The 55,569-nt window shown below is 40.7% G+C and overlaps 3 protein-coding genes across 4 annotated transcripts; 1 reads left to right on the forward strand and 2 right to left on the reverse strand.

Annotated features, from left to right (window-relative positions):
• Nucleotides 1-1,246: 1,246 nt before the first annotated feature.
• Nucleotides 1,247-22,162, forward strand: LOC122652234. Of its 2 annotated transcripts, XM_043845919.1 has the most exons (5): nucleotides 1,253-1,311; nucleotides 6,483-6,586; nucleotides 8,364-8,418; nucleotides 8,506-8,618; nucleotides 21,706-22,162. In XM_043845919.1, the coding sequence occupies exons 1-5, from the start codon at nucleotides 1,268-1,270 to the stop codon at nucleotides 22,128-22,130; spliced, it is 741 nt and encodes a 246-aa protein (XP_043701854.1). In that variant the 5' UTR covers nucleotides 1,253-1,267; the 3' UTR covers nucleotides 22,131-22,162. The 2 variants fall into 2 exon arrangements, with proteins under 2 accessions (XP_043701855.1, XP_043701854.1); XM_043845920.1 differs by lacking the exon at nucleotides 6,483-6,586 and having other exon boundaries at nucleotides 1,247-1,311.
• A 1,933-nt stretch (nucleotides 22,163-24,095) lies between these two features.
• LOC122652748 (protein RSI-1-like) lies at nucleotides 24,096-24,711 on the reverse strand. Its single transcript, XM_043846576.1, has 3 exons — nucleotides 24,618-24,711; nucleotides 24,472-24,498; nucleotides 24,096-24,292 (listed from the first exon to the last, which is right to left on the reverse strand). The coding sequence occupies exons 1-3, from the start codon at nucleotides 24,693-24,695 to the stop codon at nucleotides 24,107-24,109; spliced, it is 291 nt and encodes a 96-aa protein (XP_043702511.1). The 5' UTR covers nucleotides 24,696-24,711; the 3' UTR covers nucleotides 24,096-24,106.
• Nucleotides 24,712-47,739: 23,028 nt separating this feature from the next.
• On the reverse strand, nucleotides 47,740-54,502 carry LOC122651688. The gene is made up of 10 exons (XM_043845180.1): nucleotides 53,946-54,502; nucleotides 53,665-53,802; nucleotides 52,606-52,794; nucleotides 49,656-49,793; nucleotides 49,444-49,565; nucleotides 49,214-49,346; nucleotides 48,972-49,101; nucleotides 48,755-48,834; nucleotides 48,501-48,635; nucleotides 47,740-48,355 (listed from the first exon to the last, which is right to left on the reverse strand). The coding sequence occupies exons 1-10, from the start codon at nucleotides 54,423-54,425 to the stop codon at nucleotides 48,122-48,124; spliced, it is 1,779 nt and encodes a 592-aa protein (XP_043701115.1). The 5' UTR covers nucleotides 54,426-54,502; the 3' UTR covers nucleotides 47,740-48,121.
• Between the last annotated feature and the right edge of the window lie 1,067 nt (nucleotides 54,503-55,569).

Genomic DNA, 55,569 nt, shown 5'->3' on the forward strand with positions numbered 1-55,569 from the left:
TGAAACAACCTTGCTTCTTCTAAGCCGTTTGCTCAGAGAAGACTCTCCATAACTATCTTACCCTATCTTACCCTTTTTGCATAGGCTTTCTATAATTTCAATTTTTCCTTAACAACATCCATTTTTTGCACGTAAGCAATATATATCGAATACGATCAACATCCACTACTTTTAATGTTTAGCCCTAATTAATAGTTTGAACTTAAATGTCTGATAAATTTGAAAATACAAAAAATTTAAAACAAAAAAGAATGAAGTAGACAATGATTTTCACGCACCAATATAGAACAACAATAATGACATGGACAAGGTGAGACTAGAAACCTAGCAAGACAAGGTTTTAAAGAATGGAATTCAAATCGATCATAATTGATTCCGATTTTTATCCGGATTGATCAAAATTGACCATATTTTGCCCTAACCCTAGAAATGTAGTAAGGATAAGCCAAAAATTTTTAACCCGAATTTAAAAAAGAGTTGGAAGCCTCATATTCGAGATGGTAAAATGAATGCATCTTGACAAGCACATATTTATAGTAGTAGGTTATATGGGGCTCAAATTTTGTGACAGTATGTCTCACAAAATTACAAAGTTAATTAAGGGACTTTTACATCCCCCCCCCCCCCCCCAAAAAAAAAAAAAAAAAGAAATTAAAAATTTAAGGGGGCCTTTAAGTATTATTTTTGGAAACTCGGATTATAAATGTAATTTGACAAACATGGGAGAACTTACGGAGAAATTTACCCTTATTGGCTTATACGGTGTGCATGGCCCACACTTGTAACATTCGAATTACAAAAGAAAAGTAGAAAACCTCGCCAGCCAGCTTTGTACAATTGTACATTGCAGGCAGCCTTCGTCAGAGCCAGTTGTGTCTCTATTGTCCATTTTTCCATTTCCATTTCCATTTCCATTTCAGATGGCCCTTCCTCTTCCCAATTCTGCTGCCGAAACCCTTCTTTCTGCAGAGACTATCAAAGCTCAAACCGACCCTTCAACCAGAATCATGGTACACACACACTCTCTCTCTCTCTCTCTCTCTCTGTGCTTCCATCTTTTATTTTCCCGCCAAGTTTATAGATTATGGCCGTTAGTTTATTACTGTTCTTGTTAATGGATGCATGTGGGATGCAGTTTCAATTTGTCGTCTAGTTTACTATTCCTTATACTTTTCCTCTGTGTAGTTCTTGATTCTACTTTGTTTAAGGATTCATTTTTTTGGGTTTCTTAATCTTTTTTTTTAAGGCCGGTGCGAAGGACGATGACATGAGTGTCCATGAAACAAAGTCTGACTTATCCGAGAGCTTTCTGTAAGTTCTCCTAGATTCTTACCTTGTTCTCACTTGATTTCTTTCTCTTGCATGTAGTGCCTTCTCTTCGTACCCTCTTACTCCCCACCTCTCCCCCCACCCAAAAAAAATATTCTTGTGGTACTTAAAAGCAGGCTCTAGGGTTCCTTGTAGAATATAGGTATGAATTCTTCATTTTCATCAGGTTTTTTAATATTGGATCTAGATTATGATTATTTTCTTTTACGTTGTATTTTTATTTATTTATTGGAATTCCAAGTTTTAGACAATTCAATGTTGAATTACCCAGAATTCTATTCTTGATGTTGTTGTGTGTATTGTTATTATGGCATAATGTAGGTCCACTGTCGACAAACTTGTTTTGACGATCCACCTAGTTTTGCCATGTGTCAGCTTGATTTGGCGACAGTTGGATAAATAGGGAAAAGTTCTGGATTTGCCTTGTGTCAAATTTCAGAAGCAAATTCAATCATATAACACCCCCTCCCCCAATTATCAGCATGCACCCCTTGCTTTAGCATGTACCTTCTGTATTCCCTGTATTGGTGTGCCCGGTTTTGGTAGTCCTGGATTTTTAGAAATTCAGTTTGCAACTTGGCTGTCTGTTTCGGCTGAAACTCGACATGTGAGCAGGGTATTTGGAGTCTTACCTGTCCATAAAATTTGGGGCCATCCGACCCACCACATGGCTCAAAAAAGTGGCTCTTGTAGAGAAGCTAATCTCAACAGCCATAAATTTAATCAACGTTACAGAAGCAAATACAAATGCTACAGTTAGAAATTGCAGAAGAAGAAAAACATTCTTCCTCGGATGTTAATGAACTACAGGGGATGTTAACTAGACAACTAACAACAAGCTCATATCCCTGCAGATTAGAAATTTCCTTTTAATAACACGCTATTTATCTGTGACCTATGTTTTTACAGTAATAATGAACTCCCATAATCTCGGTGAAATGTTAATGTGATACGTCTGATACTTGATTGGGTGACCAACAACTGAGTGATGCCCGTCAAACTTATGAATCTCTGTCCTTAACTTTTAGTTTAGTTCCAGGTTCTGTCCATAGGGCTAGAAAGGAACTTGGTTGCCAGCATATACTGATTCACAGCTTAATTTAGATTCAGATCCTGCCCATAGGGCCAGAGAGAAACTTGTTCGCCAGCATATACTGATTCACATATTGCCAAGTCTTATACCCACTACTTGGGTTCAGCTGCACAAATCCTGATCCACCATTCCTCTTGGGAGAATTCAAGAACAGAACCCTCTTTATTCTAGAGTTTCTTTGATGATATTGGGCCTGTTACCCCATTTTTTATTTCTTTCGGCCTTTGACATTTTTTTTTTCTTGTATATTAATTAACTTCCAGTTTAATCACTTAAATAATGAGCAATAAAATCTCCGGTATAATAAATTTTCTTTAGATAAATAAAATTTGGGGAAAGCACTCCAATGAGGAGAAAAGCATGTTTTACTATACCAAATAAGGCCTCAAAACTTACTAACAAAAAAGGGGGAAAGGCCACAACTGTACAAAAGCCTCAAGGAGAACCTGTACCAAAATTGAAGTTTCACTAATCCTGAATAGTGAATATTGTGAGCCCTCTAAAGTCATCATAATTTGAAGCTCAAACTAAGAAAATCCCTCGTTTCATGAGCCACAATATGGCCAGTTTCAGAATGGTTTTGAAAGGCAGGTCAGTTCTGCTTATTCCAAATGCAATGCACGGCAACAGCAGGAACTAAGCTTCATTGCTTTCTTGACTTGTCATCATATGCCCATGCATGACAACACCCTGACTTCAATTTATTTTTCTTAATAAGATATCATTAAAGAAAAGCTTAATGTATCGCATATGAGGGGATAAGTAAGTCAAGAGTTAATTACTTGCAGAAGAGATGCATCATTAACAAAAAGATGAAAAATGTGGAAAAATAGAAAACCTAAAAGGTTGGGTATATATATGTGTGTGTGTGTGCATACCCAAAAATTTCATGCTTCTGCATGTTTAATCCATCAGCATAGATCCGTACATTCTTTTATTTTTTTTATGGCGGGGGGGGGGGGGGGGGGGAAGAGGGGGTTCCCCCTGTGTCAGCCGTTCACTTGTCCTTCTATTTGCACATTTCAAATATCAGCTCCCAATTTCCATACAATTCTCCCCTTGATACCCCCAAACTTCACCTACAAATAAGTAAATAACCAGTGAATAAGAAGACAGGGAACAGTCTTCTCATCCCTTCAACTAAAGATAAAATCACTGGGAAATATCTAGCCCTGGAAACCAAATCAATGATGGTGACAATACTATCCCAAGCCAAAATCCAGTTGAAGGACTGAATTTTATTAAAGAATACATCTAGTCCAAACATATGAATAGTAGCGCTGTCAACAGCTTGGATCTTGATCTGCATCCGATCTGAATATGGGAAGTTGATAAGGCTTTGATCTGATACAATTGAGAATGATCTGATTAGTAATTGGAACAAATTAGGTAGTGCCCCGACTCAATCCGGTTGTGATCTTATCTAAATGATGTCAAATACATCTTATCTAATTGACATCAGATACACATGTAATTTCTACTGATTTACGTTTATTACTTTTATAATTATCAAGACTTGTTTTAATAATTTTCCTTTCTGCTCCTTGTGAAATATCTTGGTCTCCCCCTCATTCCTGCTAGGCTCTCCAGCCACCATTGCACCCCCATGCTGGACAATATCAGCAAGCGCCTTCAACTCTGGAAAGGCCGTCTCCTTTCCTATGCGGGCAGGCTGGAATGTATCCGATCGGTTCTCCAATCCTCCTACATCTATTGGTGTGGCATCTTTGGCCTTCCTAAAGCCACCATCAAAGCTATGGAATCCCTTTTCTGTGCCTTCCTTTGGAAAGGACAGGAAACCTCTCACTTCCTTCATCCTATCAGCTGGAAATCCATCTGCCTCTCCAAATCTGAAGGAGGCCTCGGAATTCGCCGTATCCGCGATTCCAACACTGCAGGTATTCTGAAGTTGATTTGGAAAATCTCTTCTAAGCACGATTCCATTTGGGTTCATTGGGTCTACTCCCACCTCCTCAAAAAGGATTCCATTTGGACTGCTCCCATCCCTTCGGATTCCTCTTGGGTCTGGCGCAAGATCCTCCTCCTTCGCCCTCTGGCTCTTAGAGCCATCTCCTCCTTTATCACGGATGGATCCTCAATCTCCCTCTGGTTTGACCCCTGGCGGGCCTGGCACCCCAATGGTGTCCTTTATAACTTCCTTGGTGCAAGAGCAGTTTACGCCTCCAGCATTCCCAAGTCCGCTCCTCTTTCCGTTATCATACCCCATGGAACTTGGATATGGAACTCCCTCCCCCCCTCTCCCGTCTCCCCCCCCCCCTCCAAACCCATGCAGATAAGATCATTTGGCTCCTCTCTCCTAATGGCCTCTTCAGTTTCACTTCTGCCTGGAACCTAGTTAGATCCCAAGCCCCGTCTGTCATTTGGCACAAGATAGTCTGGTTCAAAGGTCACATCCCTCGTCACAGCTTCCTTGCCTGGAGAATCCTCAACCACTGCCTCCCAACCCAAGACTTCCTTCTACACAGAAGAATCCCAGTATCACCCTCTTGTATCTTTTGTTGGACCGGCCATGAAGACATTGGACACCTTTCCTTTGATTGCCCTTTCTCTTCTACCATTTGGAAAAAATCCCTTTCGTTTATTTGGCCTCACAAAAGGAGACCCGTCCCCTATTGCTAGAGAGTAGTTATGGTTGGACATGACTTTCCCTGGACACACTATCTGCGACACTACAGGCAAGCTTGTGTTTGGTGCGGTCCTGTATCACATTTGGATGGAAAGGAACCTTCGGAGATGGACCTCCAATTCTCATTCGTTCGACTTGATTTGGAAAGCCATCTTTTTTTATGTTTCCTCCAAGCTTGGTGTTTTGCCTTTGAAGGCCCTGTTGGATTCCCCAAGGAACAGGCATATTGTTGTATCCTGGGGCTTAGATAACTCTCTCTTGAGAACCCGCTAGTTGGTTCCGCTTCCCCCCCCCCTCTCCTCCCTTTGTATATTCCCCCCCCCCTTTTTTCTTCTTCCTCGCCCCCCCGGGCTTTGGTAATACATTATTTATTCACCCAAAAAAAAATTTCCCTTTCTGCTTTTGTCAAAATTGTTTATTTTCTTGTATAATTTTTTAGAGAAAAATATACTAGAGGAGAGGAAAGGTTCCTTTTTAGGGTACTCCCGGGAACAAAATTAGTGGATATAGGGTGGCCTATAGCTCAGAGGATTAGAGCACATGGCTACAAACCATGGTGTTGGGGGTTCAAATCTCTCCTCGGCCACAACCGGCCCAAAAGGGAAGGGACCTTTCCTTTACCTCTGGGGGTAAGAAGGGAACGTGAAATTCTTTTTATCTTCCTAAATTGGCATAAGGAAAATTCATCCTTTTAACCTATTACTAGAAGGCTACTAATTACTAATCATAGTGTGGATTAACCAGAAGAAGTACACATAAAAGTATTTGCCTCAAGCGGGGATCAGATTCAAATCCTCAGAATTTGGATCACCATGTGAGTGAGTGATCTATCAGATTGGACCAGAAATGGACTAATTTTAATCCAACTTGTTGACAGCCTAATGAATATGCAAATGAGTGGAAAAAGGACCTTGAGATCCAATTACGAATAAACCATAATGACTTGAAATGAAAGGACAAGATCTGGTTTACCTAACCAATATGTTGGGGTTATTGGGACATGCATGACCGAAATTTAACCGTTGAAAATCCTTGATTGGGCTTCCTGAGTTACTGTATTCATCATCATAAACTAGATTTATGTACTGTCTCAAATATTTCCAAAGAACTCACATGGCACATTGTAATCTGTTCTGCTTTCCTATTCTGCATCACCTTTTCTCATTTGATGTATATTTTCCTAAAGATATGAGCCAAAGTATTGAAAATTTTAGGTTCTCAAGGCTTCAATTGTCCTTGTGGAAAGTTCAGCTTTGATGTCATATGGAAATTTATCGAACCTATAATATGCTGCATCCCTTTGTCTTACTTCATTCTCAATCTTATGAAGTGCATGCCTCTTTTTTTTAACTATAAAATGTTTTACTCTGTTTGATTGATAAATGACCCCACACATTTCATTTTTTTTTTTAGTGATTCAGATACTCCAGATTACAGTGAGAAGTACAACAAATATGAAGCTGACTATGTTCGTTATCTGAAGAACAAATATTTCTCCAAATATGACTTGTATGGAGGTAACAATTCATTTGTTGATTCAAAAAAGAAAAATGATCCATTTTGAGATGCCATAGTGAAGCTATTATGCGGTTACATTTTTTGGGAGGTTATTTGTACTTACCTTTAAGTAAATCTGTATCTTGGGCGTTCTCGTATATCCCACAAAATTTTTGCACTTGTAAAGGAAGGATAATTATGCCAGAAATGAGATTCTTGAGAGGCAGCACACTGATTGCCAGATAGGAAATTATTGTTCATTGGTTTATCACATATATTTAGGGGTTGTAAAAGGCAGTCCATCTGGCCTGGGTGTAGCCAATTGCCAAGGTTGGTCTGTAGCTCTGGCCTTCTGGAAGCTGAGTCAAAATAGAGGCCAGGGTTTGATGTATGCAAGCCCTGCCTTATCATTATATGTGCATATGAATTATATATTGTAACATATGTATTAATGTGTGCCATTATGTATATATATTACCAATAAAAAAATCTCCAAATATTATACTGTAAACTATATGGTTATTTAGAACTGGCTAGGTCCAAACTCAGGGGTGCGTTGTGCCTCAATTCCAGGTCCAGTAGCTTGCTATCCTTGCAGATTTTGAAAATACTGTAGAATCTGACATCTTTTTCTCTCGATTTCACAAGAATTTTATTAAACTCAAATTTCACACATTTTTTATACTTTCATTACTTTCTACCACAGAGGCCGTGTTTAGCTGTAGATGAATGACTGGAATGATGTAGACAAGGGATCATCACAATAAGACTCCTAATTCAATTATTCAAATGGAAAAGTTACTTTCGACTCTCTAAAACATTCTTGCTTAAGCCTAGCAAGTGACTCTCTTTAGGACAAAATAACTGACCTTTAATAGGAATGCAAATAAATAAACTAATAAGCCCTTCTTACAACTATAACAATCGGCTCACAAACTTAAGACACTATAAAGTGGAAAAAGATTTCTTACATGGACAGTGTGGGACATGGCTGTTACGGCATCTAGGTGACTCACGGCATTGGAGGGGGCCTTGACTCAAGGAGACACCAACAAGGCGCCTGAACGCCTCGACAACTATTGTGTGGGAAGCCATTTCCACATGGATTGCTTTTCCCACCATGTGGACTGATGATTTGGTCATTCTGATAGGCGGAAATTCTCTGCAGAGGCCACATGTCAAATTTGGTGGCCTATATCTACTGTATACCCAAATCTTATACGAGGTTTTCTCCTTTGTTTCTTCAATTAAATAGTCCTACACATGATTGACTTTTCCAACAATTTTCAAAGCATTTTGTTGCCACTTAGATAATCCCAGATTGGTCTGAAACTTAACCCATTACTAGATGATGTGGAAATATGTCCACAAAGTTTGCCCCAACATACTGCCACATGGCAGAAAATTTGTTTGTAACCCTGCTCCAAAGGTTTTTTTTTTTTTTTGGAAGGGGGGGAAGGAGAATTTTACTAAAAGAACTGTCTTTAATTAAAGATACTCCTATACTACTGGACCATGGTATTAAAATACTCTCGACTTATGCAAATACAATTTAAGGGTCATGGTTTAAAGTCAAGCCACACAAATGCATGTGACGATGCTCTCTTATCAAGCAAAGTCCTCCCTATACTTGTTGGTATATTAAATTAGTAATTAGATCTTCTAAACAGAACTAAGCTGCAAATATATTATTTTCTATTAGAAGGCAAGAATAGAAATATAAACCACTTAATCACCTTGTTTATCCAAAATTTTATTGAATAGAAGAGATTATTAGTTTCTCTGACATGGTTACAGGTGTTATATTCGACGAGGAAGTTACCATAGAGGGCGAGATTATTAAGTCAAGCAGGTATCCATGCATGTTAAGATTGTGTTTTCTTAGTCTTCGATATGCCAGTTTCTGTAGCTTAGGCTGTCCTCTGCTGCCTCCTCTCAGGTGGCCTTGTACACGATCATTCGTAGATCCTGTTCAGAGTTTTGAAGATCAAAGTTTGTTTTTGGATTCTGCAGAAGAAAGCTCTACCAATCATCCAAACAAAAAGTACAAATGTAAGACTGAAGGTAATCCATTATTTTCCCTATCTGCAAAGGAACCATGAAATTTTAGAGCTTGTGAGTTCAGTATATGTAGTTCCTGCTAATTATCTAAGAAAATGAATCAAAATTTTCCATAATTTTAAACTCATGCTTGAAATGACTAGTTATAAATATCCGTTATGACATTTTTTACCCTGGCAATCCATGATTGTCTTCCATTGATGAACCATTATTCTTTTACGCCCCTCTCCCCCCCCCCCCCCTTCCAAAAAAAAATGCCTAATTACATGATGAAAAATTGACAATTATGCACTGGATATATGGTTATCCAGTGAGCTATCTGGATGGAAAAAAAAAAGAGAATCCTATGACTGGAGCTTCCATTCCTTTAAAAAACAGTTTGAGCAAATGTTTTATTAAGTATGTACTGATATGAATATTAATTAAATATCCTTGTTTTGATATTCAATTATTGTAACATTCAATTGAACAATAACACCAAAGATGAAGAACTATCAGAAACTTGACATAAGCATCATGAAGCAGGACATAATACAACCCAGGATAGGAGTTGATAATCTGTTGGGCCTAAACGGAACCATGAGTCGATTCGCTGTGAGTCAGTAATGCAACCCCGGGTTCAAAACCCTGTTTATAGGTCTTTATGGGCTCACCCAAGTGCCAAACAGCTTAAAAAATAATGATAGTGGCAATTCTGTAATTATCTTGAAGTCCAAAACCAACAAATGAAGAGAAAACAGAGTTATGGACTTAAATGGAAGCAAATATGTAAGTGGGAGTTGTTTTTGGAAACTAACAATAAGGATGGGGAATGAATAAAATAAAATAAGCTCAAAATTACAGGGCTTTTATGTAAATATGGACAATAAGGTTTAAGTGATGACGTGGTGAGGTTGTCTTCAACCTCTTGACCAAGATGAAGAGGTGGTATGGACAAGGTGTCAGGACTCGGTTTTGCCCAGCCACAAAACCAAGTTCTGCTGAGATTGTAGCGTGTTTGTGCATTTTTTCCCGTCAAGACTTGGTGGTGGTTTTCGTGGCCATATGGCCAAGATAGGTCTTGAAACTTGACATCCACCCTATTTTAGGCCTTCTAAACACAATGGAAACATTACCTTTTACAAATTCAAACTCAAAATGGTACTTTGACTTTGGACCCTAGGTTGGTAGTCTACGGCGTAGATGAGCTCTACCCTAGGCTATTCCACACAATATTTAGTAGTTGTAGAACACATATAATTAAAGTAGAGGTGTAAACAACTTAATTAAGCATTAGGAATTAAAAAACATCAAACCATAAACCATTTAATGCATGAGGCATCATATTCAAAATCATATATGGTTTGTTAATAATTTTTAGGAACTTAGAAAGAGACAGATTAAACAAATACAAGTGGATGACTTACCTTATGGCTTATGCCCATCCATCCTAGGATCCTAGGATCTTAGATTAATCATATAGATATTTCCTATTTTCACCTTACCTCTTGTAGTTTTTTCTTTATTAAATTTTTTTATTATAATTTTTTCATAAATAATCATACCATAAGTAATACAAAATTATAATGGAGGAAACAAGAATCATCATTTTCCGTATTAAAATACATTGACAATGCTTTCATTAATTTTAAATAATTTCAAAACAAAACAAATATTTTTCACTATTTTTTAAATTGTTCTGTAATTTTTAAAATATTTTTAAAATTTCAGAAAATTAAAATAAATAATTTACTAGGTGAAAAAAAAAGACACTGTGAGGCCATAGATCAGCCAATGGTGTCCAACATATATAATAATGGGTTCCAAACAATGAGTAGATCTTTTTTTTTTTCAATTTTTTTTTTATTTCAAGAAAACCATTTATTTTACAGAAAAATAAATAAATAATTTAAAAATAGAAAAATAAATCTACCTCCATCAAACTATATATCGGTGTAAGATACATCACATATAAAATCCATGTAGACAACAAACAAGTATTCATGGTGGATCGATGCAAAAAGTAGTTTTTGAGAAGAGTTTTTTACGTAACACTGTGTTTGAGAAGAAATGCAACTCCTCCTTTGGTCTTGAAGCTGCAATCAACAATCTCCAACCTTCAATCTTCAATTTCCAGCAGCATATGTGAAATTTCCGGACAAAAATAGTGAAAAGCACAAGTTTGGAGGGGTTTTTCAATTCAGCGAGGCGAGTTCTGTTGAGTCCAGCGAGATCTGTCGAATTCTGGGTCAAATATGGTATATATAATAAAGTCATTGGGCCTGGTTCGACCGAAATGAACCGAGATCGAAATATGGGCCGAAATCTCGGCGAGATAGCGAGATTTCGGTCAAGATCTTGTATGTTTTATGTATTGCAAGCCATCTCGATTCGGTGGGCCATGAACCCGAGACGAAAGCGAGATCTTGTACTATGGGTATGGAAGTTAGCTTGCGATTGACGCAACTCTGCACACAAGACTCCAATCAAGCCAAGATTTTAAGGAGGATAGTTGATCCTAAGGCCTCTTGATTCCAGCCCACAATGCCTCGAACCAGCAGCCTGAGATTTGATTAAAAATCTCTGAAACAGGAACCAGCGAGAGTTGCAGGTTCAGGTTTGAATTCAGATGTATTTCTCACAGCAGGGGGCTTATATGGGGGAAGGGCTAGGGGGTTTAAGTTTCCCTAATTTAGTGATTTTATTCCCAACTTTGAAGGTGGAAAGGTAGTTGTGAGCAAGGTTCAAGATCTCGTCTCGTCTCACTATTTCGGGCAGGTCGAGATTTCCGAAATGTCCGAAATTTACCAAAATTTCACTGAAATATGGTATTTTTTCTGCCATATTTCGGCAGTCCATCTCGGTGGGTTTTTGGCCATATTAAGGCTTGATACTTCATGTACACCCTTATTTAAGCTAAATAAACACATTTAAACCTTCATATTGCAAAAAAGTGAACTCAAAGTGGTGTTTTGGGTTTGTACCCTTGATTGACAGTATATGGTCGGACCCTGATGTACAAATACTTAAATACACATTGTATAATTAATAAAAGACATAATAACAAATTTAAACAAAGTAATGAAACAAAAATAAAGTCAAAGTGCATAAGTTCATAAGTCATAACTCATAAACTCCATAAAAGAAACTCCATAAAAGTCATTAGTTCAATACTCAATAGTCAATACACAAAGTCTCAACTCACAAGACTCACAACTGTCATTATTCAAATCCTAGTAATAATTGCTATGCCTTCCTGGATCGACCCCACTCATGCTCCGCTGGAGTCGACGTCCATTGCTCTCTGTCTGAAGGACATACGTGGACCACAGTATAGTTTCGGAGAAGAAACGAGTGTAGTCATCCACAATTGCCATGTAAATCCCGAAATATCACAAAATTTCGCTGAAATTTGTACTTTTTTCATTTCGTAAGGCCATTTTGTCTCGGTAGTATCGAGATTTCCGAAATTTCGCCAAATCTTGAACCATGGATGTGAGAGAGATCAAGTCCTCTCTCTGTGGAACCCAACAGCTTAACAGTGGCAAGGAGAAAAGGAGAGGAAATAAAGAGCAGAGAATAGAAAATAATAAGAATGGAATAATAGAGAAGATAGGAGAGAAAAGAAGAAAAAGACAAGTAAAGAGCTTACTGGAGAGAAGTTCTAAACTGAAACAGGGAGAATAAAGGGAGAGAGTAGAGAAAAGTGAAGCACCACGCACACTCACACCTATGAGAAGGGGGAAAAAAGGGTGTAACTAGTGCACAAGGCTCCCACCACTGCAGGGTCTGGCGATTGTCATAGTGTACATGAGAAGGAACTCCAAAATTAATTTACTATTCAACTCTGCCCTTTGTTCAATGGTGTTGTTCCCAGGTTGACACTGAGAGGGAATAATGTCAATATCAGCTCAACTAAGAACCACTCTACAGTAGGAACGATGATAGGCCAGAATTGATGCTGAAATTGATATTCAATTGCTGGACAGAATAGTAGATCGATCACTTTGTTCAGTAGCAGGTATACTCTTCGATCGCAGAACTTGTAGCAGATCACAGTATCACACAATGAAAATAAAAAAAGGAAAAAATAGAAGATAGGATAGAAGGATAGGGTAGGCTATCTCAACCTTGGGCCTCTCACCCACAGCTATCTCAGCTGTTGAAACAAAGATCTCTCTCAGATTTCAAGCAAGCAAATTGCAACTTCATTCAATTTTTAATAACTGTTGGAGGCCTCTAAACTCTAAAGGCATTACATTATATAGACTCAAAGGTTGAGCCCAAAATAGAAACAATAAAATAGAAAGTGCTTGCTACCAAGTAACATACAACCAAAATAGAAACTTCCTATAAATCTAGCTACCATACATCAAAATAGAAACTCCTAAAAACAAAAATAGTAACAAACTGAAATTAGAAGCCACCTAAGTGAAATAAAATATACTTTCTAAAACTGAAAATAGAAACTAAACTATAGCAGCACTAGGATAGAATCTTTCTCCACTTGATGGGCCCACAAGATCTTCTAAAAAGCATCCCTACACAAGGCAAATTTGGGAACACTGTTCACGTGAACAGTACCATGACCAGTGTTTTGGTCTTTTTTTCTTCATATTTCGATCTACATCAGAGGGGGGGGTGAATCAGGGTCTCCAAAAATCATTAAAATTCTCCCGACACTCTTTCCTTACTCCTCTTAGTGTTCCCTAATTTTTGGCACTGTCGGCACTCACTGTTGGCACTCCCAATCACAATTGCTGCGCAAAGCTGATATGCACAAAGCTGCCCAAAGCTGACTTGTTGGCATTGACTACTATTGGCACTGACAAGCAATCACAACCACACATAGTCCTGTGACACACCTTGCCCCTCAACCACAGGCAGGTATACAATTCCTGTGGCAAGGTCTACCCAGTGTACACACCCATCCTACAGATAAGCACACTCCAATATTGATGCAGCCCAGAAACGTTGGAAAGGCCTCCCTATTTTAAATAATTTTTTGAAATAAGGAGTGATTGGAGTATTTTGAGTAACCTTTTAAATAAAGAGTGATTGGAGGAGGATTGGAAGGAGATTGATAATAAAGAGAGATTGGAGGGGATTGATTGAGATTATGTTCTCAATTAGTAATTACTTAAAATAAATTGTAACATTGGCCATAGGATTATAGGGGAACCAAGATTGGGCTGAGGGAAATCATTTATTTAAGCAAGGTCTTTTGTTTGTAAGGAGCAGAATTTTTGAAATGAAATGAATGGTTGAGTCTTGGACTCCATTAATGCAATCTTGAAGAATTGCAACTCGTTTTGGTTTTTAGTAGCCTAGAAGAGCAATTGAACCCAAGCACCCCCTACATCATCTGGTATCAGAGCCAGTAGAGCCGCCATGTCACCCACACGTAGAGGAAGCCTGACAGCTCCTGTGGATGACATACACACTAGTGGAGAGATCCGGGAGCTCCGACAGCAAGTTGCCGCTCTTATTGTGGAGATTGATCACTTGAAACTTTGGTGGCAAGTGGCTGATCTTACTTTGGAGATTAGACGTTTGAAGAGTGCTTCCCATCATCGTCACCTGGATGAGGTAATAACTTAAGCGCATTCTTCTTCTTTCCCTTCGTTGGAGCATCTACAAGTTGATACAGAGGATTGACCTGCAGTGATTGTTGATTTAGAGTCACCACCGGTATTTGATGAATACCCGGATGAGGAGATCCTACTCAACTTTGCTTCAGATTTCTGGCCACATGATGGTGTGCCAGCATCACCTAAATCTAAAGGTATGAGTTGTGGAATGTCTCAACTGACAGTCCCTTATCCTGATGTGAAGAGCCCCTATTGGAGTCGTTGTAATGACGTTGCGTCTTGGCCAGTTCTATGCTGGCCTCCGATGGATTCATGCATCAAGAAAGAGGGTCAAATTGAGAATGGTTTTTACCCAATGGATAGTTACCATGCTCCCCACATCGCTACCCAATTTGCCGAGCTGTTGACCAAGGGAGTACAGCCGGTTCGATTTATCATCACTGCTATGGAAGTTCGATGGACTGGTTCTCCAATCCTTATAGTACCCTTGGAGACCATGGCAACTAGAGGTACCGGTTTGTTATGGGCCACCACTGGATTTGGTAAGAAGATGATTGGTGACGAAGACATGTTCCCTTTCAATCCCGGTGGAGCTCGACTGTTGTTGGTGACACGAATTCGAGTGGCGAATTCTTCTAAACCGGAAGGGAATGATGTAGCTCAGAAACGTTGGAGAGGCCTCCCTATTTTGAATAATTTTTTGAAATAAGGAGTGATTGGAGGGAGGATTGGAGTATTTTGAGTAACCTTTTAAATAAACGGTAATTGGGGGAGGATTGGAAGGAGATTGATAATAAAGAGAGATTGGAGGGGATTGATTGAGATTATGTTCTCAATTAGTAACTACTTAAAATAAATTGTAATCTTGACGATAGGATTATAGGGGAACCAAGATTGGGTTGAGGGAAATCATTTATTTAAGCAAAGTCTTTTGTTTGTAAGGAGCAGAATTTTTGAAATGAAATGAATGGTTGAGTCTTGGACTCCATTAATGCAATCTTGAAGAATTGCAACTCGTTTTGGTTTTCAATAGCCTAGAAGAGCAACTGAACCCAAGCACCCCCTGCATCAAATATACAGATAGCAATCGCATCCACAACACAACATATACGAGGTTCGGCAGGTTGCCTACATCCCCGGTGTAATGCCTAATTGGGCTCAGCATTTACTCAACACTCGGTTTTGACTGCAGCAACAGTCCAGGTCCTATAACACCTGCTTCAACCTTTGATGATCACAAAGGCAAGGGCTACAAACCCTGATCGTGGGTTTTAGCTGCAACAACAACTCATGAGTACCCTCTCTTGCTTCCAACCCTGATGAACACAAGGGCAAGGGCTGCAGACCCTACTGTGTTCAAATGCAATTGGACTCCCAAGTACAGACCAATTTGAGCTTATAAAATTTTCCTACAATGTAGCTTTTCTAGTCTAGGAATTTGACAATCAATGCAACCTAGGACTAGCATATATTTACATAAATGAAACTGATAAAGCCAAATGATAGAAATCTTACGACCTTGCATTGTCTCCGTTTCTGGTATCCATAGATGTAATGAGATCTCCAACCGCTCACAAGAAGCTTCAATTGGCCCTCTATCTAGAGAAACTTAACTCTTCAAGTGTGCACACAATTTGGAAACCCTGGGTGGTCCCTGGCAATGGAACAACCCTCTGACCTTCTCTTCTTATTTTTCTTCTTCTTTCTTTCCTTTCTCTTCCTCTCTTCTTCTCCTCTTTTATGGCATAACCTTCATAAGATCTGTCTTCAATGCTTTCCTACCTTCATAAGGTCTTCAATGGAGGATATGGATGCAAGAACAAGGGTAGGAGAATGGATTAATGCACATAAGCATTAAGGGGGACTGTTTGTTTCAATTTCCAAACCCTATATACTTCTCTCTGGTTTCAAGTGCTGAGGAGGGAAAAGGAAAAGGCATGACCAGAAGAATTGTGTGAAATAAGTGAATTTTATCCAGTTAAGGCATTCTTGATTGAGAAAAAATGATTCCCTCCAGACAGAAAGAGACTCCTTCCTGTACGAGTAGTGAAGAACTATAGAGAGCTGTGGTTGGTTGTTGACCAACAGAAAGCATGTGAGAAAGAAAGAACAGAAGAGAAGTGGCTTTATTGCCAGCTTCAAATTACAACATGTCCTCTGAAAGGTAAAAAAAAGAGCACCTCCCTCCACACTAAACCGAGAAACCGGAACCTTGGACTGAATGGAGTTCTAAAGGGCGTGTGCCTTTCGTTGTCTGGATCCTTTTGAATTTGGTTATACCCATGTCAACACACGTAGAGAGCCCGAAGAAGAGCTCGGCCAAAACAATGGGGACAATCGTGTCTTACCCTCAATCAACTATGGAAGTTACAAGGTAAGGCAAATAGGATCTCCCAAAGGATGCACAACGTAAGAGCCCATACACATTGTATCGATCTGGCTGACTCCAATGAATCTAATTAACCTCATATCGATTCCGTATTCTTTGAATGACTATAAGCCTATAACTGCGATGCATTCCCGTTCATCGTAAGATGATTTTCACGCTAGGATGAAAAGGCCAACCGTCTTATAAAGTTTTTTCTTTCGAAATTGAGTTTTATCCTGTTTTATATTAGTTTATAAGAAGATTAATTACAGGTATGAGATGTGGGGAACACCCTCCTCCATCGGTCGTGTCAGAAAAGAGATTATTTGATCTGTGTGACCGAGCTCACGGAGATTGATGTAGGCAGGGGAAAGGTCGGACTGGGAGAGTGAATTGCACAAACACAAAGTGTGCAAATATGGACAAAACAATAAAATAAAGAACAAAATAAAAAACAATAAAAGGAATAAATATGGGCTAAAACACTTCAAGGATGTGTAGCAACACCAAGGGGTTGCAATCTCTTCAAGGATGCAATAAGGAAAACTCCAACTCTTCTAGGATGGAGTGAAAACTTTTCTAGGTTTTCAAAAGGGAATAACACCAATTCTTCTAGGTTGATGGAAAACTTTTCTAGGTTTTCTAAGGTTGAACTCAATCTTGGTTCAAAGGAGAGAACTCATCATGTTTTTAACAAAATGCACAAAGCAATTTTTATTCATCAAAATTCTAGTCTCCCTTACAAATAAGACGAATAGGCCTTTTATAGGTAAAACATAAGAAATCCTTAAAGTTTTTATGATATCTTGACCATTGATTTTCAAGGGTTGAGATTAAACCACTACATAGCTTTCTAAGAAAGAAAATGACTTTTCAAATAGAGACAATCCATTATCTAGTGGGTTGAACCAACATTATATGCCATCACATAGATTCTAGTTCCCATGTCTTGGTGTAATCTTCCATATATTGAAACAATTCTCCATGTTGAAGTTGAGATTTCCAAGACTTCTTTGTAGAGACTCAAGATAGAATTTGTTGAAGACCAAGATAGTACTCATAGGATGAAGTGTAGTATGGAAAAGACCAAAAGACTTTGATTAGCATCCCACTACTAGTTCTAGGCCACTTATGAGTGGGGCTAGGCTGTTGGGATGAAAAGTGGGCCTTGGTTCAAGTGGATCAAATGGGCTTGGGCTTGGATTCAGGCTGACCTCCTTAAGGGCTGCACTTGGGCTTGTGTTTCATCATTTTGGGCGGCATCATACTCCCTTTGTTGAAAAAGAATTCGTCCTCGAATTCTCCTCCAACACTAAAAGTGTTCTCGTGCCACCGGGATCAAATACAAACCAAACAAAATATTGTAGTGTAATCATCTCCAAGAATGGATCAACATACTCGATCCGAAGAAGTTGAAGTCGAGATGGCAGTGTAGTAATTTTCATAAATAGATCTTCATATGCACTAAAGATGTTGATGTATGCATCCATATTTTCTGCTACACCCTTAGCGACTATGGAAAGAAAGTTGGTTTTGTGCAGCGGCTCCAAATATGGATCTTGATATGGTGTTATGTTTGTTGTTCCTTGCACGAAAAAATCTCCAAAAATAAAAAGACTCATGTTGTATTCATCAATCTTTTCATCCGAGTATTCGTTGAATATCGAGGTATGCTCCAATCGACAAATGGGGTGAAACGATCGGCTGGAATTGTCCATCCTCTTCTCCAAAGCTCTGATACCAAATGATGTAATAACTAATTAGGTTGCACAAACTCGGATCGGTAGAGAATAACAATTACAAGAGCGAAATCACAATTCTGGGTAGATTCGCACTGTTGCAGTAAAATAATGATAACTTTCAGTATATAACTTGGTTTGAGGTGATTCCAGTTGGATATGAAAGCTAACATATCGGGATAAAACTTTTATTCTTTGAGTTTTCTGAAACTAGGAATAAAAGAGGGTGATATGGGCTGAAGTGGAGGTCACTGCACAGGTCCGAATCTGGGAAACTTATAGAATGAGTTCCCAAACTTGGTGTGTAATATAGAAATGAAAAGGGGATGTTATGAGCCCAGATTCAGGCTGACCTCCTTAAGGGCTACACTTGGGCTTGGGTTTCATCATTTTGTGCTGCATCAGAGATGAAGAAGCTACAACTTGAATCACTCAAAACGGAGCTTAAATGGTCAAGTTATGGCTTTTACAAGTTTCGCCAACCAGAATAAGGCATTAGGAATCTTTCGGGACCTTAAAATGCATTTGTGTAGCACTGTATCACGGGGCATATCATGTGCGTTGGAACATAATCTCAAAATGCGGCTTAAGTCACTGGATCATTTCAGAGTTCAGCGCATTTTGTGCTCAATCACGTTTGTCAGATCTGACTTTTAATGACAAAACAAACTTCAACGACTGATGGTGGCAGGCCGTGTTTCGTCTTGTGATTAGCCTTGTGCCGTCCAATTTGCAGTTGAAAATGCAGGTGTAATAGAGTTTGTCAGATCTGGCTTGATCTGTCAGCAAGTTTACGGGCTTGATATGCCCATAAAATGGAATCTGTGACGTCCTTACGGTACTCCCGCCTAACATGGAACTGGGACTACGGAGGTGCACGAGTTGCTCATTCCAGGGCCATTAGATTTGAATCCAGAGACGCGGGCTGCTTCTTGTTCGTTCCATCAATATCATCTCGTCCCCAAATAGTGGGAACAACGACAGCCACCGAAACGGCATCTTGGCATGATACTCTGTAGGACTGCACAATACTGTAGCAAGACCTCATGGAAGACTTGATTCCATACAGTGCAGCGTACATGTCTCGATGCACGCGACCAATCAGAAAAGGGGTGCCAGAATCTTTTCCGTCACTTGAATCTGCGCACATGCACTTCTTTCTCAGCCACTGATTCAGCATCTTGAGACTTGGCCGCTTATCCACCGTCCAGACTTTGATCCCGTATATGCCGGAGTACCAGTCTCGGTGCTCCCAGCCTCTCATAAGCCCATAAATGGTATCTTTGGCATACTTTCTTCAATATAATGAATTTTAGTGAGCGTGGTTTTCGCCACCATGCTCGTGTCAACGAGGAGCTTAAATCAACATATGCAATTGCAGGAAAAACTCACAGATGCTCCTTAGAATTCCCCAAACTCTTCAGATTAGCTTCTTTTCGGAGTAACTGTATGGGAATCTCTGTATCTCCATCATCCGGACTCTGATCGACGCAATTCCAGTTGTGTTGAAAAGATGATTCGATGCTCTACGTATTTCCAGTTCATATCAAAATTTTGCCACTTAGCCATCTCAAAATTGCTCCTAACATGCTGCATTCACGTGGACCTATAAAATCTTCGTTCTGGAAGCATGTATCCTTCATCTAAAGCTGCTGAAGGCTGCCAAACACTGAATTACCATGCAATGAAGTGCCACATCACTGCTAAATCACTGCTAGCCCAGTCCAGCTCTCCCAACTTCTTGTCTGACCTCTCCAATCATTCCCAAACACATGTAAACACTGCCACATCACTCCCTGACACCGCAGGCATTGGCACATCACCAGTACACTCCCAACACTGCCACATCTTTACATGCATTGTGCCATACATGCATATGTCAAATCATGTCACTAGTACTGTGTGGACACTTCCATCATACCAAACTACCAAGGATGTTACTTTGCGTACTGCCAACTCATCACCTGCCTGCCAAGTCATGCTGTAACCTCCTCAGCCATCTGTCACAACCCTGCCATGCTGCCACATGTCCAGAAGCTACCACTGCACTGTCTGGCCACTACTGCTGACTGTAGACTGTAACATTACTACTAACATACGGTCACTTGCCATCATACACTGCCACATGAGTCCTGAACCCTCTGAGTCACTGTACTGTCTGCACTTTCAAGTAGCTGTCTGTCCCTGTCAGCTCTGCTAGAATGCCATTGATCCCTGTCACATCACTGTAGATGCCTTGCCGCACCAGTATACTGCCTGTACACCTCTCTACTCACAGCTGTCATCTGTATTGCTGCTCTGCTAACTCGGTCTGACTGCACTGTATTGACAACCATGACAACACCACATGCATTGTGTGTACAACAGATGGTTACATGTATATGAATAAGAAAAACTCCTAATCTACCACTTAATCTGAAAATAGAAACTGAAGCAAACTAGGAAACTACTACCGAAACAGAAACTCTACGTATCTAAACCCAATCACATAAAGAGATCCCCTATCAACCCCTTTTGGACCAAAGCCTCGGGTTGTGTCCGGTTCATCTTGGTCTGTGTTTCCAAATCGGATTATGCCGGTCCAGCCATGCACATGCAATTGCATCAGTTAGCCAACCCTACCACTTTGAGGAGTGATTCTATGTGGGCCAACAATCCTATAATTGAGTCAGTTTTTTGTTTAACTTCTAAATTTCTTTCCTTCAGCTTCCAACCTGTATAATGGTGTTTTAAATTTTTTTTACATGCTTCTTGTCGTATGATCAAGCTGCTTTTAGATTGTGCATTCTCTGGACTGTGAGATAATCAATGGTTGTCTACATTAACTTGAGAGACATATCAAAGAGGTGCTAAAATCATTCTAAAGAGAGGTAATCATTTTAATTGTGTTGATTCAGCTAACTTGCTCAGTAAATTCTTCTCTAGCATAAGCGCCTCATGAGGATATTGCAATCAATGCACTGGAAAGTATGCTTGTATCGGCAACTGTTTGTTTTTGGACTAAACTATACTTCTTCTTTTTCTGTTTTTTTTTTCTTAACTTCATGAATGCTGGAACAGCAAAGCTCCCTGAGCTAACTGTCTCAGATGGTTTTCTGTCTTAACTCCAGAGAGAGCAATTCAGCTAGGCAAAGTCTCATTAGGAGTAATTTGTATAATTGAATTTCATCAATGAAGATTTGGTCAATATTTGGTGAACTGGCAATCATTGAAAGAAATTCTCGGGTATATTCATGTTTGATACAGTTTATATTGAAAATGCAGTACAATTTACTGATTAATATGTGTTTAATACATGAAGATGTGAGTGCATTAGTATGTATACAAATGTCAACAGTAATATGTATATCTAATGCTTTTAATTTTAATCCTTGTGAATGTGCCCTAATTTTTTCCTACCACATATATTCATTTGAAAGATCTGGAGGATGCAGCTTCTGTTGATATGGATGAAGTGGACCAGTTGCATAAATCTCTTGATGTACCTTGCCTGACAGCCGATTCATCAGTCAACCCGGAGGTAGTAGCATTGTCAGGGCCAGAAGCAGAAATTATAGCACAACCCTCAAGAAGGGAAGTCTTTGCTGAAGAACAAAGAGTGCAGCTGGAATGCCCACCAGCAGATGAGGAAACCACCGAACATGCAGTAGCTAATCAAGTAGAGGCAGCTGATGTCCCATCCAGTAATACTTCCCCACCATTGAGTGTAGAGCCAGCAAAATCATATAAGCTGATTCAGGGAGAGGAATTTGAGATATTCTTCAGGGCCTGTGAAGAATTATTTTATCGTGAGAATCGTGAGACAGCACCTAAGAATGAGGATTGAGGAGGTAAGATAATTGTTAGGAAAGGAGTCAAAGAAGGAAGAATAAAAGGAGAGATGTGGAGACATGTACAGCATTATAAATGTGTTGCATATACAATGATTACTCATCTCCTCCATGCAAACAATTTTAGTAGGAACTCTCTTTTTATAGGTAGTGTCTTACCCAGTTGGGTTAAATGTAGGCATGGCACCCTCAAAACAGAAGTACTAAATATTATTTTGGTAATAAGTGCTAAATATTATCGTGATGTGTTATTGTGATTGATGTTTTTAATCTATAAGTCTGTTCCTTATTGATTCCCCATTCTCCTCTGTAGGACAGAAAGGTTTTGATTCATGTAGGTCTCCTCTTAATAATATTCACATTGCAATTAATAAAAGTGCAGATTAATTAAAAACATCAATTCTTTTGCTTTGTTAGAACCTAGAGTAAGGTTTGCCAATTATTTTTATCTTTCAATGGCTGGGCTTGGATCAAGACAAGGTTTTGTGGAAGGATTTAATAAGATAAAATCTGCAGCTATAAATGGTTTATTCTGTAAATTTATTCGTGACTTAAACTGAAGGTTCTATCGAAGAATTTGGGATAGAATTATAGAAGTGAATAATAAAATAGTAGTAGTAGTAGTAGCAGTAATAATTGCAGCCAGAAACTGTTTAATTAACTCATCCCTCTTTAAAGTAGAATGTTCTATAATAGGTTTTGTTCCTACATTATGCGATGAATGGTTGAATTTTCATTTAAAACGAAGCATTTTCTTTTCTTTTTAAGTACTAAATAAAATGCAAAAACAGTTCTTGTTTTCTTCAATAAAAAATGTAGGAAAATTTGGTATTGGATGTGAGGACAATGGCTGCCAAGGCAAAGGGCGTACCCAGTGCACGAGGCTCCCTGAGCCTGATGTGTACACTGCATCTCCTCACATTCATTATTATACTAATTGTTTAAAAGAGAGAGAACGATTTAAAAAAATAATGTGAAAGGGTGTAGAGAACCCTGCTTGCTTAGATAACTCTCTCTAATAATAGCTGCAGCCATAAACTAGCACACCCATAGGTGGACTTGCTCTATGTCGAAGAGTTGGATGGTTGGAGAGCCTGAATCTCTATAGCTAATTACATCCTTCGAGACCACATTCAGGACTCACAAAGTCTTTCTTGCCAATCTGAAGCCCAGGAACATGCGTCGGATCAAGTCGAATGGAATGCTTCTCGGTCCTTTTGATTCATCACATGATAGTGTTAAGCTGCCTCTTTCCTCCTGAGGGTTCGGTACCTGGTGAGAGAATCTGGTTTGGATGGAAAGAGAAGTAAGCTCAGGTTGATCCTTCGTCGCCTAATCGGGTTCAGAAGAAGACTATTTGGGTCGGTTCAGCCTTAACTCGTCAACGGACATATGCAGGTATGGTCGTCTGCAGAACTCTCAAGAACACAATCATTTCCTGATATTGACATGGGCTGCTTGGTAGTAATGTAATCCACCCCCATTAATTGGGATATCAGTTTTGTATTTTATATGGATCTTGGATTGATCACTGTTTGGCTCTTAAGCATGAGATGTTACAAATAATTGAATCTTACTAGTCCCGCCCCCCCCCCCCCAACCCCACCCCACCCCACCCCAAAACACATATTTGCAGAGCACGTAAATCTTAGCTGCTGAAAACAACCTGAATGGAACCCTTTCATTTGATGCAAATTGTTTCTTAGTTAAGTTGGAATTGAAGTTTTTCTCACCCATCTTTATATATTCAATTTGATGGGATTGCTTCAGAAATTCATTAGTTGGCATAGTAATAATATGATTCAAAAAATATATATAAAATCTGATCATAGCTAGCTTACTTAGAAGATTCATTTGGTGAGACTTTAAGAGCAATGCATGCCTAGTGAATATTATTCTTGATCATTTCTAATAACAAGAATACGTTAATGGAACGAAGAAAATCATGTCCCTAATACCCAATGCTGCAGCTTCAGGGGCACTTGGGTCCTCCTTCCTTTGTCTTCCAGTTGTCGTAGCAAGGACAGGTCTGCTTGTTACCATAAGTCCCAGGAGGAACACACAGACATTTGGAGCAGCACTTGAGGCAGAAAAACATACATGGCTTCTTATGTGATGTGGCCGAGCAACGATAGGTACACTTTGGCTTGCAATCTGTAATCCAAGCTTTCATTAGTTCAATGTTCTGTTTTAAATAGCCAATTTATTTACTAGCCGAATGCAGTCACTAAATCCTTTAAATCAGTTCAGAATTGATTTGGTGCGTCTTAAGTATTTGAGCAAAATATGTGTTCAATTACATGAACTGAACACTGAGAATGTAATTGACATACCAATTGGACGAAGCTTTGCATGGCCGTAACACTGTAAGCAGAAAACAAAGAATGATGCAAGAACCAGGATAAGAACTTACTTTGTTCATTCAGTAGAGAATGTAAAAGAAGTGTTTCTAGAGAAAAGAAGGCAATAATGTTTGATTGTACCTCTGCAACATTGGAAAATGCTACCAAAAGAAGCACAAACAGAAGCAACAAGTGAAAATTGAAATGAAGTCCTGCCATATCTGTGACTCTTTCTCTACTCAGACATGACGAGAAGGAAAGGAATGGATTTTCATTTATAGGGATTGGAGGATCAATGGAGCACTGAATATGCATTGTTTGAGGCGTGATAAAAGGTGTAAAGTTCACTTGATGGCTCAAGAAAAAGTGAGCGACGTAAGTTGGTGTTTGTGGAGCTTTTTTGGTTGGGTTTGACTCACACTCTCACTAGAGTAATTTATATGGGCTTTTTTCTCTTACCCCTTATATGCCCCTTTCTAATTTTTTAGTACTTCAGTAAAGAACCTGTAGCCTCCTTTTTTCTATGAGTAACTAGAGAACGTGTACAGCACAAGTATATCACTAATGTACTTTGAAAAACAAAAAGATAATGAATGGGAGAGAAAAAAGAAAAAGGCATGTCTGGACAACTTCTGGTCTTGTGGAACTATGTGGTTGATGGGATGTGAATAATCCAATAACCCAATACTGATTCCACTTTTAAGACACATGTGAAAGGGCTCCAAGATATTACAAATGACTAGAACAATTTTCTTCTGTTGCATTTTACTTAAAACCATTAACATTGCTCCAATTTCCAGATCAAATTCTGGCCATCCTAGCATTAATTATGATCAAAAGAATTCAGAAGAAGAGAGACATTATACAATGATCGCACAAAGACTGCAGGATACATACACAAAATACATAAAATGAAATAATAGATCTGGGAACTTTCTCATCTGTAATGGAACCAAAACCTGAGTGGTGGTACTCTACAAGTTATTGTACTCCCCAGAAGCCAAAACCGTTTCAACCATGTATTCTATACACATCTCATCATGTTGGCAAAGTTCTCAGCAAATGAAGGACTTGCATCCACTGTGGCCTTTGTGAGCACAATCCGTCTCAATGCTGGAACAGCTCCAGTGGCTACAATGGCTGAATGATTCTCACTGTCCATGCTCAGGTTATACAGTATAGCCAGACTGGCTTCAACAGCCCTCCAACTCCCCTATTCAATGACCTTCACTAGAGGGAATATCCCTCCCTCGGCATCAACCATTCTTGTGCAATCTACCACTCCTTCAGATATTATACAATTCAGTTCCACAACAGCAGCTTCTTGTACTTCTGGAGAGGAGGTCCTGATCTGTTCAATTAGTCTTGGAATTGTCTTATAAGGAGTAACCTCCATGTTGATAGGATTCATGGGTACCAGATAAAGACTTGAGTTTAACAAGGCACATAGCAACGAGGTCTTTATTGTGTAGAGGGATAGCCGACTTCAGTACTTTGCGTAAAATTCTTAGGGTGTGCGTAGAATTTATGGCATGACAAAATGGTTCAAAATCTAGCAGCTTTGTTAGCAACCTAGATGCTGCAGATATTGCAACGCCAGCTTCTTCAGTTTCTGTGGCACTTAGCTCTGGCAACTGATTGTCTAGATCATCTTCCGTGCCTGCCAAAATATCAATTAATTCTTCAGACCATTGGAAGAAATATAGAATATGATATGAAATGTGCAAATGCCTCGTTCATATTATGAATGGGCAGATGATGAAATTACACACTGAGGCATCCACATAAGCACATATACCCAGCAACAAGGAAGCATGGGGTCCCATTGCCCAATTCCAAAACCAAAAAATTTGAAATTAAATTAAGAAAAGAAAAAAAAAAGTGAGAATCTAAATGGCAATAAGATAAGAAATATGTTACCAAATATCCATACTTCCTTCCATGCTCAATCTACAGAAGCTCCATAAGGGTAAAGGAATTAAATGGGACAAATCACGGATTCAAGAGCTCAACTGCATATGGATGGAAGTGGGCTGTAGGTAGGCTTGTTATCAAACTGTACTATTGAACTGGCAGTTTAAGGTTTTAATGGTTCATCCATTTATTCAATCTTATGGTTTTGCAAGTCATCTTGGTGTGGTAGAAAAATTTGTTCTGCCTGTGCTATGTGTTGCAGTACATTGCACAAGGATCTCTACAGAACTATAAGTGAAGAATGAAGACCTATTGATAAATTAATTTTGGTACTGTTGATATCTTACAAGAGTTTCTCTTGCAAATCAAAGGTGTTAACACCACTAGATTGCTTGAATTCTTTTATTATCCTTAGACAACGCTAATAAAAATCCATAATATAAAAGTTTTTCCATGAAACGGCCTTTATGTGGTTGAGATAACATACTCATTCATAGTTTGAGATTTCGATCTAGAACGACACCGAGATATTTTCGAATTTTGGACGAAATTCGACCGAAATTTAGTACATTTTGGTTGGCCATTTTGGTGGTCAAATGGCTGTTCCTTGGCCCGAAACTTTATAGAAACCCTAATTAAGCATCTCTAAACATATTTGAACCTTTAGATTGTAGAAATGAACACCCATAATGAAACTTTAGCTTTGGACCTTAGAAGAATCTCTCAAAGTCCATCACAACAACACTCCTATAGGTGAAATTTTTGAAAGTTGAGGAAATTTGACCAAATGATGGCTTCAAATCCACCCAAATGTTGAAGTGAATGCTCCACAGTTGACCGCTAAGTCTTGATTCAGTAGCAAAATGAAAGACTGCCAACATTGAGGTTTTCTATTAGATTTGGAGTCCTCAAGCGAAAGGGGGTGAAATCTCAACATTTTTCCGAATTTCGCCAAAAATAAATCGAAATGACCGAAATTTTGATCGAAGTATGGTATGCATATAGAGTCGACCTTTGTTTCATTTTGAGGCTTCTCGAAACCAAAATATTTCGTGAAATTTCGGTCAAACGTGACTCATGCTTAGGAATGTCCATTACACACAAATATGTGATACAATCGATTACATATCTCCAATATAACTCTATCTTATTACTGTAGGAAAATAAGTATAGCCAACTACAATATTCAAACATATTGGCTTGCACAGATACCATTTTTCCAGGTTCTCAAACTCAACACTTCCAAACATGTCATAATTTGACCAATGAGATTCTATCATCATCTTCTTTGTCGTTTTAATTGAAGAGATTCAACTATCAGGTATTAGTAGAGAGACTCCAATCCTGATCCATGGTCCTTTATTTATAATGTCATGCACCAAAAAAAAAAATTATGTGCTCATGAATTTAACAGCTTGTTTCACTGCAATATTTAAAGAGATTATCAAGGACAAGGTTGTCCACAGAGTTCTACAGTCTGTGTAACAATACTTTTGTCGTCTTCCCTGCACTCTATGTCTCTGTTTCTCATAAAGCATGTTCATGAAGGTAAGAAATTATCATAAATATCAAGACAAAGAACCTGGTAGTCATGATGACATTGCTAACAATAATATCACAAAGATGTTGATGCCAATAGCAGTGCCTACGGTCATAATACCGGTAATGATGATATCAGTATCATCATCTCAATCAAATAAAGTATTGGCTGATAAAGTTCAAGTAACAAACCTAGAAGTTCCCTCTGTTGGTGTATTTGATGACTTATCAAACCCATTCACTGGTCCATTGTAGAACTGGAAGATTTAAAATAACAATAGGTAAGCCAAAGAAAGTTAGAATCCGAGAAAAAAGATTGGTATGAAAATGAAACAAAAACCACCCGACTCACCTTTGATTTCATTTCTTTACCACATGGTCTAAAATCTGATAAAAAATATTCAAAGTCTGCGTTCCAGAAATTCTGCTGTGAGTACAACCAAGCCGAACTAAAATGGTTTTCCCAGAAAATTTCACCACATTAACACAACCAAAAGACCTTTTCTGTCAGGCTGTCTGATGTATCCCATGTATTTTACATTATTCACTGAAGGATAAAAACACCTTCTGCTTCAATTACCCGGCTAACATCATTGCTGCAGCAAGAAAAAGAGAAATGTTTATAAAAGGTTGAGGAGCTCAATCAAATATAGAGACAGCATTATATTACTTTAAAATATTCAGCAACCATAACATTATTATATATTTATGAACAGAAAATATGCACTCCTAGTTAGTACAAAAAATCAAAACAATTCGTTTTTTGGGGGTGTACGCTAAGCTCTGGTGGCGTACGATAAGCTTTGTCATTTTCAAGGGTTTGGTCATGGCTTCTTCCCCCTCTCGGGAGAAGCGCCCTCCTGATCCCCCACCAGGGGCTGTCGCTGGTGGAGCCCAGTCTCTCTCATTCGCTGCAGCAGTTTCCAAGTCACTGGCGGTACCCTCTGTCGCTATCGGGGTGAAGAAGCCTTCTGCGTTCTATGGAGCTCCGGCTGTCTATATCTCCAAGGAGGAGGTAGCACTGTCAGAGAGGGCCTTCTCGGCAACGCTAATCACGAAATGCAGCCACGGCAGGCCTTCATTGTTTGCGATTAAGGAAAACCTGCAGAAAGTGTTGTTTTTGCAAGGGGATGTCGTTGTCTCCTCTTTGGATCCAAGGCATGTCCTCCTTCGGTTTTCGTCCACGGCAGACTATGTGAAGGTGTGGCTGAAGGCACAAACCCACATCAAGGGCTACCTGCTGAGGTTTATGAAATGGACCTCTGAATTTGTATCCGATTGGGAATCTCCATTCGTTCCAGTCTGGGTCTCCTTGCCAGGACTGCCTGCCAACTTTTACCAGGGCAATTTTTTGGTCTCTATTGCTGGAACTCTTGGGCGTTTCTTGAAGGTTGATGGCGCCACAGCGAATTGCACTCTCACAGTCGAAGCTCGGTTCTGCGTTGAAGTCGACTTGCATGAGGCCCTCCCTTCAAAGGTGTGGATTGGTTGCGGTTCACAGGGTTTCTTCCAGAAGGTGTTCTATGACAGGGTCCCCTCGTACTGTGTGGCGTGCTCGAAGGTAGGTCATGTGGCAGAGGTGTGTAGAATGGCTAAACAGGGTCGTGAGGTGGGGGGGCCTCCGGCTGCAGGGGACGAGACGTTGCAGGTTAATACAGCCACGGCAGGGGCTGAGGCCAATGCCAGAACCAGGGATGGAGTCTTCATTCCCAGGGGGGAGGGGCCCTCCAACGGTGTGCAAGGGGTGGATGTTTCGACTGGGCAGCAAGCTCCGGCTAAGCCAAGAAGAAGGGCGAGACGAAGGGGTCGATGGAGGACTGTGGAGGGACAGGTTTTGGGCCCGCAGGTGAGTTCGGATGTTGCGCAGAGCGTTAACGATGGTGTCCAGGCTGATAGTGGTCAATGCCGACTTGTTGATCGATCTGTGGGTGACGTTGCGCCGGTGGTGTTTGTTACAGAGGGTTCTGCGCTGCAGCTAGAAGAGGGGGAAATTCCCTCGGCAGCTCCTGGTATACCCACGGTGGAGGACGAGGGTACTGCAGGCCAAGGTCTTGAGATGGTGTCGCAAAGCTGTCCTGTTGGGGACGATGGTGTTACAGGTGCTGCGGCTCTCGTTGAGGGGATTGATGCGCTGTCGGTTGGCGATGGTTCACTGCCTTTTTTGAAGACCTTGAGGAGACTTTGAGAGGGAGGGATGATAGTCTGGTGTCAGGCCAGGTTGCCCCGGCAGCGCAAAGCCGCGAAGCTGTGTTGGTGGGCCTAAGGCAGTTTCATGCAACCATTGCAGGTCGGATGCGCAGGTCTTTTGCAAGGGGGGTGAAGACAACAGGGGTCCAGGGGATACAGATGTCAACTCTGGGAGACGGCTGCCATCTCGAACTGTGTGCCTCAGCGCTGCCTGTGTGTACAAGCGGAAGAAAATCAAGAAGACAAGGAGAGGAAGGACTGCTATTGAGGCCCCTTCCAGGCGAGTTACCAGATCAATGCAATCGCTGAATTCTTCCCCCCAGGATGCCAGATGAGTTGTCTCTTTTGGAATGCTCGGGCCATTGGGAATAAGCCTACTTCTAGGCGTCTGAAAACTTTACTAAGTCTGCATAGAGTTGACATTGTTGCCATTGCGGAACCCAAAGTACAGATCTCAAAGGCGCGGCTGGTTATGCGTCGGTGCACACATCTGATAGAATCTGGGTTTTTTGGAAGGCCACTGTTCAGGTTAGTGTGGTTGAGGAGCACCCCCAGTTTGTTTCCCTGGAGTGCGTGGATGCTTATGCAGTACCCTTCATCCTCACCTTCGTCCATGGGCTGTGCACGGTTATGGAACGAAGGGAGATGTGGGAGAGGTTGGAGCTTTTCTCGAGGGTAAACTCTTTACCTTGGGCTGTGGGAGGAGATTTTAGTGCGGTGTTGTTGCCCCTTGAGAAGGCGGGTGGAAGGCCCGCTTGCTCGTCATTGATTGAGGAGTTTGGGAGTTTTGTGAGCAGCTCTGGGCTTATTGATGCAGGTTATGCTGGTAATGTTTTTACCTGGTCAAATAACCAGGCAGGTGCGGGAAGGGTGCTTGTCAGGATTGATCGCCTTTTGGTTAATGCTGAATGGGTTGGAGCTTTTCCTAAGTTTGAAGTCACCCACCTTAACAAGACGTGCTCTGATCACACTCCCATTTGGCTATCTTTCTCTGCTGTGGCTAATAGGGTGGGCACGGATTTTAAATTTCAGCAGATGTGGTTGCATCACCAGGGGTTGCTGGATTTTGTGAAAGGGGAATGGGCCAAATTGGTGGTGGGCTCGCCCCTCTTTGTTTTGTACTTCAAGCTTAAGGGGCTTCATAGCGCTCTTCGCAAATGGAACAAGGAGGTGTTTGGCAATGTGCACCAGAGGGTTAGGGATGCAGAGGATTTGGTGTGTAGGGTGGAGGCAAGGGTTGATTTGGAGGGTAGTGATGAGTCCACGGATGCCCTTGGGGTGGCAAGGGAGGCGTTGCAGGGTGTGTTACTACAGGAAGAAATTTTCTAGAAACAAAAATCCAGAGTTACCTGGCTGAAGGAGGGGGATCGCAACACGAAGTTTTTCCACTCCATGGTCAACATCAGGAGAAAGCAGGCTAGTGTGAATAAAATTAAAGGGGGAGATGGGGTGTGGATTACTGATTTTGAGGGGGTGCAAGCGGAGGCGGTGAGGCATTTTTCTGAGGTCTTTTCTTCTCAAGGCTGCCAGGTTGATGATGATTTATTGGCTTTGATTCCCATGACTGTGTCGGAGGCGGATAACGCTGCCCTGCTTCTTCCCCCATCTCTTGAGGAGGTAAAGGCGGCGGTTTTTGCTTTATCCTGTGATAGTGCACCGGACCCGGATGGTTTTTCAGGGTATTTCTTCACTGCCTGTTGGGAGGTGATTTGTCAGGACGTATGGGCAGCGATTGTGGATTTTTTTTCGGGGGGTACCCTCCCTAGGAGCTTCACCTCTGCCAATCTGGTCCTTATTCCAAAAAAGGACGGCCCTGAGGTAATGGCTGATTTTCGTCCTATTAGCCTCTGTAATTTTTCTTATAAGATTATTGCCAAGATTTTGGTTTCCAGGCTGGCAGGGCTTCTCCCGTCCTTAGTGTCGGAGGAGCAGGGTGCTTTTGTGCAGGGCAGGTGTATCCACGACAACATCGCTATGGTGCAAGAAATAGCTCATGACTTGAACAGAAAGACGCGAGGGGGTAATGTCATCCTCAAGCTAGACATGGCCAAAGCTTATGATCGGCTAGGATGGGATTTCCTATGGAGGGTCCTCTCTAGATTTGGCCTTTGTGAGGCCTGGATTGCCTTGATCAGGAAGACTGTGGAGAATTGTTGGTTCTCAATTGTTATGGGTGGCTGCAGGTCGGGTTTTTTCAAGTCTTCCAGGGGTGTCAAACAAGGGGACCCACTATCCCCGGCTTTATTTATTTTAGCAGAGAAGGTACTGAGCAGGGGCATCAAGAAATTATTTAAGGAGGGTTAGGCGTCCTACTATAGGCTCCCAAGAGGGTGCCCAGGGATCTCACACTGCTTGTATGCTGATGATACTATTATCTTCACCAGGGGTTTGAGGAGTTCGCTCAAACAGGTCATGGATTTTATTTGCAGATATGAGGGGTCTTCGGGGTAGCTAGTTAACAGTTAGAAGAGTTGCTTCGTCGTCGGGGCAAAAGCTTCTATGGCTAGGGCCCTCATGGTTGGTGCGGTAACGGGGTTCCCCAGAAAGTCTCTTCCAATCACTTATTTGGGGGCCCCTCTCCACTCTGGTAGGCTCAAAATTGGTCTCTTTGACAGCATGGTAGAGAAGATCAGGAACAGAGTGGCAGGATGGATGGGCAGGTTGCTGACCTATAGAGGACGTGTCACGCTTTTAAAGCACGTCCTGGCTTTGATACCCATCCATGTCCTCACGACTCTGGACCCACCCAAGGCTATTATACGGAGGGTGTATGGCATCTTTGCAGATTTCCTGTGGGGAAACTCAGAATGGGGGAAGCGCAGGCACTGGGTATGCTGGAAAAAGATCTGTAGGCCGGTTGATGAAGGGGGACTAGGTCTCAGGCGTCTGGAGGATGTTGGTATATCTCTCAGACTGAAAGGTTTCTGGAGGGTGCTGGCAGGCCAGTCTCTGTGGTGTGCGTTTTTCAGGGCCAAGATCTTCAGGAACCTCCATGTCTCTCTGGTTGGTCCTCTAAGAGCAGGCTCTAAATCTTGGCGTAATACGTTGTCCTATAAGGAGTTCATGCTGGACAGATCACGGTGGCTGATTGGCTGTGGCAGGGTTTTTTTCTGGCTTGATAACTGGTCGGGAGCTGGGTCTTTGATTGATTATGTGGATAACGGCCTTCTAGTTGACACGGGGTTGTGTGTAAGAGACGCTCTGGGGGCAGATGGTCGTTGGAAACAGGATATCACTGATCTCATTGACTATCCGGCCGTCAGGGAGAGCATTACTACAGGTAGATTTGTTCTGACTGATAGGAATGATGTTCTGGCCTGGGCCCCCGCGAGTGATGGGCGATGCTCCACCAAGTCGGCTTGGAATGAGATACGGAGCTCCTCTCCTGTGGTGCCTTATGCGAAGTGGATTTGGAACTCTTCTGTTCCGGTGAAGATAGCCTTCTTCTCATGGCAGCTCCTGAATGGTAGGATTCCCACGGATGAGGCACTAATGTCATGTGGTATACCGTTGGCCTCAAAATGCAATTGTTGTGGGAATCCCCGATGTGAAACGACGGACCACTGTCTCGTAACTGGTGGCACAGCTTCTAAAGTGTGGGGATACTTCACTCGGCTTTTTGACATGCCTTCTGTCGCACAGGATGTCAGAAGTCGAATCTTGCTCTGGCAGAATTCAGCTAGTGGGAGCAGCCTCAACGCTTTTATCTCTGGCATTCTTCCATCTTTGGTGGTTTGGGAGCTTTGGAAGGAGAGGAACAATAGAAGGCATGGGGAAGGTAGGCGTACCGTGAGTTCAATAATTGCGACAATTAAGGCATGGGTGAAAGAAGTCAATCTCCCCTCAGAGGTAGGTCGGCAGGGGTCCATGAGGGATAGTCTTATCCTGCAGTGTTTTGGCATTATACCTCCAACCCCTAAGCTAAAACGCCCTATTCCTGTTTATTGGTGCCCACCGTTTTACTCGGTTAAACTGAATGTGGATAGGGCCAGCAGAGGTAATCCAAGCTATGGTGGAGGAGGAGGGATCATTAGAGACCAGGTGGGTGTGGCTTTGGCTGCCTTTGCTAATTTCTATGAGGTCTGCACCAACTCGGTTGCTGTGCTTCGTGCCTTGAGAGATGGGTTGCTTTTGTGCCAGGAACTGGGGTTTATTGATGTGGAGGTTAACTCGGATTCAGCTTCTACTGTCAGAATGGTAAACCACAAGAGGTGTAATCTCTGGAAAGGGTGGTACTGGTTCCAGGAAATATTGGATTTGATATCCTCTACACAGACCTGTGTGTCCTTTGCTTTTCGGGAGAGCAACAGGGCGGCTGATTGGTTAGCCAATTATGCCTGTGACTCTAGGGCCTCTACTGTTTTCCAACACGGCTGTATGCCTTAGGGTGCTTTTCAGGTGTTACTTAGGGAGGACAAGGCGGGACTGCCTGTTCTTAGAAATTAATGTTAGGGGCTTTTGCCTCCAGTTGGGTTTGGATAAGTTCTTGAGGGACCATGAGTGACCCGTGTCTTGGGATGGGGTAAGGCGGCACGTCCCCCCCGTGTATTCTTTTATTATTTCATTGATTTTTAATGAAATTCTAGGGACTGGCCCGGGTCCCAGGTAAATTTGGGACCAAAAAAAAAAGGTTAGTACAGAAAATTACTCTATATACAAGGAGACAAGTATCCAAAACAAGTTAACAAAATAATGGACCTAATAGAGAGCCTCTCCAAGGCATGAGTTGCAGCCAATCTAACAGATTCACAGTTGTGATCAAGTAGACAAACAAGATGCTTGGCAGCTCCAGCTTCCTTGAAGGAGATACACATGTTTATCAGCAATTGACTGCACTGCACTTGAAATGCAAGCCACATCTTCAAGTCCAACAACCATAGCTAAGGGAGCAACACCATCCATCCATGGAAAAGTGTATATTTCTTATTCGACATGGACTCCGGCTGAGATTTTCTACCTTCCTCCAGCTCTATGGCCCCAATACATGCCGATCCAATAAACAGAATTCAATAGGGAATATCTACAATCACATAAGCATAAGATGAAACTTTCTATAGCAACCAGATTTAGGTATAACATGAACCACCTATAGCCTATCATCAATTAGGGGTGCCAATACGCAGCGTGATTAGCCGACTCAACATGAAAATGAGACACTATGATGGTGTATGGGTTGGATACTTTTGGATTTAGGTCAACACAAAATGTATTTTCAGAAGACAGGTTACTTTTAAGTTGAACCCACTAAGGAAACTGACATGTCAAACATCTTCATTATAACTTTAGGGAAAAAATCCACATGCCAACAGTGTGGGGATTCTTTCTCATGCCCTCTCACATAACTACACTCTCTCCACCCTGACCCTGTGGGCTCCCTGTTGACAAAACCGATACCCGTGCGCCGATTGGTGTGGCATGGGAGATTTCCCAGTGTGGGTAACTATTACCTATAATTTAATAGGATTTTTCCTGTTTTACTATTTCCATGCAAATTTCTTTCATTTCAGTTGTTTTGTGCCATGTTCTACTGACAGCAAGACAAACTGTTAAAAGACATCCTGTTCAGCTTGACCTGTTCAATAAACAGGTTGTTTGGGTTGAGACATTTTATGTTATGCGCTGGCACAACACGATTCATATGCCCATAACACTAAAGCACAAACCATTGCAAATTAGAGACAGAGAAGAAAATAAAGGTTTATGAAACATAGAGTGCAGGCATGCATATCTCAAAGCTGTTTCAACAGCAGCGATAACTCTGTGCAGAAAAGTCCTGGATCTGTGGACAAGGGGAAGAAAGAACTTTGCATCACACCAGAAATTCAATAAGCTTTGTGTTAGAATATATGGGCCAGAATACCGTAGGGGTATTCTGGTCCTTTTTCCCACTTTATCTCCCACTTTCTCCCTCTTTAGTTTCTGTTTTTATTATTTTGTAATTTGCCTTTTATTTCTGTATTTTTCCCCTTGTCGATCTCTATTAGAATAGACAAGGGGAGCACTCCTAGTTTGACTAGGAGTGTGCATTCCTAGTTGTTTCTATTTCTGTTATTAGCATTCCTACTTTGATTAGGAATTGTACTCTTTGATTCTATTACTATAAATAAAGGGCTAAGTGATAGGATTAATCACTTAAGCATTAATCAACTAGTTGTTCTCTCAACATAGTATCACAGGTACGAATTGATCTAACCTAAATTTTTTTTTCCCACCCTCCCATCGTGTTCTCTTCTCTTTCCCCTCTCTCTCGATCTCTTTTCTCTGCCTTCTCCTTGCTTCTTCTCCTTTTCTAAGGGCAGCACTACAGAGGTGATCTTATGATCTAGTTGCTGCCCCTTCTCACCTCTTTTTTTTCCTAATTCATGACCTAATTTTCCTGTTCGATGGCTGCTGCTGGTTCCCTCTTGCGAAAATTGGAGCTTCCATATTTTATTGCAGATCAGGCCGAGTTTATTGGGATGCTTCTCCCTATATTGGAGCACTTCGTGACAACTGGACTGCTGTTTTCCAGCCTCATATTGGTATCGAAGACCCCTTCTCCCACTCGATCTCTTATTTTCGGGTTTTCCTACAACAAAACCCCGAGCCTTATCGATATTGGGATTGGGGCTGATTACGATTGTTGTGCGACACTGGACTTGTTTTCCAGCCTCATATTGATCAAGACCCCTTCTCCCACTCGATCTCTTATTTTCAGGGTTTTCCTACAACAAAACCCGAGCCTTATCGATATTGGGATTAGGGCTGATTACGATTCTTTGTTTGTTTTTGGTTTTATTCTTCATCAAAGGCATACCCTGCGAGGCTCTTGGTGATTCACCTGGCTTCATCTGCGAGATAGTTTTGGTTTCCTCTCCCCCATCGATTGCTTTTTTTTGGGTATCTTCCAAACCCTAACTTAATCAATATTGGGGAGGGCTCCTTGTTTTTCTTGCTTTTTGGGCGGTGTGTTTTCCATCCCTTGTTTGGCTTCTTCGGTGGCTTTCTCTCTGATCGCTCCTCTCTCGCACTATGGGTGACTCCACCGATATCTCCACCGCCACATCGATCAGGTTACCAATGACAGGTTTGATTTTCGTGATCTCCACCCTAACCCTATCAAGTTAGATGGCAGCAACTATCTTCTATGGTCTCGATCAACCTCTTTTGCTATTGCTGGTCGTGGCCTCACTGATTATATTGATGGGATTATTCCTATGCCGACTACCCCTGGTGCTGCCCGGACTAAATGGCTAGCCCATAATGGTCTTCTTATGTCCTATTTGGTTGCTTCTATGACTTCGGATCTTGCATAGGGTTTTCTTTTACGTGATACGGCTTCTCAGATTTGGGCAGCATGTAAAGAGACATATGGGCAGCTTGGTAATGATGCTCAGGTTTATGAGCTTCGCAAGAAGGTTCTTCATACTACTCAAGGGGACCTAACTGTGTCTAAATATTATGCCACTTTCCGCAGCCTCTGGCAGCAATTGGACCATTTTTCAGATTATCACCCTGATACCGCTGCCAACATAGTTGCATATAAGAAGCATGTTGACAAGATTTGGGTTTATGACTTCTTGGCTGGGTTGAATGTTGAATATGACCAAATACTTGTTCAGGTGTTGGGCCATTCACCTTTTCCCACACTTGAACAATCCTATGCCCTGGTCTCTTCAGAAGAAAACCGCAGGGTTGCTATGTTACATCCTCCTGTTTCGGACAGATCAGCTCTCCAGACTGCTGCCCCTATTGGTACGTTATCTGTTGGTAGCTCTACTTCCAGTCCTATTACATGTGACCACTGTCACAAGCCTTATCACACCAAGGACAAATGCTGGAAGCTTCATGGGAAACCGGCTGACTTTGAAGCCAAGCGGGCTGCCAAGAAAAAACCTAAGAGCAAGGCACATCAATCCGAATCTGTTGCTACAGCCCCAACTACGGACATTGGTCTATCCCAGGATGATCTACAGGCTTTTCTGCGTGTACTCAGGTCTTCCGCTGTTGCGGCCTCTACTACTTCCGCTGCTACTGCCAATTCCTCGGCTCCTTCAGGTTCTTATTTTGCCCGGTCAGGTATCCCTTTTGGTGGTCATTGTGCTTCTGTAGCTTCCCATCCCTGGATAATTGATTCCGAAGCTACAGATCACATGACTGGCTCTTCTAGCTTATTTTATAGATACTCTCCCACTTCTGGGAAAGACAAGGTCAAAGTGGCTGATGGTTCCCTTTCCTCTATCTCTGGAAAAGGGATCATCAACTGCACTTCAAACCTCCCTTTGTTTTCTGTTTTACAGATCCCTAATTTTACTACTAACCTCCTTTCCATTAGTAGTATTACTCGTGATCTTAACTGCAAGGTAACCTTTTTTCCTTCCCATTGTGTTTTTCAGGATCTGGCGTCTGGGAAGACGATTGGATTGGGTAAAGTTCACGGTGGGCTGATCTGTTTGATGATGGTCATCTCTCTCCACCGGTAACTTCTCCACTACATCAAAACTCTTTGGTCTCTTCTGAACTTTACCAATGGCACTCTAGATTAGGTCACCCTCCATTAGGAATTTTAGCACATTTATTTCCTTCTTTAGTCACCAAATGTAATAAGGATAACTTTTTTTGTGAGGCTTGTGTTCTGGTCAAATATTCATGCGTAACTTTTTCTTTATCAAATAAAAGAAGTTCTTCTTGTTTTAATTTGGTGCATTCGGATGTTTGGGGACCTAGTCGTAAGACCTCTATTTTTTGCCACCGTTGGTTTGTCTCATTTATTGATTGTCATTCGCGTAATACTTGGATTTATCTTCTTTAGTCTAAAAACCAAGTTTTTTCTTGCTTTCAACATTTTCATAAAATGATCCAGACCCAATTCCAGGCCACTCTTAAGGTTTTACGGAGTGATAATGGCATGAATATAAAGAATCCCAATTTCAACGATCCTCGATCATGGGATTCTACATCGACTAGTTGTGTTGATACCCTGACCCAAAATGGTGTGGTGAAAGAAAGAATCGCCACTTGTTGGAAGTGGCCAGGGCTTTAATGTTTGCTCGCCATGTTCTATCCCAATATTGGGGTGATACTGTTCTCACTGCAGCTTACCTTATTAATAAGTTACCTTCACGGGTTCTGGATTCCCGTAGCCCCGCTGACCTTTTACTTGGTGATTCCTCTTTTGTGGTCCCTCCCAAGGTCTTTGGTTGTGTCTGTTATGCTAGGGATACTCATTCCCCTGGCAAATTTGAACCCCGGGGGTTGAGGTGTATTTTTTTGGGTTATTCTCCAACCCAGAAAGGTTACAAGTGTTACCACCCTCCTACCTGCCGTACTATGGTCAGTATGGATGTGGTTTTCCATGAAACCCTTTCCTATTATTCTTCCCCGACTCTTCAGGGGGAGCACTCTAGTGAAGATGTGGTTCATCCTCTTGGGTTTCCCTTCCCACCATCACCTATAGCCACCAACCAGCCTCCCATAATCGCTGTCCAGCCTCCCATGGTCGCGCCGACCTCCAGTGGGCGCTGTCCGCCTCCCGAGGCTGCTGTCCCTTCACCTGGGGATTCCAATACAAGGGGAGACCTTGGAAATAGGTGGTGGTAATGTTCCTACTCAAGGGAGGCGACTCGATCTGAGAGGACCATTCGTAACTTTCAGAGGACCATTGACAATTCCACCATTCTCACTTATAACCGGAGACGTTCTAACAGAGGGGAATCGTCATCAAAGACCGATACCCATCCAGTTGCCGCCTCGGATCCGAGATCCTCCTCCCGGTGAGCCCTCCTCTTCTGATCTACCCATCGCACATCGCAAAGGTACCAGGACCTGCACTTTACATCCTATTTCCCTTTTTGTTTCTTATAGTTCTCTTTCTCCTTCTTTTCGTACTTTTGTTTCCTCCCTTTCTTCTATTTCCATTCCTAAAAATTGGCAGGAAGCATCTACAGATGGGAAAGGGAAGGCAGCAATGTTGGAAGAAATGAGAGCATTGAACAAAAATAATACGTGGGATCTTATAGTTCTTCCTCCAGGAAAAAAACCAATGGGTTGTAAATGGGTGTTTGTGGTCAAGCAGAAGGCAGATGGTACAGTGGATCGGTACAAGGCACGTCTAGTTGCTAAAGGCTTCACTCGGACATATGGCATTGACTACCAGGAGACTTTCGCACTGAGTAGCAAAACTCAATCTGTCAGGGTATTGCTATCTGTCTTGTGAACCGTGGATGGGATCTTCAGCGAGTTGGATGTGAAGAATGCCTTCCTCCATGGTGAACTAATAGAAGAGGTATATATGGACATTCCTCCAGGTTTTTCAAGTCCTGCTACCAAGGGTAAGGTTTGTCAACTGAAGCGTGCACTCTATGGCTTGAAGCAGTCACCAAGAGCTTGGTTCGGTAGATTTCACAGGGCTATGCTTTCGTGGGCTACCAAGAAAGCAATGCCGATCATACCTTGTTCATCAAACGTATGGGTGATAGGGTTACTCTCCTCATAGTTTATGTTGATGATATTGTAGTGACCGGCAATGATGGTAATGAGATAAAAAGGTTGAAGCTGTTTCTTGGCCGTGAGTTTGAAATTAAGGATCTGGGGACTCTAAAATATTTTCTAGGGATAGAGGTTGCTCGCTCTTCAAAGGGCATATTTCTGTCTCAGAGAAAGTATGTCCTGGATCTACTATCTGAAACTGGGCTGCTAGGGTGTCATCCTTTAGACATTCCCATAGAAGCTACGACAAGACTCAAGGAGAAAGAAGGCACACCAGTTGACAAAGGTCGTTAGCAGCAGTTGGTCGGCAAATTTATCTACCTATCTCACACTCGGCCAGACATTACCATTGCAGTTAGTATGGTCAGCCAGTTTATGCATGACCCTTATTCTTCTCATATGGAGGTGGTTCTTCGCATCTTACAATACTTGAAGTCTGCTTCGGGACAAGGAATTCTTTTATCTTCCAATGGTCATCTGAAGGTTGAAGCATACACTGATGCAGATTGGGCTGGTTCATGTGATCGGAAATCCATCTCTGGATATTGCTCTTTTGTAGGAGGTAACCTCGTCACCTGGCGTAGCAAGAAACAGAATGTGGTGGCTAGGTCCAGTGCTGAGGCTGAATTCCGTGCAATGGCGCATGGCATCTGTGAATTGTTGTGGCTTAAAGGGTTGTTGCAAGATATTGGGGTTGTTGTCCAACTTCCAATGATGTTATATTGCGACAATAAGGCTGCCATAAGCATCGCTCATAATCCTGTCCAACATGATCGTACAAAACATGTGGAGGTAGACCGACATTTCATCAAGGAGAAACTTGAAGCTGGACTAATCTGTGCTCCCTATGTGAAGTCTACTGATCAACAGGCTGATGTGTTCACAAAGGGTCTGAGTGGCAAAGTGTTTCGTCCTTTTCTAGCCAAGTTGGGCATGTGCGACATCTTTGCACCAACTTGAGGGGGAGTGTTAGAATATATGGGCCAGAATGCCGTAGGGGTCTTCTGGTCCTTTTTCCCACTTTATCTCCCACTTTCTCCCTCTTTATTTTCTGTTTTTATTATTCTATAATTTGCCTTTTATTTCTGTATTTTTCCCCTTGTCGATCTCTATTAGAATAGACAGGGGAGCACTCTTAGTTTGACTAGGAGTGTGCATTCCTAGTTGTTTCTATTTCTGTTATTAGCATTCCTACTTTGATTAGGAGTTGTACTCTTTGATTCTATTACTATAAATAAAGGGCTAAGTGATAGGATTAATCACTTAAGCATTAATCAACTAGTTGTTCTCTCAACACTTTGTTGTCTGGAAATAAATTAAGCTAAATCCAGATTCATAGGAAAAATCAAGATGAACCAAACGATGCCTTGCAGTATCAGTGGAATTTTAACGAATGCATTAAATCTAGTATTCAAGAGAGCAAATAACATGCTTTAATAGAATCCATGGCCAGCACCTCATCTCAATGAAAAAGAAAAAAGGTAATTTGTTTACTATGACTATTTTCCTCATATCATCAACACAGTAACTTAATACCGATGTCCAACAAAACTACAACCCTATCTATGAGGTTATGAGTTGAACATTCAGATCTAACTTGGCTCGAACCAACTTTTCATACTTCCAATTTCCAATCTTTTATGAAACTAAACACTACTTCTAAAAGCATATGTTTCACTAAAATGTGTACCTTCAAATCTTTTCCCTCTACCTTGCTCCACATCTTCCCCCCCCCCCCCCCATCCCTTCCTAAATAAATACAATTTATCAATGAAGGAACAAAGATAGAAACAGTAACCGATAGAGATGCAATGGGACCAATTCGATCTCACTTGAGATCATCTTTCAACATCTTCACCACAAACTCTTGAGTGCCTGGGTCAGCCATTGAGCTTGCGACTTGGCAGGTTTGCAGCTAAAGGAGGAGGATTCACAAGGATGATACTTTTGAGCGTTCAACCATCTGAACTATGCACTATTTTCTCAAGCATTTTAAAACTTTATTGAAACTCCTTTTAGTGTTTAAACAAAAATACTTCGCATTTTACATGGCTGCCATTCTTCGTCCAAACTGCCTTTTGGTTTAGTTAATCTCTGACTGGGACCTATCTTATAATGGTAACATGCTCGGGCTTTGGCCTAAGGACATTGCCAAGGGTAGAATGGCCCTCAGTGGACTAAGTGTGCCTCATGGTAATGCAGTTTGGTTAAATGGTTTCCTTGACTCATCAGGATGCTAGGTTGACCAATGATGAGCTATTTGATATGATAATTGAATAGTTGTTATCATATAAAATCACATCTCTTGCCAAGGAACAATAGCAAATTAAAAGCCGTCCAGACTTATAAATGGGCTTGGGCAATTTGCAATCTCGGTATTATGGACTGAGTGTTCACTTGCAACGCTTTTTCTATGCAGTTACCTTCAGGATGCTATAATGACTGATGATAAGGTATATAAAAGAACGATATCTTCAACATGTGTGTGATCTCATAGGAGGATGACTAATCAACATTTCACTTTGTTCTCTTAACTAAACCTATACAGTTCTTCAAGTTATAATATGAAGAGTAGTTGATATCATCGATTTCTCAAAGTTTCTTTAATTAGATAAACTGAGTATTTAATGAACAACACCATATTGACCTCAGCAACAGGTCCCAGAACATTTGGTAAACTCGGGTTCGTATGAATAACCAATACCATTTCAATGATATGGACAGAGAGAAATGGAATCTGCATTATTGGCTATATTCAAATTTGAGTGAGATAAATGATTACTTAATTAGAGTTCAATTCTCAATGGACCATGTCTGATCACAATTCACCTTGTTGGTTTGTTATAAAGAAATAACCACATACTTGCCAGTTACTGTCCTCATTAGTTTACCACAGATTAGTTTGCTGCACCTTTCATAACTGCATTCTTCATTCAAAAAGGCGGAAAAATCATACAAAGTAACTTTCTAATGGTACTGCTACTGCATAATAATAGAGATAGTTTGATTCTTCGTCGCCATACTAAATAGGAGAAGAAGAAAAACAAAGAGAGTAACAAACAACGTTTACCTACAATTTAAACCCAAAAAATCCTTTTTTATTTGGGGTGGGGGGGGGGGGGGGGGGGGGGGGTGACACAAATTTTGGGCAATTCCATTGTGGAAACCTATTCATATAGGAAGATTCGAGCATTGAATTCTTAACAGAAAGCAATCACCAATAGGGGGAAGGAAGTGAGGAAGTTGAGACCTTGGAACTTACAGAAGGCGGGGACGGTAGTGAGGTGGCGTCAACGGTACCAAATCCATCGCTTCTGGCACGGGTGAGTAGGAAATGAGGAGAGTGGAGCCTGGGGTTAAGGACGAGACGAAGCTGACGACGTTGAGTGAAGAGGAAGAAAGAGGGAGTTGGATGCTTTCTTCTTCCTCTTGTTCGGACTGAGAATTGATGTTGGTGGTGTTGTAGACCTGGATACTTGAACTCAGGTAGAGTGGTTGAAGCCATTACCAGTTAGAAACCAAGGAAGTGGGAGAGCAGAAGAGGGAGCCAGCCAGGGATTGGTGGTTTAGTTCCAGTTTCGTAATTCGGGTGTAGCTCCTCTGCTTCCAGAAAACTTAAAAATGGAGAGTTTTAATCAACCGTTCCAGGTGGTTCAGACCAGGGAGTTAAACGATTTGGTTCGGTTCGTTTTAAATAATTGTTTATTTATATCATTATATATTTACTAATTATTTATTGTTACCGTTACATCTTATTAATGTTTGTTTGGATTTAAATGGAGTTCACTTAACCATTTATTAAACGATTTTACAGTTTCAATATAAATGGCTCAGTTTGGTTTCAGATTTGCTAGCTTCCTTGGTCATTGCTCCATCACTCATTGGGTCAGGGGAATGCAAAGTTATAAGCTAATCTGGCCAACTTCACGTCTAGGTACAAGATGCCCCTTCTTTGCATTTATTGTGATTTTTTTCTCTACCTGTGTCGTAATTGGAATAGTCTTATTACGTTAAAGAAATTCATTTATATTATTTCAAAAGAAGATTAAAGATTGGGTGAGCATTCTTTGTGGGGGAACATGGTCCCTACGCATGCTCGGGGGCCAATGAGATGGTGCATGAAAGCATTATGGGGGGGAGGGTGATCATTCGCCACCACTATCTGGGCATGGATGGTACACTCCCCCACAGAAAACTTTTCTCACTTGATCCTATATTATTTTCATATATATAAATGTGAATCCATATTTGTTTTTCTTCGTAAATAATCCTTCTCGTTTATGATCAATGTCTTGTAGAACCCTGGAATACATTTCTATGAAAAAAGAAGAACATCTTGTAGTGCTTTTTTCCTAATGATTATTTCCGAACAACCTTATGCTTGATCAAGATTGACCCTAATACCCTTATCATGTTTGGCTTTTTTATGATTGGATCAAACATAGAAAAAGACTGAACTTGTGTGGGATATCACTGCCACGACAGTTGGTGATACAGATGAGAATGGGTCATCTACACGTACCAATAGGTGAACGTACATGTGAGAGTCAATCACACATTAATTTTGTTTCCATAAAAACCCCTCCTTCCCTTGTAAATGGCAAAAATAGAACGAGTGGTTGGCTGTACTTAGAGAGGAACCGAACTCGATACAGATATCCCTGCCAGTGGTAGCAGAGATTCCAGTAAGGGTGTTAGTTGGTTTGGTTTCAGTTTGACTGATTAGATTGATGATTAAATGGGCATAAACCAAATCGATTTGTAATCGGTTTCGATATAGGTTTGTACAGAAAATGCTTGGTCAAGCGCATTCTATCTTGTTTGGGGTTCAGCTCCGAGGAACCTAGCCTAAAGGCTCCTCCAGTCCCTGATTAACAACCTAAGAAGTCAGTTCGGGATGGTATTGAATTGGCATAAGCTCTGATTCTATATTGCTTTCTGTGTTATACGGTTTATTATTGGTTTACTTTTTAGTTTGTTGTTGGTTTACTATTTTTATGGTTTGATTGGTTCGGTTTATCAGTTTTATTCTGCTTATGAATGGTTTTATTTGGTTTTAAATGGTTTATCGGATCAGAACCAAATCACTTACTTTATTTGTAATATGTGAATCCGAATACTAATCAGTTTACCGGTTTAACGGTTCAGTTCAGTTTTGGTAAATGGTTATTGATTGAATTGAAATTCACTCTCTTACGAGTCATGGGATGGAATCTCCTCAGAATCTCCTCTTCACAATGAAGATGTTGAGGGAAGAGGGGGTGTGTGTTGCATATAAGGGAAAATGTTCCGGAGCCAACAAGATAGGTACACTAGCATCTCTAAGTCTATCTCTCTCTTCTTCACATAAAATGACCTCATTACCCTCTAATATATGATACCGCTTTGTTGCTCCTCATTGGTGCACTCCCCTATCAGCTTGCTCAGAGAACCATTTCCCTAAATATAATATAGCAAAAGGTTTTCCGCCAAGAGAGGGTACTCTCTCTCTCTCTCTCTCCAAAAAAAAAACAAAAAGACTAAACTAGTGATCCAAAGCATAAATAAAGAGGAAAAGATTGTCACTATGCCCGTGTGTAGATTTTTAAACACGCCCACTCACATTCCATCAGTGAACCTCACACTCTCTCATTAAAACCCACATCTTACTGGACGAGTCGATTTCTTACCTCGTTATTGATGGAAAATTGTACTTTTACGTCGTAGTGATCCTCTCATAAATAAATTAGCTCCAGGTTCCACTTTGTGTTTTTATCTTGGGTATAGTTGCCTCTCACTAAGTGTACAAATGCTTGGATTTAAGGACAAATCGCACATACATCTCTTGCCATGTTCTGTTTAGTAAAGCTAAGTTTCCCTTCCCAGAATCTGCAAACCAAGCACATGTACCAGGTCGATCAGCAGTTACTATTGAAATGAGTCCAATGCCGACCATATTACCTTGTTCATCACCCACTTCACCATCTCTTTGCCCACTTCCTCCCACGACCCCACAGACCATCAGTCATTTTATTGTTAATCTCTCGCTCCAAAACTTTAGCTTCCAAAGCTGAAGCACAGCACTCATATTTCACTTTGGCTAAAAGACCCTAAATGGAAGACAACCATGGCTGATGAGTTCCATGCTCTTTTACACAATGGCACTTTGGAAATCAATTTCCCCTAAATCCAACATGAATATTATATGTGCACATGGACAAAGTCTCCACCATCTCAATGTGAATTATGTGAAATCCTAGGGAAAAAAAACACAATTAAAGCAGAAACTTTCTAGGCAAGTGGTGTTGAGAAGGTTCTAATGGAAGGACCACAATATGGTGTCCAGAATTATAAACTTTTTTCTTTCCTTTTTTTTGGGTGGGGGGGTGGGGGAAGAGGGGGTTGTACTTGTGGTAACCAAATGTGAAAAGACAAGTTTTTCCAAAGTGATTTGGTTGGAGAGGTTTGCACGCGGGACATTGTTTCTTCGAAGTGGAGTGATGAAACAACTTTAATCATTGTATAACTAGAAAATGGTTTGGATTGCCTGTCGAATTCCACAGCCAATTTTCAAAGGGAGAGGATTCCCCACTGCCAATGTAGAAGGGAATCTCTCACGCCACATCAAGCACTGTGTAAGAAACAATTTCATAAAATAATGACCCACGTGATCAAAAAGGAGAAAAATGTTGATGTAAATCCTACATAGTCAAGATGTGTGAGGGAATGGGAAAGGATCCCCACAATGTCCAGGGGAAATTTTTTCCCCTTAATCACATACCCCACATTTATGTCTAAGGAAACCTGTATTTGCTATACCACCCAGTTTTGGCATATACCCTCTCTATAATCCTTAATTTTTTAAGGAGAAAGTTTTCCTTCACCGCACTTCATCATGGGTTCACAAACCCCTATAAAGTTTTAATATGTTCTCCAACATACCCTCCCAATATCCTCCTGTCGAAAAGATTACTCGTTGAAAGAGTTTCTCACACCTTCTACCTTCTCTCATACTGAGAAAAGGCTTTTCGCTTGTTACCAGAGAAGGGCTGAAAAAGGTTAACCAACTCCTACACCCTTCAAAATCAAAATTATATCATAGAAGAAATCATTGCAATAAAATATGTTAATTTCCATCAAGCATGTAAATTTGATGACATTGCAGGAAAGGAAACTTTCAACCAAAGAAGATATTTTGCCTTTCATTGTCTAGTAAATTAACGGACTGAGATAACTTAAATCAAACTGTTACATCTAATTTTGAAAAAAAGAAACAGGAATGCCAAATCAATCCTGAATGACTCGAACCAACTAAAAAGATTTACCAACTCTCTTTTCTCTTTGTCACCTAACTTTGGACCTTCCATTCCGCGTTGGACTCTTTCACCTAACTCTAGTTTCGCCAACCCAACGAGACTTCGCAAAGGTTAGTATAGATACCTCAAACTCTGCCCCTTCCTTATGGGCCAGCTTGCTTACATTTCCTAAGCTGGACATAGTAAAAAGTCCCATTTTTCTGTTGCCCACCATGGATCACCAATCTCTCTCCTAGAGTTTGCTCAGAAAGATTGCTGGGAGTTGAACATCATTGATAATTTCTTCCAGTCCCAGGACTCCATTTCTGGTGACATGACAAAGGCACCAACGGCCAATGCAATGGCTGCAAACACCATGCTCTTCATGCATCCATGCCCATGCGAAAGTCTTCCCAATAACACCTTACAATACTTGTCTGCCTCATTGATGGAGGCTTGAGCGTGAGCATCATCTCCACTAGCCAATGCTTTCTCATTCTATAAGACAATCAAGACGAAACGAATCAACTTCAAGAAGTACTTTTATCTGTTAATCTACAATGCATCATCCATCAATAAGTATCCTCTGATGTGCAAGAGAATAAAAATGGAATCATGGTAAATCATCATAACACTAATGTACCTTCTGTCTGAAACTTTTGACAGTTTCCTTCAGAGGGTCAAGAGAGGAGTGTTTAACAGAATGCAGCTTCCATTCATCGGTCAGCTTTTTCAAAACATTAACACTGGCTTCAATATTATCCAGGTAGATCTTGTCCTGTTCCCACCATCGATTGTACCAAGTAAAGGTCAAACTGATGATATCGAAGTAAAGAAGAGATAAAAAGACTGTCTCCTACATGTAGAACTGCCAGTATAAATATTAGAATTCCTTACCCATTGCTTGTAACAATCAGGGTTTTCAGTCAAGCAACAGATGAAAATGCCAGTAGCTTCTTTGGATAATTCTGGGATGCCTGCAAAGCAGTTTCTTATCTCAATCCTCACACTCAGATGTATGCTCTAACCTCATTACTGTCTAAATAAGAGGGCCACAGAAGAATATGAAAGAAAAAGTAAATATAAAACAATGCAGTTTCATGTGCACACTTACTTTCACCTGCTGCTTGGACTGCAAAGTTCAATGTTTGCTGAGAAACTTGCTTCATTGCCTTACTTCCAGAGACACCAGAAAGTGCAAGTTCTTTCAGAGTGGGATATATTGCCTCAAACCTTTCGGTGGCCTACACAAAAAACCTACATTGAAAAGACTGCCTAGGGCCCTGACTGTATAATAGTGAGCATCATATTGGATATTTTAAGACATTCCAAGGATACTGCCCTAATAATACCGACCTTGATTCGAGCTGATGGAACAGGGAAAGTAATTCGCATCAACTGTTCAAGAGCTGAAGGTGGCACCAGCCGCTCCCCCTTTCTGGCAACACCATTCAGTAACATAGGCCGAGCTTTTGGCAAAGACAAAATTCTGTAGCCAAAAAACACAACAAAATTACAAATCTAACAAAAACAAAATTACGTATGAGAAGGACAGAAAGTTATTCAAATTTCCAACGTGTCCCAACCTCTCCACTAACTGCAAAATCAAGTCCCTAGACTGTGGATTACAACTTGATTTGCCAGTGACCATAGGCAAGAGGTTATGCACCCATGAATACATCCCTACAACCAGGTCTCCTTGGGAGGCCTACACAAGCCAGATTTATCATAAGCAAAGTAAAGTTATTTGCTTTTCTTCAAAAGATTCCAACAGATGTATTCAATAATCTAATCTTACCTGAGCAAGTAACCAGATGATAACTGGAAATTTATCTTGTCCTTGATATTTAGAATTTTCCCTCAAGATTGGCAATACACTAATTAAAATATCAGGTTTTCGGCGCAATACCATTGCTAAAACCACAAAAATTGCAACCTGCAATTCAAAATAACAATTACAGGTCACCACATGTAAATGATTTCATGGTCGGAGCAATAGATTTGTGAGTAAATTCTCTGCAGAATGCAAAATAAAGGAAGATGAAGACCCACAAGGTATTCACATCACATATTGTACGCAAATTCAAGACAGATATTCAACCAGCTTTTTTCTACACACCTACACAGAGAAGGGGAGAGAGCGAGAGATTACCATCATAGTTTTTGGGATGGACTTCAATAATGCACCAAAAAGGCACAGTAGCTGTTAGGCATAATCAAATATTACTGTTGTCTCACATCCCAAGGCGATCGTGAACAATAATGGCATACAAACCCTTCTCTCAATGGATAACAATAGGTAATTATTGTTACACATTTAGGGCCTCGCATTGGCCTCAGCTAGTCCTAACTAAAAGTCCAGCCCTTGTATATAAATGTGGTCCTAGTCTGAATAGCACATAAATTGCCAGCATGAAATCATGCACTTATATATAACAAAAATTAATTATGTACATAAATTATAAATAATAAGCATCCGAAGTCCAGGCTGACCCAAACCAACCTGTACAAGTGCAAGCTAATTAGGACTGAGTAGTTTGGACAAAAAGAACGCCTAGATCAGACAGAGGCTTGAGGCTTCAGATTCAAGGACTGGACTGGGTCTACCAAGACAGACTGCCCATGTGCAGCCCTATCCAGATCTAACCCCATGAATCTAAAGGGCAATTAAGGGAAGGAAGTTGTACTGTAATAGGTCTTGACAAGTAAGCATGAGGTTGACATATTTCTTGAAATTTTTTTCCATGGAATGGATGAAGAGCAAGGTAAGATATGTGCCACACATCTATGAGTAGGTGAAGCAACATGGCAATACGAAAGGTATGCTCCAGTGAACAAACATTAGACAACAGCAGCCTTTGCCATATTCACAGTACAATAATTTAATCGACGTAGATCACTTCCCTGAAAAGTATTTTCAAGAAGGCATACTCGGAAGAAAGATAAGGATTTCTCCAACTCAACTCTAACTTATCCCAACTATCTCTGTTCAACTAAAATTTGGGGTTTTCTTATTAAAATCTTAAAATTGGGAACATAACAGTAGTTTTGCATCAAAATATTTTTTTGGGAGCTAAGTTCTACATCTAAATACGACAAAAAAAGGTAGTTTTGCTCAACATATGCATAGATCAATCTTTACCTTGGCTAGGAAAGTATGAGAGGCATTAAATACATGCAAAAGCTTTTGTATCACATCCAACAGATGCATTCCTAAATGTAAGCTTTCAATAGGTCTAAACAAGGGAACTTAAGTCCTCCAATTTTTTTTTCACTTTGCCCCATTCTCCAGGGTATTGGTTGACTATAACATACATTTCTACAGGAAAAACTTGTTCAAGGATGACCTAACCTGATAATACCCCTCTGCCACCATTGACAATTGAGCATTGTCTCTCCTTAACACAAGATGGAGCTTCATTTGTCAAGCCTATCAACATAGATCAATCTTTTTCTTTAGGCGGTGCAAGTGTAAGTGTAAGTTGTTTGTAGTCCTATGGAAACGTTAGATCTAAGCCTTGAAAAGATTTGAAGAAAAGCTCCAAGTTCAAACTGGTTTAGGTAAAATTTCAGTTGTGGTTTGAATCTAATTCATACTTACATCTTCATTGTGATGGTTCAAATATAATGCTGTTGAATTTCAAGCAGCATTAAGTTTGATTCTCCAACATCTTAACAGGAGGTGTTCAGGTGGCTACAAGTAGGAGAAACAAGATCCAAAAGTATCCCATAATACTTGTAATTGGCAGCTCTTTCTTTAATTGTTCTTTATACCAAATGAAAAGTTTATGAAACGAAAGAAAGAAATTACAGGGGAAGACTCATACAGGAACTCATAGAACAGAGCCCTATACAACATCCATTATAATGCCTCCAGCAAATTGTAATGAACAAAAAATGTAGTTCTTTATCAAATTGAAGAATCCAAACACCAAAAGCATTTATCATAATTAAATCTGAAGCACCAGAAAAAGAGGGACCAATAAGGAGTTGTAAAAGCATACTTAATTAATAATGGATACATAGACCAATAGTGTACACAAGATCTAGTTTTCCAACATGACCAGGGCAATAGATCCATTCTGTACAATACCACATTTGCCTTCATAGTTTTAAGGAGCACCAACTGATCAGTAGGATGATCAGAAAGTATCAGATGAGAAAATCAGATTATCCAATCCATGATATATAGTAGATCAGCTTAACAGTACCAATATTGGGCCTTTTTCTCCATTTGGATTGTCCAAACTCCAAACCAGTCTGGTTCAATAGCTCTGGTATGATCCAGGTTCCAACCAATCTTTAAACCCTTGCTTGACTCAGTTTGCCAACAAAAGGACAAGAATACTACCCTAATACATTAGTGCGTACACTGTGAGAAAGGATCTCAATAATTTCAGCCAGAAGAATTCAGAAGTGATTGATCAAGTATATAAACCTGGAACAAACTAAGAAAGCTATCAAGTGCTCCATAAACCCAATGAAGAACCTAGAGACCTTTTTTTTTCTGAAAGTCTGGGCACCAGTTCATGTCACCTTTGTCATGTTTTAGGTCACAGCTTGATTTTGCAGGGTTACTTATCAAAAAGAAAGGAGGAAAACCAATGGATGAGAAGAATCTTGCTTCCAATACCCCTCTAACTACACTGCAGTTCCTTCATATGCACTTTTTCAATAGTTGACATAGTTGACGTAAATGGCAAAATACAAAGAAGGCATCAGAACAGTCATATAGTGCTAAAATTTACCTGAGCCTTAGATGGAGCCTGATGAGCCACCTTCTTGGAGCCCTTAGCAGGACCTTGGTGAATTGCTAGGTCAGCTAAAATGCTATCCAATGACCACAAAACGAAGACACCAAGAGCATCAGAAGATCGTTGGTTGATCCAGTCAGTTGATGTCTTATAAACAGCCTCAGAAATGTGAGAGAGTGGTATCTGTCAAAAATAAATTAGCTAGTTGAGTTTACAGAGTGAGCAAACAATGTATGAAAATACCATACATAGCACACAGAAAATAAATAGGGAAAAAAATTATAAGCTGTAATAGCCTAATAGGACAGTTAAAACAAGAAAATAATCCACAAAACATGAGAATCCAGATGATGCTAGTTTTATAGTTTAGTAGAATCCAGAAGGTAGACATCAGACGTCAGTTCCTACCAACAAAGAACTTTCATGGAACTAAGAAGAAGGGGATCTATAATCTTCAAAAAATCTAAACATCATGAGAGAGAGAGAGAGAGTAGCTCAAGGAACATAAACATGCAATCCTCTCTATATGAGACCTGAATATCATATTCTAATAGAAAAATAGGATGACAAACCAATTAAACCAAGATATGCAAATGAATATGTGGAGAGGTGGTCATGAATTAGTGTCTAACGATATGATAATCCAGGTTGCAGCACACTAGGTCTGGGAATGAATGGCAAAACAAATGAAATACAAAAAGCGATGTGGAGGATAATAAATAAAATCCTTGTAGTAACTACAATAGATAGATGATATAACTGGAGGAAATATCAAGATTGGAAACTGCATATCACATTTAGCCGAATTAAAGACCTTTTCAAATTGTACGATGGAGCCTGCATGGATTCTTTCGATAAAAACTGCCACAACAAAGAGAGGGAGAAAGAGAGAAATCGTAGCAGCAAGCACGCACAAAAAACCTTCAATTATTATTATTCGCTTCTCACCGGCAGAAGGCATCCGACATTCCATGCCTAAGAATCCTAAATTGCCCAGGATTTATTATGGCCAAATCATTAGCAACTCGTCGGAAAAGGGGGGAAATAACTTACATCGACGATCTTTGCAACCGGAGACTCCTTGAAAATCTTCGTCCACGGGAACTGGGCTGCGCTCACACCAGAGAAGGCGCGACCGAAGTAATCAGCAAAACGCATCAGCTGGATATCCTGCTGTGATTCATACGATGCCTAAACAAGGAATAAAAAAAAAAACAAATTAAATATTTTCAATTAGTATCATAATTCAATCTACATCCCCGGGGGTGACGGAGAACAGATCCGACAAGAAGAAATAAAATTAAGAAAAAAAAAGCTGAAAATTAAAAACTTACTGTAACATCAATGAGGTAGGCGTTGAGATGAGAAGCATCAATCTTGGAAGCTGCATCGGCCACAGTAATCTTGGGCGCCTTAGGCTTCTTCTGCTTAGGCTTCTTAACCTCAGCAGTCCCATTCTCCACAACACCGGATGCTTCAACATCGCTATCGTCCCCATCATCATCAGAATAATGTTTCGATCTGGGAATAGCCGCGGCCACAGAAGCAGCAGCAGCGATCTTCTGAGCTTCTAGGGCTCTGCGGCGTTCTTCGGATTTTTGTTCGAGAGACTGAAAAACGTTAATCTTGTCGCCTCCTGCGGATCCATTCATACGGAATTTGCCGAGATCGGAACCTGCATCTGAGTTCTTCGCCAAGTTCTTTCTCTGGCGTTTCGCATAGGTGACCTTCTGCCATCCATGGATATTGTTGCCGGTACTGTATTCATCTTCTTCGTGAAGAGCTGATTCAAGAGATATGGGCTTCTCGTCCATGAGTGTCTCTGTCTCTCTCCCGTTCTCTCTCGGGTTTAGCTTTTTCTCCCTTTTTTTCTTTTTCTCTGTTCTGCTTCTTCTTCTTCTTATCGTTCGCTTCGAGCGATCACAGACAAGACCACGGAGAGGAGAGGTTTGAGAGGGAAGTAAGGAGGGAGAGAAGAGAAGAACGACAAGGGAGGGGTTGGATTTGAGAAGGAATAGGAGCAGGGGGCCTTTGTCGTAGCCTCGCGAGAGTGGGACAGGAGGATTTTAATTTTGGTGTTTATATAGATTTTGACCATTCCTATTTCATAGAATTACGAGATTACCTAAAATCATTTATAGAGACGGGACCCACCAGATTATTTTTTTTTGTTTTGGGTGAACCTTTAATGCTCCAGATTATCTTTGATTCTTTTCCTTTATCCATTTATCAAGGAATATCTTCCTTAGATTAAAACTGTTGGATTGGTATCTTTAATCCAAGAATTACTTGAAGTTTCAATACCACAGGAGATAGAAACCCTAGATTCGAATCTGATGGATGATAATGGTTATAGGCTACAATGGTTTTTTGGTATTGGGTTCCATGGGATCATAGCCTTACAATTTTGACCTTTGGTTCAAAATCCTTTCTTGACTATTCTTACCGAAGTCAAAGGGATAGGTTTTCCGATTTCAGAATAGGAGATGAATGGCAGTTCTGGTGAATAAGATGGAGAAGGGAGGTTAAAGTAGTAGACGCATATCTGGTGACGGGTGGAAAGGGGCAGCCGTGAATCAAGCCCGGATGGAGCAAAATAGCAGATCCGATAAAAACGAGGATCTTTCTACCAAAGGGTCATACATACGGCCTCATACGATGGGCGCATGGGGTCCACAGACTTGCCTTTTCCTCCTCGTGTCGTGTCACTGTATTTAATTCCATAATGTATTTGGTAAAATGTCTTTAATTTTACAATAACTCATTGTAGGTGGGAGTTTAGGAAGTTTGTTTACTTTATTACCCATGAAATAAAAAAGGGCAGTATCTTTAATGCACACCTCAAAAACATAAAGGAATTCTATCCAAAATAATAATGCAGATAAAGGAAGTAGTTTTATGTAGGGTTGTAAATGGATAACCAAAAATCCGAATTCGATCCGCATCTGTATCTGTTTA

The sequence above is a fragment of the Telopea speciosissima genome, chromosome 2 (assembly GCF_018873765.1).
Source record: "Telopea speciosissima isolate NSW1024214 ecotype Mountain lineage chromosome 2, Tspe_v1, whole genome shotgun sequence".
NCBI lineage: Eukaryota > Viridiplantae > Streptophyta > Magnoliopsida > Proteales > Proteaceae > Telopea > Telopea speciosissima.

Excerpts from the sequence above, each read along its gene's own strand:
- LOC122652234 (XM_043845919.1), top strand. The coding sequence starts at position 1,268 with ATGAGTGTCCATGAAACAAAGTCTGACTTATCCGAGAGCTTTCT. Across the intron at positions 1,312-6,482 it reads GACTTATCCGAGAGCTTTCT|TGATTCAGATACTCCAGATT; the intron begins GTAAGTTCTCCT and ends TTTTTTTTTTAG. Across the intron at positions 6,587-8,363 it reads CAAATATGACTTGTATGGAG|GTGTTATATTCGACGAGGAA; the intron begins GTAACAATTCAT and ends ACATGGTTACAG.
- LOC122651688 (XM_043845180.1), bottom strand. The coding sequence starts at position 54,425 with ATGGACGAGAAGCCCATATCTCTTGAATCAGCTCTTCACGAAGAAGAT. Across the intron at positions 49,794-52,605 it reads AGGCTCCATCTAAGGCTCAG|GTTGCAATTTTTGTGGTTTT; the intron begins GTAAATTTTAGC and ends TTTGAATTGCAG. Across the intron at positions 48,636-48,754 it reads CTGATTGTTACAAGCAATGG|GACAAGATCTACCTGGATAA; the intron begins GTAAGGAATTCT and ends TGGTGGGAACAG.
- LOC122652748 (XM_043846576.1), bottom strand. The coding sequence starts at position 24,695 with ATGGCAGGACTTCATTTCAATTTTCACTTGTTGCTTCTGTTTGTGCTT. Across the intron at positions 24,499-24,617 it reads CATTTTCCAATGTTGCAGAG|TGTTACGGCCATGCAAAGCT; the intron begins GTACAATCAAAC and ends TTCTGCTTACAG. Across the intron at positions 24,293-24,471 it reads GCCATGCAAAGCTTCGTCCA|ACAGATTGCAAGCCAAAGTG; the intron begins ATTGGTATGTCA and ends AAAGCTTGGATT.